At 36.1% G+C, this 72,089-nt stretch overlaps 1 non-coding gene across 1 annotated transcript; it reads left to right on the forward strand.

The window, feature by feature from the left end:
- The first annotated feature begins 16,484 nt into the window (after positions 1-16,484).
- Positions 16,485-16,591, forward strand: LOC124898263. The gene has a single exon (XR_007055238.1). It is a non-coding gene; the product is annotated as a small nucleolar RNA R71 (small nucleolar RNA).
- The last annotated feature ends 55,498 nt before the right edge of the window (positions 16,592-72,089 follow it).

Here is a 72,089-nt window from a genome sequence, read left to right on the forward strand (position 1 = left end):
ACAAGGCTTTGTCGGACATCTAGTTGGCCATGAACCTAGGGCTCTGATACCAATTTAACACAACCCAAACCAAGGCTTAGTTGTGTCACGAATCTCAAGTCCAACAAGGATCAGAGATTACCTCTATTATCCTAATCGTAACTGCCTTACTCCTTCTATCAAAAGAATTTTGAGCATATAACAAGATAAAACAATAGAAATTTAAAGACAATACGGAAAGTCTATAATCATAACCAAACCACCACCACTAAATGTCCAACCAATACCAATACTAATACAAATACCAATACCAAGGCTAACACTAATACCGACACCGCCCATGGCCATAGTAGTCTGGCAATACCTCTAACCAGAATCAGTAAACATCTGGTTAGGACATACACTCGACCATATCCAAAACTAAAACCAAAGAAATAGCAATAATAAAAAGAAGTCCATATTATGAAATGGACCCTTCCATTGTATGGAAGATCACCACTCTAATCTAACTCAAAGTTGTCCCTAAATCCATATCACTGAGCAGGAGGAATGGTCGTATGGCCAGTTCCTGCATCTTATGGGGATACAGTGCCCGAAGACTCTTAGTGTAGTGAACTCTAGCATGTAATTCAGGGATAAAGGTAAAACAATGCCATTATTTAAAACCAAATAATATAACCATATACAATCATATGTATAGATACATATATCATGTCGAGATAAGTAACAAGGTTTGGCATGCATTTAAATCCTTAATTTGGGTTGTGTAGCTTGGCTTCCCTAAAACCATCCATGGGCTATATGGGTTTAGCTCCCCCTATTGAAAGGGCCCTAGTGCATGTTAGTCGCATGACCGAAGAAAAAAACCTAAGATGACTAGTACATCTCCCAAAATATGAAGTGTGGTATCATGCTTACGGTCACCAACTACCCTCACATTAGAAAACATGGGTTTCTAGTGTCAGTCCCCCAGGACCTCACCTTTCAAGGCTTTACTACTCAACCTCCCTTAAGACGATATTAAATTATTTACACATTCCTAACCATTTACCAAGTAGTCTTTTAATCAATAATTAATCATTGGTAATATCAAACTAAGTTAGAGTATGCAAATCTATTACCTTATACCATATAAACTATCAAACCAAATTAGACTAAATCGTTTCCAATTAACCAAAACAATTTAAAATCAAACCAATGAAACCAGGGCCTTTCCAAAACCATATGAAACCAACAAAAACCAATTCATATTTTTTTAACCATTTATGCCATGTAAAGATTCCAAGGAAAATCAAACTATGTGACAAAAATTATTCTCATTGTTAATTTCACAAATAGGTTGAGGGCATGCCATTATCAAAACCAAACTCATCTAATTGTATAGTTTCAACTATGAACCCTTTATTAAATCACTATTCCCATGCACCCACATGTGCAAAACCATAATAAAAATATGCCTATCACAATTTTGACCACAGAAAATAATATTCAATAATATGTATTCAAATTCCTCAACTATGAATTCAAAACCACCATTAATAATTCATGAACCATGTTTTAAACATGAGATTTTAGTAAACTAACATTGAGGGAAGAGTCAAATGCCTGAATTACAAAGATTCACAGAGAGAGATTGATCCTTTCGCCCTTAGATGACCACTTTGGAGAAACCCTAACCATTTCTACTTGAGAGGATTTTGAGAGAGTATAAAGGATGTTTAATCTTATAAAAGTGGAATAAATGACCAGAAAGTGTTATAAGGGTGTGGGGTCTTAAGGGTTTAAATGGAAAATGTCTAAAGTGCCCTCATCTAAAAACTATAAAAAGATCACAGGTGGTTATGAGTCGACCCCTTCACTCGTGACCAGAACATACAACTCGTACCATTGAGTTTTCACCAAGATAGTAAGTTGGAGACCCATACACTGTGCACCATACAACTTAACGAACCCACTCGTTACCAAATTATATGACTCATATGGTATAATCATACCCAAAATAGAATCTAATGGATTGGACACTTGACGTCATACGACTAAACCTTACCACTTGTAACCTATCCTCATGTCTCTTAGTGAGCCACTCGTACTCAAATCCAAGTCAAGTTATTAAGTTTCTGATTTGATGAAGGATCAACTAGATAACCAATTTATAACGCTCACTTATGCCATATAAATTAGTAGATGATGGTCGTTATCAATATCTCAACTTATGTTGAGGTCGAATCCATGAGGACAAAGTTTAATCTTTAAAACTTATAGGTGTTAATGGCATCCAAAGGTATACTCGTAAGGAAGGCAAAGTTTAATGCATTATGGGGGGTTGTTTGGAATGTGTCTCTAATAAGGTCTATTCAAATTTACAAACTAACAATGACAATTGCAATGGAAAATCCAATATAATAAGGACCTTGGGATTATGTCTACCTAAGGCCAAGTTTTGCATGGGTGTATGATGATTTAATGCAAATTCTAGCCACATTAACGATTTGGTAGCCTAGGTTGAGGGTCCTTGAGGTTAGTTTATCAACAAAACCTCATGAATATCTCCCATTGACCCTTTTGAGTACCTAATAAGTGTGTAAATTTAAACTACCTAATACCTCAATTGGGCATCCCTATTTCTAGGAAGATGCCTAAGACATAGCCAACTCTCTAGCCACTCTTATTCCTAAGATAGCAAAAATATGGCGAACTACATCCATTATTGCCCATTATTGCTTTGTAACCATATCCCTCTTTAAAGGGTAATATGGGTCCTAAAAGTTCACCTACATCACTCTTTCAAGGAAAATGTAAACTGTCAAGAATTTGGGGTTTTCACCCACAAACCCATTTTGGACTATGGGCTTTTCACCCATAAATCCCAACCAATTAAATCAAGCAATAGTGGAACTCATCATTAACAAACAAACATCCGAACAAATACATCACAACTCACACATAATTGCACCCTAGTTCAACATAATCTCTGGGCAAGAGAACTAACTACTCATAAAGTTAAAGAGAAGAGATATACCAAAAGGTTCATTAATAACATCCATGGAAATAGAAAATAAGAATTATCTTCACTTTACACTTCAATTTCACAAATTTAAAATTGGAATATAAATACAAGAAGTTTCCTTCATTTCTAGTGTCTCCAAGTTTCCAATTTTCAATCACCAAATTTTATTGATAAGGTCCAAAGGGAAAAAAGATTTGTTCTTATAAGGGAATTGGGATCAGCCACATCAATTTATAGAATTTCCCTCAGGCATTAAACCTGCTAAGCTACGATCATGCAAGATTTCCCATGATCGCAATCACCATGACCTTCTCCTGATAATCATCATTGCATACAATTAACAAAACTTGATGTCTGCGATTGTGGTGCTTAGACCATAATTATGGTAACTAAGACTTGTTTGTACAGGGCCTTTCAGCTGTGCACTTTTCTTCTCTTTTTGGTTCCTTTTTATCTCAAATACACATCTTTCTTTCTTTCTCATCACTTGTAAGCTGCAAAATGTAGAAATTAGTGCATTTAATCAAAAATTTGTCTTATTCATTTGTTCAAATCATGGTAGCGTGCATGAAATTTGAGTGCAAATGAGTGGTAAATTCACTACTCATCAACACCCCAACCTAAACCTTTTCTTGTCCTCAAGCAACACTACTTCTCACTCAATGAGACAATTTAAATTTAAGCCCATTTATTCCACCCAATGACCTCAAACTTGATTGCTACCACAAGTGGCTCTTCAAATATAGGCAAAGCTATTATCACGACACCCCTCATCATGAAATACAAACTCAAAGATGCAAAGAAATTTAAAGAGAAATAATGTAAAAATCACTAACACTCTAAAAGTGACTCTCTGTTGATCTCAACTCCACTATACTCTTTTTGCCTCATTCAGAAGATGACAATGTCACCTACCTCAAGTTATTCACATGCCTCCTTACAAGAAGGATATCCCACACACACCAAATTGCCAAATATGAAATTAGGGATTTATGTGCAAAACCACTCGCACGCTAAGACTCTCGATGCTAACAAGTACCATGCCATAGGATTGCCCTTATTATTAATTACCACCACAATGAATACATTTGGTTAGAGACCTAGAAAGTCTTTTTGAGCTTGTAACATAGGTTTGGGGAAGGGTAGAATATCATTAAGGAACCAAGTGTTTACACCCTCCTTGAACATATACATCACACTATTCTATCCATCCAACTTTTTGAACATCGACCACTTCTTTTGTTTTCACACTTTAGACATGTTATTTCAGCTACCTTGATTCACCCAACATTTTTAAAGGCATCTTTCATTTGCTTTGTTCTTTTGCAATCAATGCCCCATTCTTAATTTCATCATTCTTTTCTTTTTCACCTTTTTTTCATTGTTTATCTCATAGGCATCCACTTATGCTATCATGGCCCAAAGTTAGCTCTATCAAACTTACCACCCCTAACTAAGGTATTTAACCACAATTTTTATTTTTCATGTTCAAGGAGGGTAGGATTCAATGGAGGGAAAAACTTTGAAAGGTTTGAGGTTTGTAACGTGGTTGCCAAAGAAATGATTAAAAGCTCAAATTGGGTAACTAAGGTACTATACTAAGCATGGGTAGGCTATTTAGGCCAAAGTGGGCTCCTATGTTCACATAGATGGCTTAGGATCATTTCACCAACCAATCATAATTAAAATTAGACTTGAGATATCAACAAGTTAAGTTTTTAGATGGTACAATTATTCATAAGATTTAGACACAAATGCTTACTACACATGGCATGTGAACACCTCGAAGAAGCTCAGTTGCCTTTCCTACTAGAAAAAAATAGAGTAACTACCAATTTTTACAAACCAAAATTTTTGAGTCACAAAAAGAGGAAAGGTATTGTTAAAAAGCCGCTCACGTTCGTGCCAATGATTTCTTAAAAAAACTTTGGGTGGAGAGGGTTTTTGCTTCGTATTTACACCATGCATAATTTGCAATTTATGGCACCAAACCAAGACAACATGTCATAGTTCAGCTCCCATATGGGCAAACCATATAGTTACTCAGACTTCACTATAGGTAGAAGTGTGGTCCCAAATCCACAGTGCTACAAGTGCTTAAATTTCCCTTGCATTTCTACAATGCTACAGGTACTCAGACTTCCCCTATATCCATGACTCAAAACCCAATCTTGACTATTTTATCTTAAGAATGTCGTCTCTCAATCTAACATAGGGAAAGGTTCATTTGAAATCAATCACAAGAGCCACAACAATATTTATGATTGGGGTAAAATTTTTTTGATTATAGTGCCCGAACATCAAAGTAATTATCACCCCCAACTTAAGGACTTAAAGTGTCCTCACTACAGTAGATGAAATAAGAAGGGTTAAAAAATACTCCCTTAGGCAACAACACTTATTGTTTGGGGATGTCGCAATCGTGAGTGGATGTATCGTGATTTTTTGACTGCAATCGCGGTCCATACCGAGACTGATTTCCCCTATTTTTGGATTTATTTTCTTGTACAACTACCATTTCCAGCTCTATTTCCCCTATTTTTGTGGACTTCTAGCTTGAGTAAAAACACCTACAAAACATCAAAAATACAATAAGTGTGTAAAGAAGGGTTGCCTTCCTCCAAGCGCCTGATTTAACATCGTGGAAAGACTCTCCTTTATCACCATGTAGGGTCATTGAAATGCATTAACTCCACTTTGGCAACCACATGACCTCCTACATTGTAGTGTTTCACCCTTTGTCCATTTACTACAAACCTTTTTTTTCATGATCTTCCAATTCAATGGCAACACTAGTGTAAACATTTGAAATCACAAAAGGCCCCGACCATTTGGAACGAAGATTGCCCACAAAAGGTTTCAAATGAGAATTTAAGAGGAGTACACTCTAGACGATATGGAATTCTTGTCTTAGTATTTTAGTATCATGCCATTTCTTTATTTTTGCCTTATACAAGGGAAATTCTCATAGACTTTGAATCAAAAATCCTCCAAATCATAAAGTTTAGTGACCTTTAACTCAAAAGCCTCTCCTTAATTCATATTTAACCTCTTCAAAGCCCACACGGCTTTATGCTCAAGCTTGACGGGCAAGTGACATGCCTTCCCAAACACCAATTGGTAGGGAGACATACTAATTGGGGTTTTATAGGTCGTTCTATACGTCCAAAGTTCCTCATCACATTTCTTAGCCTAATTAGTTTGACCTACATTCATGGTTCTCTCGAGTATGGCTTTGATTTCTCGATTAAAAACTTTAACTTGGACACTTGTTTAGGGGTGATATGGCTTATTCTTCACCCCATATTTTTCAAGAAGAACCCCAAATACCTGGTTTCAAAAGCATGAGCCTCTGTCACTAATGATCGCACGAGATATTTTAAATCGTGTAAAGATGTATTTCTTCAGAAAGAAAGTAACACTCTTTCTCACATTGTTCAGAAGTGCTATAGATTCCACCCATTTGGAAACATAATAAACCTCCACCAATTTGTATTTGTTTCTAAGATCTCACAAAAGAGACCATAAAATTTATTCCCCACACATCAAAGAGTTCAACTTCAAGATTTGGTCTAAGGGGAATTTCATGTATTCTCAAGATTCCACCTAGAATTTAACATTGATGACATGCTTTTACCTACTCAATAGTATCAGTGTGTATGGTGGACTGATAATACCCACATTGACGAATTTTGGTGGTGGTCTATATCCCTCCATAGTGTCCTCCTTAAGGTGGGAAGTGACATGGGTTAGTTTATAGTGCTTCAATATTGTAAGCACCCTGTGATACCTAGGGTGTAGTCTTGGGGAATTATAAACTTGGTATTAGAGCCTAAGGTTCTACAATATCCTAGGGAGTTTGTAAGCCACATTAAGTAGAGTCTTGTTCACGGGTGTGTAACGTGCCACACTTATGGACAAGATGCTATAGGGCATTTTTAGGAAAAGTTTCCCTTCTTTTAGTATTCAGCGATATGAGTGATCATGATCTCAAGTTAAAACTCTCTATCTAATTCAACTTTTCCTTTCATTTACAAAACATGCCTCCCAAAAAGACCAATGGGAAAAGAACTTGGAACTAGCCAGCACATCCGCCTGTTTAGTAAGATCCCCTAAATGAGAATGTTTCCCATGTAGAGTTCAGAGCTGCATTCACCACCCTATCCCATTCTAAGGCAGCACAAAATGTTCAACCAAATGTTATTTTGTCCAACCCATTGGCTAATACTACTACAGCTAGAATTCGGGACTTCACTTGAATGAACCCCCCTTCGTTTTTAGGGTCTAAGTCTGAGGAGGACCCATAGGAATTCTTAGACATGTCACAGAAGGTAATAGATATCATGGGGGTAACTGCTAGTGAGGGTGCTGAGTTAGCTACCTATCAGTTGCAAGATGTAACTCATATATGTTTAAGTAATAGAAGGTAGAGAGAGGGACAAATGAAGGGCCTATAGAGTGGAGGGGTTTGCTACTGCCTTCATAGATAGGTTCTTTCCGTTAGAGTTGAGATAGTCTAAGGTGTTAGAGTTTATTAACTTGAGACAGGTCAACATGAGTGTGAAGGAGTAGTCCCTCAAGTTTACTCAGTTATCTAGGTATGCTCCTCATGTAGTAGATGATAATAGGTCTAAAATGAGTAAGTTCATATCTGGCGTATTTGACAGTGTGGCCAAGGAGTATATGACTACAATTCTGATTAAGGAGATGGGCTTGTCTAGGTTGATAGTCCATGCTTAACAGATTGAGTAACAAAAGACTAAGAAGAAAGAGAGAGAGCAAGGGGGCTAGCATAGATAGTTTTAATTTCAATCAGCTGAAGTTAGAAGGAGATAATTGTCCTTAGTTCTGCCCAAGATCTTCAGTACCAGCTCTATCTTCGGGTAGTGTACCCATGCCAAATTTCAGGAATGATGATAATGATAGGGAACCAGGCTCTAAAATTTAGGGTAGTGTAAGCAATGCTCGAAAAAACCCTCTTTGTCAAAAATATGGAAAAAACCATCAGGTTATCTGTAGGGATGGTAGTGATGTGTGTTTTGTATATAGTAAGCCCAACCATAGGATTAGCGAGTGTCCTCAAGTGGTTTCATAGAGTCAACGTAGTTACCCCCCAGTTATGTCTGATCGCCCATCTCAGTAAGGTACCGCTACCAGTGCCACCATTGGGCAGTGCCCAAATAGGCTCTATGCACTTCAGTCCCGACAGGATCAGGAAAGTTCTCTTGATGTGGTCACTGGTACATAACATGTTTACCATTTGTATGTTTATGATTTTCTAGATCCAAGAGCATCTTTGTCCTTTGTAACTCCTTACATAGTCGTCACATTTGGATTCGATCCTAAAATCTTAGCAGAATCCTTCTCAATCTCTATCCTAATGGGCAAATTTATAATAGCCTGGTGGGTATATAAAAATTATTCGGTTATGGTGTCTTAGAAAGTTGCTTCATTAGACCTTGTAGAGATATAGATGAAGGATTTTGACATTATTCTCATCATGGATTGGCTTTATTCATGTTATACTTCTGTTGATTATAGGAGAAGAATCATCTATTTTCAATTCCTAAATAGACCAGTCCTTGAATAGAGGGGTAGTACCACGACACTTATGGGTTGAATTGTTTCATACCTTAGAGTGAGAAAATTATACCCAAGAGTTTTTTCTATTATTTTGTGTAACTCAAAAACACTGATTCTGAGACTTCAAATCTTAAGTCAGTTTCAGTAGTGAGGGAATTTCTTGATGTAATCCCTGAAGATCTTTCTGGAGTTCCTCCCAAAATAGAAATTGACTTCAGCATAGACCTTCTTATAGATATATATGCTATCTCTATTACACCATATAGAATGGCTCTATCCAAACTCAAAGAGCTAAAATAGCAGTTGAAAGACCTCCTAGTTAAGGGATTCATCATACCCAGTGTTTCTCCCCGGGGTGCACTAGTCCTATTCGTGTGAGAGAAAGATAGTTCTCTCTAAATATGTATTAACTACCATTAGTTGAACAAGATCATAGTCAAGAATAATTACCTGTAAGACCCTATGAATTTCCCTTGTAGTTTGAGCCTTGAGCGTGTCAAGTGAAGTGTAATTCCAGTCTTAAAAGATTGAAAAGAGACTTCCTAAGTGATTAGTGTTTTAATCTTGTTGAATTTTCCTGAAAATAACTTTCTATAGTGTAGAGAATTGAAATAGCTTTCCAATGATACCAATTTTGTCTAAATCCAGAATCGGGGTGGGAGGTTATAACCATTTTACCGAGAGTTATCGGAACTACCCAGGTCCAATGAACAGGTTGATGGACCGTCGAGTGTGCGACGGACCATCACTCAGACCGTTGCAACAAAGGAAGTAACTCCTTTTTTAGGCCTAAGTGCGACGGCTAGGACAACGGACCATCAAGACTGCGATGGACCATCGCTGATACTGTTGTCATTGAGGTAGTGTGGCCTCATTATGGCCAACGTGCAACGGAAGATCCGATGGACAATTGAGTTTGTGATGGACCATCGATAAGACCTTCACATCGAGGAAATGTGTTCTTTTTCTAACCGTTATATGATGGATGATCCGACGGACCATCAGGCTAGCGATAGACCATCTCTTCGACCATCACAGCCCCCGTTCAAAATTTTAAGTCATTTTTTTAAGAGGGACTTTTTGATCTTTCCACTCTTTTATCAACCAAATATATTCCAAACGAAGCAAATGACTTAATCCATTATCCAAAACATAAGAGAGCTAGGGTTCCTTCCTCAAAATAAAATCTAAAACCCTTCTCCAAGAAATCTAAGAACTCACCATAGATTCTACAAATTGAGTTGAGATTTAAGTTTTCTAAGTTCAAGGGTTTCCATAACCCTCTCTCAAGAGTAACAAAAAGAGTTTTAAATAAGCTTGTTCATCCAATTTCATAATCTAAGGTATGTGGAATTTTGAACAAGGGTAATCCTTTCACCCTTATGCCCAAAGGCTTATTTAAACTATAATTTTCTGCAATCTATGAGATTTTACATGATATTGAATTAGGTTTTTTCATCCATTGTTATTGATTGAAATATCTTGATATTTCTCATGAATTGAAAGTCAAATAGCATGATTTTGCAAGTTTTCTTAAGAAATTGAAGCTGGGTTTATACCCTATGTTGTTACTCCTTGAGAATTTAAGAGTTTCAATGTTCTAGGAATTGAAGTCTATGAGTATGTTGATATTTTGAGACAAATTGTTGTAACTTCTAGATTTCTACATAAATTATGAATCTATATGCTATCTATTATGCATTATGATGAGTTTTACTTAAGATTGAATTATGGGTCATTAACCCCTACTTTAGACTTGAAATTTTATGAACTATTAGGCTATAAGAACCCATGATTTGAGTATTTTGAGATTATTGAGAAATGTTTTGACCTAATGGTCATAGAGTTTTGAAATCCACTCTATCACATAAGATTACAAATTTGATTATTGGGTTCTTATGAACAATATGATTATTGTGAAAGTGGATGTCCATAAGATGAGCAAGATAAACTAAAGGGAGTAGTATCTAGCATCGAATTGGGTAAGTTACCATGGTTTCTTACTCCAGAACTATGTGCCGCCATAGGTTTGATATTTTTTGCCTAAGGCCGAGATGATTGGGCCCGAGGCCGAGATAAGTGATCACTGAGTTTAGGTTATACTCCTTGGCAAGATTATGATGCCTCTCCCTAATATGAGGCTTCTTCCTTAGGTGGACAAGACGTTGGACTCCATGTAGCTCGTATAGTTTATGTCGGTTAAGAGAACCTACCTAAACTAAAGTATTTTCCATGGAGATAGAATATTTTCCCTAAAGCTTTGAGATAAGATATTTTCTAAAGTGAACAAAGTGCTTTCTAGTATTTTCCAAGAAAGAAAGTAGTTTTCTCTACTAATAAGAGTTATTCATCAGTTTTTAAACCAAAGTCATATGATTCCAAGTTCCAAGAATAAAAAAGTTTTACTCTCCATGAGATATATGCATGAGTTGAAAGTATTGGTTAAAGCTTTCTTCATCCTATGATTAATGAGAATAAGAGGAGAGCATAGATTTTAAAGCCAAAGTATAATAAATCACGATATTTATGTTACATGCTTCATTCTACATGATTTATGAGCTTTACATTTTAGGCTTATTTAAACCATATGAGTCATTCCTATTTGCATGCATGATTTTATTAAAGAGTATTGATATTTTTTATGTAAATGCATACACCTTATATACTCAGTACATTCCCAAGTGTTGATCTACATATACGTCTATGTGCTATATTGTCTTATAATGTAGGTTCGGGTGCTTAGTCCCAGCCTTGCAGTGATTCCCGAGTATCTTTATCTACATTTCTACAGTGATGAGTCCTCATGGTTCGAGGACCTATCTTCGGACATTTTAGTATTTGAGTGTTTACGTTATTACTTTCAGTTTAGTTTGAGTTAGTTGAGACAATAAATTCTTGTCAAAACGCATGGTGTGCATTACTCGATTTATCTAGGGGCCATAAAGATGTACCATTATTTATGTGAAATCTATTGGTGGAGTGGGATGAAAAGGGATATTACAGAGTTTATGGCTATGTGCTCCACTTGTCAGTAGGTTAAGATTGAGCATCAAAAGCCCAGCAGGTCTATGCAAGAGTTCAGTATTCCCACTTAGAAGTGGGAGGAAGTGAACATGGATTTTGTGATAGGTTTGCCTCGTACTCGCCAGCAACATAATTCTATTTGGGTCATTATGGATAGGATGACCAAATCAACCCATTCTTACCTATCCATACTTATTATTCAGCCAAGGACTACTAATCTCTATCTTAGAGAGTTGGTTAGGTTTCACAGTTTTCTATCTCAAATTGAGGTACTCGGTTTACCTCTCACTTTTGGAAAGGTTTTCAGAAGGTTCTTGGTACCCAAGTTAACCTCAGTACACCCTTTTAACCTCAAATAGATGGTCAGACAGAAGGACCATTCAGACCTTTGAAGATATGTTAAGAGCATGTGTTGTTGACTTTAAGGGTGGTTTGTATGACCACTTGCCTTTCATTGAGTTCACATATAATAATAGCTATCACTCCAGTATTTAGATGGATCTATTTGAGGCACTATATAGGAGGAGATGTAGCTCTCCCATTAGGTGGTTTGAGGTAGGCAAGACTATATTGGCAGGGCCTGATTTTGTATTTGATTCCTTAGAGAAAATACAGTTGATTAGAGAGAGGCTTAAGATAGCCTAGAGCCATCAGAAATCATATACAGATGTGATAAGGAAGGATCTTGAGTTTCAGTCTGGTGATTTTGTATATCTGAAGATCTCTCCCATGAAGGGAGTGAAGAGGTTTAGCAAGAAGGGGGAGCTTAGTCCTCAATATATTGGTTTTTACAGAATTATGAGTCATTTTAGAAAGGTGGCTTATGAGATCAAGTTGCCTGCAGGCTTAGCATCGGTGCACCCAATATTCCATATCTCCTTGTTGACAAAGTGTATAGGTGAACCAGCTGTAGTTGTTCCTTTAGAGAATGCAGATGTTCAAAACAACCTCTTTTATGAAGAAATTCTAGTCGAGATGCTTGATTAACAAGCTCGTAGGCTAAGGAACAAAGAAGTTCCCCTAGTCAAAGTTCTTTGGTACAACCAGTCTGTTGACGGAGCTACTTGGGAAGTAGAAGCAGATATACATACTAAGTACCCTCACCTCTTCTCCGCAAACTAAAACTCAGCTTAAGGTAACAACTTTCTATGACCTACTCCATCTCATATTCAGTCCCAATTGCATGTCATTTTTATGAAAGACATGTATTAATGAATCAGTTCAGTTATGTAATCACACTTCAGTTGTATATTTTCAGTATGTAAACTCAGTTCATCAGTATTTTTCAGCTAAATCAGACTCATTTGAGGACGAATGTTTCGAAGGAAGAGATATTATAATACCCCATAATTTCCTAAGTCAGTTCAACTCTTAGTGTAAGAGATTTTTGATACAGAAATTTTAATATACTTAGAATTTTTTAGTTTAAGACCTACCAAAGTGTCGAAAATTCAATCATCTTTCCAACAATATAAATTTTATCTTAATCTGATAATCGGGTAAGAAGTTATGGTAAATATAGTTTCAGGTAGTAGCCCAATACGATTGTACCGCATCACGGTGATAGGACAAAAAACACTCGTCAGGTTTTAGTGAATCACTATGATAGTACCGTGTCGTGGTGAATTTATAGTTCCCAATTGGTATTTTCCAGTTAAGAACCATGATAAGCATCGCATCGTAGAGGAGTGCTAGTTCTCACTCTTCAATTTCAAGTATCGCAATGCGATACCACCGCATCGTGCCAAAGTGCATTTTCGCACTTGACCGTGGAAATACACTTTTAGCCAAATTCTAGTGGCTCACCGCGATGGCACTGCATCGCGGTGATGACCAAAAATGGGATTTTTAGTGAGGAAAATTTAATTCTTTCCAGGGGCAGTTGGGCCTTTTTCCATAATCCTAATCAGTCCAATACATAAGATTAATGCCGTAATATCCTAATTAATCATTATTTAATACAAACTCCCACAAATCAAGAACATTTCGTCTCATATAGCAATCGCTAGCCTTCAAGATTCAAGATCAATTCCCAAGAAAATATCCAAGAAACTTTAAGAATTCAACTACTCAGGTATGTTTGGTGTTCATACTTGGGTTTCCTTCCACCCTTGGGTTTCAAGAACCCCTTTTCAAGATTTAAATTTTGATTCATGTCCTTGAATTGAATTTTATTTATGTATGTGTTGATTTTATGGGTTTTTAACCAAGAAGATTATGAATTTCAAGTAAATAAACTTGTATGTGTGTTGATATATGTACTTCTCATGTCATAACCAATGAATTGTGAATTGAATGTTGTAATCATGATAATCCTATGTTATTTTTCCTCATGTTCAAGAATCATGCTCCCCAATTGTTTGAGAAAATGCCTATATGAATGATTTGTGCATGACATCCTAAATGTAATGCTTTAAACTTGTGATATGGTTCCTTAATTTATGCTATCGAGTCCTGGGGGTATTGCATATCCAAAATTAGATGCTTACTTAGTTTCCAGTCATAATAGAATGATTCCATAGTGTCCCAAAGAGTCACATTCGATCAGTTAATAAAATCAGCATGAGTTCAGTCAAGCCTAGTATAGTCTTTTGATCAGTGTCGATTCAATTGGGAGTAGGATCCAGCACCGAGCGAACACAGGGATGGGGGCATTCCTACCAATATAGATTTTAACCCTTAGTAGTAGTCCTTGAGTTACATAACTAAGTAGCCAACATGGGGTAAGTCTTCCTCCTTCCAGACTATGGTTGATGCTATCATATATATATATATATATATATATATATATATATATTATGAGTCTTCCTTCCAGATTAGGGTTGACACAGCATTGTTAGTATCCCGTGGCAAGGGGCTAACACCCTTCCAGCTATGTTCACCGGTTGGACCCCAAATTAGTATATAATCAAGGTATATCGGTTAGATGAACACTCCCATAATTACAGTTTCTGTTTCAGTATTCAGTAAAGAACTCAGTCAGTTCTATTGAAACATGGCTATCAGTTATCAGTTACTCAACTATCAGAATTCATCACTCAGTTTCAGTGTGATCTTAGATACATAATGTATACCTATATGCGTAGTATTGCATGTTCTGTATATTCAGTAATTATAGTTTTGCATGTACTCTCTCCCAATCAATTCATGATGTTTTCTTAGTCAATTATCATTTCATGCATACTGAACCCACGTATATCAGCCTTACCTTACTTAGCATACCAGTACATTCCACATACTGACGCATACTTTCTGTTTGCACTATGTTGTCTCATATCATAGGTTAGTACGCTCAAGTTCCTGACCGTACTTAGCATCTCAGGCTATCAATAGCAGTTATAGTGGCGAGTCTTCATATTTTGAGGACAAAGATTATCTATTTTAGTATTTTAGTAGTTTAGTAGTTATTTTAGTTTGAGTTAGTTAAGGGTTTGTCCTATCAACTATGTATTCAAACAGTTAGAGTCTTTTAGACTAGCATTGTCAGTTATTCAGTTTTCAGATCTTTCGATTAGTTATACTCAGTTATTGTTTTAGTATTTTGAGAACCTTATGGCATTTTTAGATTTCTTCACACATGTTTTCATGATTATTAATTAGTGCTCACAAAAGGTACCAATCATGGGTTAGCTTGTGGTCCTTCCGGATTGTAAGCACTTTGTGACACCCAAGGTGTAGTCTCGGGGCATTACATGAGGCCATACAAGGCTTTTGCTAACTTAAACATTCTGATGGTACACGGAATTATGAAGGCACCGAGGTCTTTTTTCTTTCTCACCATCGTTCTTGACATAATGGCACTACAATGATATGTCACTTTTATTGTCTCATCCCCTATAAACAACTTCTTGGAGACCAATTCCTTCATAAATTTACCATACCCCAGAAGATCTTGCAATGTTTCTATTAAAGGAATCTTGATGGCGAGGTTGCTAAATTTAACAACGAATTATTTGAATTTACAATTTTCCCTAATTTTCAAGAACCATTAAGGGAAAGGTGGAGGAATTTGGTGGGTGGAATTGAAACAATTTGATATTCTTTCATATTTGAATTTTTAAAGGTAACCACATTTGTCCTTAACTCATCATCATTCAACCACTTTCTTTTCACATTTGTTTACTCATCATTCTCTCTTTCGCCGGGACCATCATAAAGTTCCATTCCTTTGCCAAGAATTTTTTCACTTTGAGTGACAATAGCATTTGTGGCCATACCACTTGGTACTTCCCTATTTTTTTATTCCATGAGGTGCACCAACATATGATTCAATTTCACTTATAGTTGTTGGAAGGTAATTTAATGAAACTTGTAGAAGTCATTCCTCATGTCTTTCACTATCTTGCTGATCCCTTCAACCCCAACCAAGATTCAAATCAAATATCTTTATTAATGAATCCCTCTCTTTCATAATAAGGTACACCCCAAATTTCATTGTTCCAACCTTGATTCCCATATTTCCCTTGCGATGTAATGTGGAAACCCTTCAGATAATTAGGTGACCATATTCTCCTATCATGAAGTACCTTTTCTTCCTCATCTTTAAATGCCTTGGTATCTTTTCTATCTATCACATTGACTCTTTTAGTGGGGGTCCCCAACACATATTTAGTAAAAAGTTCAAGGTGTGCCATCAGCTCGATCATACTTGTATATCTTGCTTTCTCTTAACATTAATGATGGTGACTCATAAAGGATGAGGAAGGATCCCCAATATCCACTTCAGCATCCTTTATGTGGCAAGCCCTAGCAAAATTAGCCATTTGGTATAACATCTTTATAGAACTCCATATGATGATTTAACAAGGGACCCACCGGGTACATTATCCATTATGGCTTTGTTGGTTTGGTCCAATTCCCTATAGAAGAATTGGGAAATCATTTTTTTGATATCTCATTATTTGGGTATTTCAAGAGATTTTTCTTAAATCTCCCCCATGCTTCATACCACAACTCATCATGAAATTAACAAAAGCTTGAGATTTTATCCCTCAATATTAGCATGTTGGATGGTGGGAAGTATTGATCCAAGAATATCTCCATAAGTGTGGCACACGAGGTGATTGATCCAACTGTAAGAGATCAAAGATACAATGTTGCCTTACACGTTAGAAAGAATGATAAGAGACATAATCTATGGATTCTTGTGATATGTGAGTGATGTCTAAGGGGGAACAAACTTCTTTGAAGTTCTTCAAATACAAATTGGGGTCCTCATGCGCTTTATCCCTAAAGAGACCCTTTAAGTGAAGCAATTAGAGAATGACACTTGTAATATAAATTACCAACACCGCCCATGCCCATTGTAGTCTGACAAAGCCTCTAACTAGACTTAATGAACATCCGATCAAGACATGCCCCCTACCATAGCCAAAACCCAAACCAAGAAAATAAATATATTGAAAAGAAGTCCATAGCAAAAAATGGTCCCGTCTGGACTATAGAAGATCACCACTTTAATCTAACTCAAAGCTATCCTAAAATCCATGTCACTGAGCAGGAGGAATGCCAGTATGGTCAGTTCTTGCTTCAAGTGGGGGTACAACACCTAAAGATAGTTAGCGGAGTGAATGCTACATATAACTCAGGGATAAAGGTAAAATAATGAAATTATTCAAAACCAAATAATATAACCATATGCAATCACATGTATATATACATATATTGTGCCGAGATAAGGAACAAGGTTTAGCATGTATGTAAATCTTTAAACAGGGTTGTGTTGCTTGGCCATCGAAAAACCATCCATGGGCTAAATGAGTTCAGTTCCCTCTGCTAAAAGGCTTCCAGTACGTGTTAGCTGCATGACTGGATAAAAGAACCTGAGATGGCTAGTACACTCCCACAGTACAAAGTGTGGCATCATGCACACGTCCAGTAAGACCATCCTCACATCGACAATGTGAGTTTTCAATGTCGTCCCCTCTAGGACCCCCACATTCCATGACTTTTCTACTTAACCCGCATTAAGACTATTGTAAATAATTTACCTATTACTAACCATTTACCTAGGATTCTTTTAATTAGGCATTAACCATTTGTATTTTCATACAAAAATTAGAGATTGCAAGTTTATTACCTTATGCCATATAAACCATTAAACCAAATTAGACTCAATCATTTCTAACTAACCAAAACTATTTATAATCAAACCATGGCCACCAAGGCCTTTCCAAACCTTAAAAAACCAACCAAAAAAAATTCATATTTGTTTAACCATTTATGCCATACAAAGATTCCAAGGAAAATCAAACTATGTGACAAAAATTATTCTCATTGAAAAATAAACAAACAGGTTAAGGGCATGCCATTATCAAAAGAAAACTCATCAAATTAAGGTGGTTCAACTATGACCCCTTCATTAAATCACCGTTCCCATGCATGTACATGTCCAAAACCATAATTAAAACATGCATAATCACAATTTAAACCATAAACAATATTCAATAATATGCATTCAAACCCCTCAACATTGATTTTAAAACCTCCGTCAATGATTCATGAACAATGCTTTAAAAATGTTATTTTAGTAAGCTAACAATGAGGGAAGAGTCATATGCCTGAATTACAAAGATTCACAGAGAGAGATTGATCCTTAAGCCATTAGATGACCACTTTGGAGAAACGCTAGACAATTTTTCTTGAGGGGATTTTGTGAGAGTAAAGAGGATGTTTAATCTTGTAGAGTATAGAATGAATGACCAAAAAGTGTTATAGGGATATGGGGTCTTGTATAAGCCAAACGGCCATCATAGCTTTTGACAACATAATTGGAGACTATAACTTAAAGACTCAAGCTTTGGTCACCTCGAGGACACAAGAGCATGTATGGAGGACCCGTTTGGAGCACACCATAAATCAATCCCACGTGTGGAAGGTTTCTTAGGGGTTTGCCTTTAATGCATACCCAAGACTACAAGTTGAACCCATGGCTTTGGAGCCTGAAGAAGGTGCTTTTGGAGTGTTGGGACTTATTAAGGGCATTTTAGTGATTACACATATTGATTCCAACACTTCATAGAAGCCCCTATCATTAAGGGTGTTGTAGTTATTTTACCTTTTATTTTTAATAGCATATAAACAGTCTTTTATTAGGTCATTTGCTCTTTAGTTTTTGATTAATGGTGAAATCTTGAAAAACCTTGAGAGTTTCACCTCTCTTAAAGAGTTCTTAGTGTAGGTCTTGGAAAAGTCAACTTTGGTATAGGGCTTGGAAAATTCAATATTATACGTTGTTTAGAAATGGTGGTTGTAAGGTGAATTTAATTCCCTTAGCAGTCACCGTAAGAAGATTGGTGTTTGAATTGGCAAGTGTAAGAGTCTTTAAGTTTGACACACGTTGGGCTCTTACATCTTCGTAAGTTATTATTTCATCTTTTCTATCCTTTATTTTATGTATTATTTGTGTTTTCATTCTTGTTATTGTATTTTAGTTCTTGTTGTGGTGTTCCTTCCATAGCGCTTGTCCTCTTGCTTATGGTTTTGTCTTATGATCGTATCTTGTTCCCATTGTTCTTAAGCCTGTTTCTGCATTTGGGGTTGATTACTTATCATTTGGTATAAGAGAAAGGATATATTTCATTCCTATGGAACCAATCTTGGTCTTGTTATCTTTAAAATAAAAAAAAGTGTTGAAAACTAAAGATCCAACAAAAAAATATTCTATCATGTTTTTGTGTTTTGGCCAAAACTTTGAACTTAGATTTAGGATATTTTAGTGTTTTTTGTTTGTTTCTAGTGTTACGTTCTTGTTCCCTAACACTTAGTGAATCTAGATCTTGGATTTCAGCTTAATCCTAGTCGTTTTGAGTTGTTATCCATTGTTGAGTTGAAGGTTGAAGAAACTAGAAGGGTGAATCTCAAAATTGAAAGGGTTGTTATTGATATTGTGGCTTGAAAAATGTGTGGTTGTTGTTTGGTAGTTCATGTGTGTTTGATAAATTCAAAAATCACTCAAATTTGAAGGTCATTTGTTTAAGGTGCACTTTTGAGTGTTCTTGGTGTTCTTCACCATCTTCATAAGTTGTTGGCAAGAACATTCAAATGTTGAATATTTGATCTAAAAGAGTGAAGAGATATGGTGTGGTCTTTTGTATGTCTTGAAAGAATTTCCAAGGCATCACAAAAGAAGAAAGGCACAATAGACCTTTCAAAAAGGTGTATTACCAAAATGGAGAAAGTCCACCTACCAAGACTTACAAAAAAAGAAAAGGAGACAAAAACCTTTAAAAGGTTGTCTTGCCAAAAGGGTGCAAGAAAGTCAAAGTCTCTAGAATTCTGAAAAAAGGCTCCAAAGTCTTGTTTGTCCCTACGAAAACTGAATTTCCACATCTTTCAAATTAAATTTGACCAATTCAAAATTGCCAACAAGAAAAAAAACTGCCATGTCTCCCAAACCACCACATCACCAAACTGCCACATCCTCAAAGTGCCACGTCAACAACGTTCCAAATACCTTGAAGCTCAAATTTAAATTCTAAGTTTATTTTCTTTGTTTTGTTAGTTTCATTTCTTAATTCTAATACTATTTAACAAATAGTAATCACCTACTAGATTGTGAATTTGTTTTGAATCTATTTTCACTGTGTGTTGGTTATTTTTGTGCTTTTCTCATTTTTAATTTGTCATAATTGTTTTGTTTCAAGTATGTAAGCTGAATTGTTTTGGTTTTGTTTCTTGAATCGATCAAACAAGAATCTATTCAGGTCGCTAAGTAGGATTGACATCATATTGACTAACAGAGTATAAGAAAATTTCAATATTTACAGCTTCAATTGTGAGGATCACAAAGGTGAGTACATACGAGTGTTAGTGAGGATCTTTTACTACTTATCTTATTTGTTCATTTTGTAGGTACAAGGAGGTATAAGGGGAATATGTCTTTGATAGCCGCAGATTATTATGACTACGACATAGGAAATTAATGTTGTAGTGAGGGATTTTATGGCTACGAAGTTGTTGGAGATTATGGGGGCTATGAAAATAGCCAAGATCAAGACACGAGCATATTTGAAAGATTTGGGTTTGAGGGGGAAAATGACATGAATAAAGTGCCTAGTGCTTATAGTGAGTAGGGAGATAATGAAGAGCCTTGTGATGGTTTTTATAATGATGTTGGGGAATGTGAGGAGTCTTACACTTCCCACTTCAAACCTAGATATGGTGTTAGGTATAAACCTTTTCATTCACAAAGCTTATCAGAGCTATGATGAGAGTGCACGTAAGGAGTGTGAAAATTTCTATCTTCACCTTGTAGTACTTCTTATCAAGACCGAAGTGGTATGAATGGTTATACTAGCTATAATGGAGGTTGTCCCAGGAGAAGAAAAGGGTATGCATCTCAAAAGCCGAAGGGTACCCATGTGCCTTACAATGCTGATCCAAGAAGGAATGTTCACTCTGGAAAGGTGATCATTTGTGGGATATCGGGCTGCCTCATTGTAAAAGATGATATGTGCTATAGAAACTACATCTTTCCATCCATGGTTGACTATTTGGGGTTGTTTCGAGAACTTTTACTTGTTCCATATTCCTTGGACGGGTTTAAAGTTACCGAGAGGGTGAAGGTTGTCTTCTCCCAATTTTAATACCATAAGGAGGTGTGGTGCGATATTTTTCCCTGGACATACGATCATGTAAGCTTGGGTGTCGATTGGTTTGCACAACATAAAGTTCCAAATGTGCAAAATTGTCCTATTGTTGTAAGAGACCGATAGGGAAATCATCTCATGACTTCCATTTTTTCCAATTTGTAAAGAGAAGTGCTCACTTACTCTAATCCGAATGAAAATGGGAGACAAAAGATTGAGAGGGATGAGGGTGTGCAAGGTGGAAATCCAAGAGTGAAAAAAGGAGAGGTTGTGAGAAGTGAAGTGAGAGGATTGCCACCAAACCATGATAACTTTGTTTGTCCTTCTATTTCAAAGGACATTTATGTAGGTACCAACATGGAAAGCAGAGGAGAGCAAGGCTGAAGAGAAGTTGCTACCAAATCTTATGGGGGACGTTCACACCAAGGTGAAGAAGAACATACTCAAGAACTTCAAGGTAAAATAGCTAAATATTATACTTTTATGCATGTGAATGATGATTGTGTGGTTAGTAGACCATTGAGTGTGAGTAGTAGCTTACCTACATGTGAGTATATTGATTTTTTGCCACTTGTTGATGATGTATATGTCGTGCGTGTAGATACACTAGTTGATCCTATTGATGACCAAATTAACTCTTCTTGTAAGATCAATTTGTGTCTACCCAGTGCTGAAGCCATTATGTTGAATGAAAGTACATCGTCTTGTGAAAATTGTGTTGATCAAATTGTGTGTAAAAATTGCCCACCACTTGAGGTTTTGTGTTTTATGATTAATCAATCTCAAGTGAGTGAATAATTTGAAAATATTGGTCAAGGGAATAGGAACCCGTGAACTTGTTTTGTGGTATATATTATAATGTTTTCTTGGCCCATAGGGATAATTGTAATGACCCAAAATCACCCCTCGGGATACCATACAGTGCCTAGGGTCACAAGTGACCCCAACCTAACCCTTCACTTGGCATAACACATAGATAACTCAATAAAGTACATAAATTCAGAAGAATAAAGCGGAAGATAACTCTATTATGAATTTGCTCAACACAAAATTGAAGTCACAATGTTACAACTCTGCTTTTGCAATAAAACTAAAACTCAATACAACAACTCTTACTGACTATCTATGAAGCCTCAAGTAGTACTGATTATGGGTAGCTGGGCCATGGCACCCAACCACCCTAACTCAATATGACTGAATAAGGGAAATACAACACTTTTTTACTGTATCATTGACTCATGGCCCTGAATCAAAAGGACCCATCACCTGAGGACTAGAGGTTGCGAACTGATGGAATATGGTACATGCGCTACAAGCCGTACCTACATTATGAGATAATGTAGCACATAAACATATATGTGGATCAGCACTTGGGAATGTACTGAGTATATGGGGTTGAATACTTATGTATAAAATAGTCTGAATCTTCTTCAATCAAATCATGCATGCAATATGGGGTAACTCACATGGCTTGAACAAGTATAAAATGTAAAACTCATAAGTCATGCAAGATAAAGCTCATAAGTCATGCAAGATAAAGCATGTAACACAAATCTCGTGAATCATTATACTTTAATGTTGAAGTCAGAAATCTTCTCTTATTCTCAATCCTCAATGCTAAAGGAACTTTAAATAGTACTTTTAAATCATTCATATATCTCATGGAGAGTAGAACTTCTTTAACGCTCAAGATCTCATAACTCTTTTAAATTGAAATACTTGGAATTCGGAATCAAATAACTTTGAAACATACTAGAAGGCATTTCATCCACTTTGGGAAAATATCTCATTTTAATCTATAGGAAAATCATTCAATCTCAATGGAAAGATACTCTAGTTCAGGGAAGTAACTTATCTCAAAGCATCATGAAAAATACCATATCAAGAGAGAATACTTCCGTTTAGAGAAACAACTCATATCAAAGAAATACTTTAGTTAGGGAATCAATTCGCAACTTTACCATTTGGAAAATAGCTCATAGGAAGGGAAAATACTTTAGTTTTCAAGGAAGTACTAATGTCAAAGTTTAAAAGGCAAGGGAGGTTCTCGTAACTGACCTAAACCATGCGAGCTACATGGGGTCCAATGTTTTGTCCTCCTAAGGAAGAGACCCCATGTTGGGGAGGAGCGTCATACTCTTGCCAAAGAGTATAACCTAGGTCTTGTGATCGCTAAACGAAACTCGGCCTAAGGCCTAATCATAATCATCATAAACTCGATCTCAGGCCCAACCTATGGTGGCACGTAGTTTTGGGGAAAGAAACTATAGTAACTTACCTGCTCGGTGCTAAATACTACTCCCTTTAGATTATCTGTGCTTATCTCATAAAAATTAACTTTTAGAATAATCTCATGGTTCACCACGAACCCAATAATCAAATCGATAATCTCATATAATGAGGTGGATTTCAAAGCTTTCGGACCATTAGGTCAATTCATTTCTCAATCATCTCAAAATACTTAAATCATGGGTGCTTATAGCACAAGATTTCATAATTTCACAAGTCTCAAATAGGGATTACTAACCCATAATTAAATCTCAAGTTAAAGCTTATCAAAAGAATAATATATAGCATATAGATTCATAAATCATGTGGAAATCTGGGAATTTCACCAATTTTTCTCAAAATCTCAATATAGTCATAGGCTTCTAAAACCTCATAGATTCCAGGAAAATCATGATTTAAATAAGCCTTTGGGCACAAGGGTAAAACGTTTACCTTTGATCAAAACCCCACATACCTTGAATTAGAAGCTTTGGATGAACTCCCACTTTTGGAACTATATTCGTACTCTTGAATAAGGGTTCTTAAGGACCTTGACTTGGCAACCTCAAATCTTTACTCAATTTAGAAAATCCATGATGGATTCTTGAGGTTCTTGAAAGAGATTTTGGATACTTAGGTTTTTTTATGAGAGAAAACGTGAGAAAAACCTTATAGGATGCTTGTAAATGACTTTGATTTGGTGTTTGCACAGTTTTATAGTCTTGGAGAAAGTCCAAAGTGCCTTTTTTAACATCTGTACAAAGATGGAAAAATTAAACTGGGAACTCGATTTCATAGGCCACCGCGACGCGCCACTTATTGCGATGGCTCACTGGAATTGACAATTGGTAAATTGTGAGTCCCTGCGACGCGAAGCCATCACATTGTCCCACTGGTTGGGACCTGGACCTTTAGCACGATGCGCCACTATTGCGAAGTTCCACTGGAATTTAACAATTGTCAAATAGACTCTCTCCGCGATGCGTCAAGCACTAAATGACGCGGTTTTATGACTAGGACATAAATTAGCCATAACTTCTTAGTCAGGTATCGAATTTGGGAGAATCTTATATCGATTGAAAGCTTAGTAAATTTCCCATTTGATAAAAAGTCAAAATTAGGTAAATTCTATTTGGTTAACACAACTCTTACTTAAAAAGTCACTTCTCAATCTTTTGGGGTCGGAATCATTCCTCACTTGCCATGCCCTAAGGCTCAAACTATGAGGGAACTTTACAGGGTCTTACAATATCTCCCCCTTGGGAACATTCGCCCTCGAATATTGCTAGTCAGGATAGGAATACGGGGAGAATTGAGGATGCACAATTGAAATACTTGCCAAACTAATTTTTTTTTCTCTTTAAACTTGGCATACTCAATGAATACATAGATTCATAATAGGAATGACTATGTAACTGACTCTCAGATTAGAGAGGCGTTGAATGAAGGAAGGGTGTTACCTTCGTCTAACTCTGGGCTAACTTGCCTTAGTCTTATAACAAAGAGTTGACTTACGTTGAATTTAGAGCTTGTGATCATTAACTGACTAAATCTAGGATCGAACCTCCCTAACTGACTATCAATGATAATAAATGATTACGTTTGATACCTAACCTATGTAGTAGGGGATCTCTGAATCTGCCAAAGAAGACAATCAACTAAACTCAAAATTGAGATCAAGCCTACCTGACAGGTGATCTCGGAGACTGGAAACACTGATACTGAATAACTGAATCTCCTGATATAGGTAACAGAGTTCTGAGGTTGAGATCAGTCCTCTCTAGCGAGCAATCTCAAGAACTGATGGTAATGAAGCTAATTAACTAAGTCTACTCGTATGAATAGCTGAATTCGCTTGGCTCCATTAGCTGACGGAATATTACTGAATCTCGTTATCTGGCTGAAAGACACAAAGCTCTGAACAGAGTACTCGCATACTAATGAGGCTTTCACTGAACACTTGTCCACTACTCGATATGAGCCAAGTACAAAACTAAGGTTAAAGTGCTAACAGTACTGAGATTACTCAAATTCTATAACAGTTTGAGATTTCTGAGTTCTATAACTCACTGGGTTTTGAGAATCATGGCTCGGCTAAGATTATCGCGAAAACTAACATGGGCTCTAGATAGCAGCTAAGTTGTTGGGTACATATATACCCCTATGACTCGACAATAAAAAGTAAATCATAACCATTCATGAATAATCGAGACCACAGACATCCATTCACTATCACAATCAGTAAGGCATCACTTCACACATTTAGGAATTATAAGCACGCGATAACATAGGGGGACATGCTATTCGCTTATATGCTATTCAACAAGGTCTTTCCCCAAACAATTAGTACGTATTTAAGTCTTAGCATATATCGGAGAGCATATACTTGGGGAAAAATTCATGCTATTATGTCACACTTCATTTGTCAAACACTTAGCATGTATTAAAGGCACCTAATTGGGGAATTCCATACTACCATGTCTCAATTCATTCACTAAGGCTTTTCAACAAACCCTTGGTGTGCATGGTCTTGCACACAATTGGGAGGTGGGGAGGGGTTTCTGGTCAGTTTGCTACAATGGAACTAATTCCTTTACATAGGCATTTTATCGAACATATGGGGAGCAAGCTTTGCTTATTCAACCATTTCTACATTTAATTGACATGAACGCATCATCTAACAAGAAACTTGAAGAGGATATATCATGAACATCACATAAGTATCACATACTAAGTTTAAAGCTTGATAATCTTGTCAACAAACATGAATCAAAACTCAATAATAGCTTAAACATCAATTTCAACTCACATGAATCATGAACAACTCATAAACATAAAAAATTTTAAATTTAGAAAAGGATTCTTGAGCTTCTTGGATGAAAAGGACGCAAGAATCAACATTTGTATATGACTATCTACCTCAACATAAACTATAACACCCCAAAATATCATCCCGAGATGCCACACGATGCCCAAGGCTACACATAGCCTCAACCTAACCCTTTAAGCCAAAACATTACCCTTGGGTTCCAACATAACAACATACATGCTACGCTAAGGATATATATATAAGTACATATCATATCACACGCATATGGCACGGAATATCGTTAGACTGTACATATAGAATGTCTATACACAAACCAACCCAATAATACACTAGTCTGACATAGCCTCTATATAGCAAAATCAATGAGCAATAGGGACAAACCCCCAACTGACTCAACAAACCAAAGGGATCACAAAACAACAGCACCAAAACTAGCAACTTGGTCCTCGAACCGTGAGGACTCACCACTAAATAAACGTAGATACGGCACTCGAATATAACTGTCGCGGCTGCAGCTGAGTACCTGAACCTACATCATGGTAAGAATGTAGCCTATAGAGAAATATGTGGGTCAGCACAAGATACGTACTGAGTATGTGGGGGCGCATGCAAAATATAAATAATACCACAAATTTCATAAAAATGTACATGCGGACCATAATGACACACCTGGCTTGAGTGACATTGAATCATGAAACTCATAACATCTTAGATAGGAAATGTAGGAGGAAAACCTCATAAATCATTATAGATCATCATAGGCAACTTGACTTACCACATCAAAACTCGAAGTGACTCGGTATTTCAATAAACATGACTCTTATGGACAGGGGAGTTTCCTAAAACTGAAAACCCCACGTGACCTACGTAGAATACCAATGTTTGAAACCCCCAGGGAGTACGACCTTAAAACTGCAATAATTAGGATCGGGCTCTCTGGCCAATAATATCATCATCAAACAATCCTACAGTGGCACATAGGTTTGGGGAAATACCAAATTTCCCTCTCGGTGCTAAGTACTACTCTCCGACAAGCTCAGAACGCGTTAGGAAATCCACCACAACATAACAAGGGTCTATCATAAAAACTAAATCAAATCTCTTTCTCATTTATCAAATCATATCAATTTGTGGATTCCTAACTCAACACATTTTACCTCAAAACATTTTAATCTTCCCCAACATCAACAAGGTATCAATGCATTGAACCGTAACCGACTCGACATTTGGACAAGGATATGAAAACTCAATACATAATATTTTCAACAATTTAACTCATCAAAACCATTCGAAAAATACCAAGACTCATTGCAACTTCAATATCAATATTTCTCAATTTGCCATCCAACCCTTATTTAAATGTACTTGAGACATCAACCCATAGTAGGGATATAGAATTTCCAATATCAATTATAAATTCATAATAAAGAAATAGTGGAATGATAGTATAAATCAAGGCTTAACAAATTAAATTATCATACTCTCATAATCAAATACTTTTTGGACATAATTCCATCTCAACATCATACACATATCGGATGACATAATCCCATAGATCATGGACAATAATATAAGATATAAAACCATATTTACAATTCATGGTAAAACATGTAAAATCTCATGTCAATGTAATTCAACAAAAATACCGAGCACAAGATCGAAAGGATAATCTTGTTCAAAGCTCCACATACCTAAAAATAGGAGATGATTATGAACTTCCGACTCCGGAACTTTATTCACGAAAATAAAGGTTGCTTCTGAAATCCCTTAACATGATCAACTCGAATCCCAAATCAATTTGAAATTTGTACGGTTCAATCAAGAGACATAGAAGGATGAAATTTGGAGTAGTAGGGTTGGGGTTTGAGCCTTAGGAAATTTTGGAGAAAAATGTGCTATTGAATGATCTTAATGGACTTAAATCCATGGTTTACTCGGATTGATTGGAGTGGGAATGACCAAAATACCCTTAAAATCGAATAATGTCAAATCTGACCTTTGGTGGACTGTTTTGATAGGTTGAAGTAGATCGACCATAACTTTTTTCTTCGATGGACAAATTGGATGAAACCAATTTCATTGAAAAGAGGACTTTCAGAGCATTCTATTGATACATAGTAGCTCACCCAGATCATTATGTACAAGGATTTAGGAACGTTTAAAGTTGACCCTAAAATTCACCTGGCCTCAGTATTTTTTCCTACACATTTACTGTTCACCACTATTCACGGTTAGATCGGAATGATCATAACTCATTGCTTGAGTGTCCGTTTTGGATGATCCACAAATCGTTGGAAAGCTTATTTGATGATTTACACGATAATGGGTCGCATATCCAGAAATGCCACACATAAAAATTATTAATAATGATAAAGAACAGAATTCAATACATTTTCGTCAGAGATCTTAACGAAAAATTTTTCTAGGGCATCACATCATCTCCCCCTTGGAAACATTCATCCCCGAATGTTGATAGGTAGGTCAAGAATACTATGAAAATGAGTAAATGGAGAAAAATTATCTTGCCCAAGCATATACTCCATTCTAATTTTTTTTTTGATATCGTAGAAAACACACAAACCAAGATAAACATAGCAAAAAGGATTAAATCAAAAGAGAACGATACCTTTGACATGCTTAGGATTTGTAGGAAAGAGGTGGGGATATTTGGCGCGCATATCCACTTCGGCTTCCCAAGTAGCACTCTCCACGAATTGATTTCGCCAAAGCACTTTAACCAAAGGAACTTTCTTGTTTCTTAGCTTACGAACTTAAAAGTCAAAAACCTCAACCGGAATCTCTTCATATGAAAGACTATCTTGAATACCCGAGCTTTCGAAAGGATCAATCAGAACAGAATCACCAATAGACTTCTTAAGCATAGAAACATGGAAAACTGGATGGACGTTAGATAACTCCGCTGGCAATTCAACCTTATATGCTACCTTCCCAATGCGATCCACAATTTTATAGGGACCAATGTAACGGGGACTTAGTTTCCCTTTATTCCCAAATCTCTTCACCCCTTTCATGGGTGAAACTTTTAAGCACACTAAATCACCAACATCAAATTCAAGGTCTTTCCTCCTTACATCTGCGTATGACTTTTGACGACTTTGGGCGATTTTCAACCTTTCCCGAATTAACTTAACCTTCTCTATGGCCTAGAACGCCGCATCCAGTTCAGTCACGGCAGCCTCACCAACTTCAAACCAACCAATGGGTGATCTAAACCTTCTACCATACAAAGCTTCAAACGAGGCCATTCCAATAGTAGCATGAAAACTGTTATTGTAAGGAAACTCTATTAATGCTAAGTGCTCATGCCAACTACCTTTAAAATCAAGCTCACAAGCCCTCAACATATCTTCTAAAGTATGAATGGTCCGCTTGGCCTGACCATCTGTTTGTGGATGGAAAGCAGAACTTAAACGAATTTGGGTACTGAGACTCTTCTGGAAAGATTTCCAAAACTGAGAGGTACACTAAGTACCTCTGTCAAAAATAATAGCCAAAGGGATTACATGAAGTCTGACGAGTTCCCGAATATATGTTCTAGCATAATCTTCAGCTATATACGATGAATGCACAGGAACGAGATGAGCTGATTTCGTCAGCTGATCTATGATAACCCAAATGGAATCATGATGGTGACGAGAAGGAGGCAAACCAACTATGAAGTCCATATCACTTCTTTCTATTTCCAAGTAGGAATGCTAACCTCTTGCATCACGCCACTGGGCCTTTGATGCTCTATTTTAACCTATTGACATGTGGAACACTTCGCCACAAATTCTGCTCTATTCCTCTTCATACCGTTCCACCAATAGATTTTCCACAAATCATGGTACATCTTGGTAGCACCAGGATGGATGGAGTATCACGTACAATGCGTTTCCGCCATAATCCTCTGCTTCAAGTTATAAATATCAGGAACACATAATCTTTCTCAGAGTCTCAAAATGCCATCCCCCCTTGGGAGAAAACCTCCACCTTTTGATCTTTAACTGACTCTTTTAACCTGACCAAGGTAGGATCCCTGTCTTGCTTCTCCTTGACTTCCGAAACTAAAGAGGATTCGGAACTGCTTTATACTCCTATACTACCCTGAGGATCACCAAACAACCTAACCCCCAATCTAGCCAATCGATGTACCTCATGGGCCAACTCCTTCTTACCAATCTCCACATGTGCTACACTACCCATGGACTTCTGACTAAGGGCATCTGCTACTACATTGTCCTTGCCCGGATGATATAGCACGTTCATATCATAATTTTTCAACAGTTCTAACCATCTTCTCTACTTAAGATTCAACTCCTTTTGGTTGAATACATACTGCAAGCTCTTATGGTTCGTTAAGACGTCGACATGGACACCATACAAATAATGTCTCTAAATTTTTAAAGAAAAAACCACGACAGCTAATTCATGGTCATGGGTAGGATAATTCTTCTCATGGGGCTTTAGCTGCCTGGAAGCATAAGCTATAACGTTGCCCTTTTGCATCAATACACAACCCAAACCGACTCTGGAAGCATCGTAATACACCACAAAACCATCAACATCATCAAGCAAAGTCAACACAGGGGCTGAAGTGAGTCGAGTCTTCAACTCCTGAAAACTTTTCTCGCAAGATTCAGACCAGAGGAACTTCACTTTCTTTTGGGTCAAATGGGTCATAGTAGACGCAATAGACGAAAACCCTTCAACAAAACGATGATAATAACCAGCTAGACCCAAGAAACTTCGAATATTAGAAGGAGAAATAGGTCTAGGCCAACTCTTTATAGCCTCTATCTTTTGAGGATCAACTCTAATACCTTCGAAAGAAACAACATGACCCAAAAAGGCTACAGAGTTCAGCTAGAACTCACACTTACTGACCTTAGCATACAACCGATGAGTTCGAAGAGTTTCCAACATAATTCAAAGATGATCCGCATGATCACCTTCACTTCGGGGGTAAATAAGAATATCATCAAGGAACACTATTATAAATAAATCTAGATATGGCCAGAATACACGATTCATAAGATCCATGAAAACCGCTGGAGCATTAGTTAACCCGAAAGACATCACTAGAAATTCAAAATGACCATAACGAGTTAGAAAGGCTGTCTTGGGGATATCACATTCCCTAACCTTAAGTTGGTGATAACCGGATCTGAGGTCTATCTTCAAAAAGTAGTTCGCACCTTGCAATTGATCAAATAAATCATCAATTCGAGGAAGCGGATATTTATTCTTGATAGTAACCCCATTAAGCTGCTGATAATCAATACACATCCGCAAAGAACCATTTTTCCTATGAACAAACAGGACAGGTGCACCCCACGGGGACACACTAGGTCTGATAAAGCTTTTGTCTGAAAGATCTTTCAATTGCTCTTTCAACTCTTTAAGTTCTGTGGGATCCATGCGATACGAAGGAATAGAAATAGGTTAAGTATCTGGAAGAAGGTCAATCTTGAACTCTATCTCTCTATCAAGAGGTACTCCAGGGAGATCTTCTAGAAAGATTTCAAGAAACTTATTAACAACATTAATTGACTGAATGGTCAGGGTTTCAAACTTAGTGTCTTTAACTAGAACCAAATGGTGGATGCAACCCTTGGAAATCAAATTCCTAGCTTTGAGATAGGATATGAAACGATCCTTAGGAATCACAGAACTCCCAGACCATTCGAGGATAGGTTCATCAGGAAACTGAAACTTGACCATAGGGGTACGACAATTAATAGACGCATAGCATGAGTGAAGCCAATCCATACCCAAAATGATTCAAAGTCACCCATATCTAGCTCAATCAAATCAACATACATAACCTGATAAAAGACAGTAATGGGACATTTCTTATACACCCGCTTAGCAATGACAGACACCTCCTACCAGAGGTGTCACATAAGAAAAACTCGAACCAGGGTCTATCAACACATAGACATCAAAATAGAAAACATAGAGCATACCAGTGACAACATCGGGAGAGTCCTCCAGCTTCTAATGAGGTGGTATAACATAGAAATAATTTTGGTTTTGACCGCGAGCAGTACTAGATGAAGCACCCTGAAGAGAAAATGGATGGGTTGCAGGAGGCAGGGCACTAGCAGCCTGACTCTGGGGACGGGCATCATGACTTCACTGTCTGGCATACGATCAGTCTCTAAGTATGTGTCCCAACTTGCCATAACCAAAACAGCCCCGCTGCCCCATATAACACTCCCCAAAATGGTCTTAACCATACTTAGCACATGAAGGAGGATGAGGCTAGTTGCTTACACTGTCCTAAGACTTGGAAGGTACCGACCTATTCCCGAGCTCCTGCTTGCCCCGATATTCGGAAGCACAGCTGAGGAAGGCACAGGTATAAATGGACATCTCTAAAATTGAGGGAGAATCCCTCCGAAGATTCTAGTCTGACCAAACCCCTATTTCTCTGATCTGACTCCCTTAATCCCTCTTACTCTTTCTCTTTCCTCTATCTTTTCTGACTCAATCTATTGGGCGTAAATCATTAACCTAGAAAGATCAATATCCCTGTTGATCATAGTAGATCTATATTCTTTCACCACATAACTCGACATCCCAGTTAGAAACTTGCTCATACTAGTCCTCGAGTCAGCCATCATATTAGGAGCGTACTTTGATAACTGATTAAACTTAATGCAATACTCCTTAACCGAGATGGAGCCTTGTCTCAAATTCATAAGCTCCTCTATCTTAGCTTCATGTAACTCAAAAGGAAAGAATCTATCCAAAAAAGCATCTTGGAATAATTGCAAAGACACCAGAGCGGTATCTTCTTCTCTACCCTTATTCCATATCTGCACCCAGTCATAGGAAACATCCTTCAACCGATAAGAATCCAGCTCCACACTTTCTTCCTCGGTCACGTGCATAATCTATATAATTTTCTTCATTTCATCAACATACATCTGCGGGTCCTCACCTGCTCTCGACCCATCAAACTCTGGCAGATTCATCAGTATAAAGTCATAAATTTGTGCTGCTGCCGAATTATTTTCCTGCAGAGGTAGAGCATTGGCCTGAGTATTGGCGGTAACTGCCTGCGCTAGCATCTAAAAAGCTTCCTGAAATTCGGCATGTGATACCATCTCATGTAACGGATTAACGGGTTGAGGTTGGTTGCTATTTCTGTGAGCTCAATGTGGAGGCATTTTCTGTCACAAGAACGCACGAATTAACAGCAGAAGAAAATAGTTATAAGCATGATAGACTCTTGTAGAAATAAGGAAATGTCTTTTCCTAGAATGCCCCGCAGCCTCTTGATCGTACGTGTGGTGCGCTACACACCGATGCTCAAGACTCTACGTAACACGGCTTGTCAGACTCCTTAGGACTCTTCACAACCTTAGTTTCTAATACCAAGTTTTTCACGCCCTAAAATATCATCTCGAGACACCACACGATGCCCAAGGCTACACGTAGCCTCAAGCAAACCCTTTAAGCAAAAACACTACCCTTGGGTTCCAACAAAACAACATACACGCTACGCTAAGCATATATATATAAGTACATATCATATCACATCGCACATGGCATGGAATATCATTAGACTGTACATATATGGAATGTCTATACACAAACCAACCTAACATTACACTTGTCTGACATAGCCTCTATACAGCAAAATCAATGAGCCATTGGAACAAACCCCTAACTGACTCAACAGACCAAAGGGATCACGAAACAACAACACCAAAACTAGCAACTTGGTCCTCAAACCATGAGGACTCACCACTAAAGGAATGTAGATGCGGCACTCTAATTTTACTATCGTGGCAGTGGCACTCTGATTTTACTGTCGTGGCTGCGGCTGAGTACCTGAACCTACATCATGGTAAGAATGTAGCCTATAAGGAAATATGTGGGTCAGCACAAGATATGTACTGAGTATGTGGGGGCGCAAGCAAAATATAAATAATATCATAAATTTTGTAAAAACGTACATACGGACCATAATGACACACCTGGCTTGAATGACATTGAATCATGCAACTCATAACTTCTTAGACAGGAAATGTAGGAGAAAAACCTCATAAATTATTATAGATCATCATAGGCTCCTTGACTTACCACATTAAAACTCAGAGTGACTCGGTATTTCAATAAACATGACTCTTATGGATAGGGGAGTTTCCTATAACCGACAACCCCACGTGATCTATGTGGAATAACAACGTTAGAAACCCCTGTTGGCGGGAGCGTCATACTCTTGTCCAGGGAGTACGATCTTAAAACTGTAATAATCACAATCAGGCTCTCTGGCCAATAATATCATCATCAAACAACCCTACGGTGACACATAGGCTTGGGGAAATACCAAATTTCCCTCTCGGTGCTAAGTACTACTCCCCGACAAGCTCAGAACGCATTAGGAAATCCACCACAACATCACAAGGTTCTATCATAAAGACCAAATCAAATCTCTTTCTCATTTATCAAATCATATCAATTTGTGGATTCCTAATTCAACACATTTTAGCTCAAAACATTTTAATCTTCCGCAACATCAACAAGGTATCAATGCATTAAACCATAACCGACTCGACAATCGAACAAGAATATGAAGACTCAATACATAATATTTTCAACAATTTAACTCATCAAAACCATCCGAAAAATACCAAGACTCACTACAACTTCAATATCAACATTTCTCAATTTACTATCCAACCCTCATTTAAAGGTACTTGAGGCATCAAATCATAGTAGGGATATAGAATTTCCAATATCAATTATAAATTCATAATAATGAAATAGTGGAATGACAGTATAAATCAAGGCTTAACAAATTAAATTATCATACTCTCATAATCAAATACTTTTTGGACATAATTCCATCTTAACATCATACACATATCGGATGACATAATCCCATAGCTCATGGACAATAATATAAGATTTAAAACCATATTTCCAATTCATGGTAAAATATGTAAAATCACATGTCAATGTAATTCAACAAAAATACTAGGCACAAGATCAAAAGGATAATCTTGTTAAAGCCCCACGTACCTAAAAATGGGAGATGAATATGAACTTCCAACTCCAGAACTTTATTCACGAAAATAAAGGGTGCTTCTCGAAGCCCTTAACATGATCAACTTGAATCCCAAATTAATTTGAAATTTGTACGGTTCAATCAAGAGACATAGAAGGATGAAATTTGGAGTAGTAGGGTTGGGGTTTGAGCCTTACAAAATTTTGGAGAAAAATGAGCTATTGAATGCTTTTAATGGACTTAAATCCATGGTTTACCCGGATGGAGTGGAGTGGAAATGACCAAAATACCCTTAAAACTCAAATAATGTCAAATTTGTCCTTTGGTGGACTATTTTGATAGGCTGAAGTAGATCGACCATAAATTTTTTCTTCAATAGCCAAATTGGATAAAACCAATTTCGTTGGAAAGAGGGCTTTCAGATCTTTCTATTGATATATAGTAGCTCACCCAGATCATTATGTACAAGGAGTTATGATCGATTGAAGTTGACCCTAAAATTTCGCCTGGCCTCAATATTTTTAGCCTGCACATTTACTGTTCACCACTATTCATGGTTAGATCGGAATGATCATAACTCATCGCTCGAGTGTCCGATTTGGATGATCCACATATCGTTGGAAATCTTATTCGATGCTATACGCGATGACAGATCGTATATCTAGAAATTCCACACAGAAAAATTATTAATCATGATAAAGAACAGAATTCAACATATTTTCGTCCGAGATCTTAATGGAAAATTTTTTTGGGGCATCACAAACACACTTGCCCTCTTCTATTGTTACAACTGTTCATCCTCTCTATTGCGACTCAAGGAGGAGGTCACTGAAAAGTTAGAACATGTGGACCTGAAGCATGGTGGGACATTGCACATAATTTGGCACTCAACTGAGGTTTGGGGAATCTAACATCATAGACTTATCAACGCGGTCTAATCCCAAGGACATACATGATATAAGTCTAGACTTCGCAAGTCACTAAAAGAATTTCTCAAGCACTTAAGACATGAGTTGCATGCAGGAACTTGGAGTTCAAAACTTATGGGATGTGATCCCGACTGCCAAATGCACCAGAACTCCTCATTTTAGGAACTAGGAGAGTACATAATTCTCTATCATATGCATGAACATGAATTAAGATCATGGAACAGAAATGTAAAACATGAGCAAGTAATAGAAAAACTGAAAGTGCTGAAATATCATTGGGTCAAGCATCAATCTTACTCAAAGTTATTCCACAGCTCACTGGTACATCTACTAGAGTTTTAAAGTTTGACCCAATTACCAGTTCTATCATCTCCCTCTTAGACTTAAGCCATCACTCCAAGGTGGTGAACCACCATATGAATTCTTGTTTGGCTATAATCACTTTGCTCTAGAGTCGGGGATATAACAATGCATATGAACAGAAGAACTTGACCCGAATGACTACACTTCAAATCATAAAATATCAATAACAACAGCAACAATAATAACAACAAACCCAGTATATTACCACATACATGGGGCCTGGGGAGGGTAGATTGTACGCAGTCCATGCCACTAACTCTAGAAAAGTAGAGAAGCCGCTTTCGATAGGACTCCAACTCAAGAAAAAGGTAGTATACCAAAAACATCAAAAGCATAAGACACCATACAAAATGACATAGGTATAACATCCATAACAAATTGCACATTGCCAAGCCGAGGATAGTAAAGTCCACCCAATTACTGACTACGACTCATCCACACCCTTAGCCCTATATCCTAATGCTTTTCCTCAAAATATTCCTATCCAGGGTCATGTCCTCAGCCAGCTGTAACTACTTCCTATCACATTTAATCACTTCACTCCTCAAAACGTAACATCCACTCATAATACTACCTCCTGAGACACGCATCAACTTTCTATGGCCCTAATAGTCATTATTTAATACTTAACGCTTAGAACGGGTACCTCCAAATCTTTGACAAACCACACCACTTCTATTATAGGCTACCACTATATCCCCTATAAACTTATATGTCTAAACCCTGAGAATTAAGGCCATGCACAATACCTTTATTCATAGCTCCTCGACTTAGATATCAAGGACATCATTTGTTATCTCACTAGCCCTACCTAGCAACTTAATATTACTACTAACCAGACCAGATTCACTAATCCTTGAGAAACAAAGCAACTCCATAGCACAACTGGGCATACTTCTACATCATACATATAACATCAAACTTGATTACGGATCAAACAAACTTAAGCTCTTGCATACACTATTCAAACCTATTATATCACCTCTCTATAACTAGTACCATTATACAAGAAATCATTGCCTCCACTTCCACGACCACCAATCGTTCAAACTTCATGTCTAGCGCTAATCTCACTCAGAAGCAATGAAATAAAACATCAACAATAACCGAAACTTCACATGGCCCACTCGAACTTTGTAATCAACAATAATCATAGTAATCACATGGCCCATCTATTCCCAATTCACTAACACATCCTCCTTCTACATATCATTACTATCCACCCATTTATACAGCCCCAACTTAGCTCATAGCTCTATAAGTTTCGACTAAACTCCATCTTACAAATCTCAAGGATGCCTTAATAAACAACACCCATCCACCAAGTACCTTCATCAATAACCCATACTTCCCAACACAACAATTATCATGAGCAACTATCTTCATACTTCAAACAAATGATATTTCCCCTTAACTAATGACCCCTTCTCTACCTCTCACTAACAAACAAACAAGGACATACATGTGCAACACAATTCAGCTATACATATATGCATATACATTCAATAAATGGCCCTTACCACCTTTCTCGTCACTACAACTCTAAATCTCCAGTTTCAACCAATACAAGAACAATAAGATGCATAATAAGTTGCTAGTGAATCAAAATAGGCCTCACACGGCTCCACTAGACTTTGATTTTGTGTTTTGAACAAGAAAATAAGATTAATAACAAAGAAACTATGCTAGTGAATTGAAAGAGCCCCACACGGCTTCACTAGACATTGATTTTTCTTTTCAAAAACACAATAATTACAAGGTTACATATTGCAAGAGATAGAAACTTAACACACAATAGTCAATGAAATAAGAATACAAATCTCATTCTATCTCACTTGAATGAATCATAAGAGTGAGGCAACAACTTCAAACACGAGGACATCATGGCATACCAGAAGGCTCTTATTGAGCCATTTGAGAGACTTCTGAAGTATTTTACTAGCCCATCTAAGAACGTTATCTGGGAAAAAACTGGAACTTGCTAATCATAATATCTCAAGGATAACATAGGGGTAAGAAAACACAGCTTCACATTATAGATTTTGGGGAGGAATCCAAAAGTACCTCCGACTTGGGCTTAGTGCCCGACTTTCATGAATCACAAACAAAGCACCTCAATCATCAAAATTCAAAAGCACTGGTGGGATACTTTCTAGCTTGATTACAATCCCACTAGTATCTATAAAGATTCAAGCTTAACTATTTCTGATACCTTAGAAATAAAGCAGAGATGGCCTGAATAGAGAAAGTTAAGGATCCATGTAAGTGCATAGAGAATCTCCCTATAGCACGATTTAAGACTCAAAATAATGGAGACATTTCCTAAATGCCTTGTAACCTCTCGAAGAAAAGTACAGACGTCTCCGTACCATTCCGCAAGACTCTACTAGACACGACTTCATAGACACCCTAGGACACTTGAACTTTGTGATCTGATACCAAGTTTGTAATGACCCAAAATCACCTCTTGGGATGCCACACGGTGCCTAGGGTCATAAGTGACCCCAAGCTAACCCTTCACTTGGAATAACACATATATAACTTAATAAAATGCTTAAATCTAGAAGAACAAAGTAGAAGATAACTCTATTATAAATATGCTTAATACAAAATTGAAGTCACAAAGTTACAACTTTTCTTTTGCAATAAACCTAAAACTCAATATAACAACTCCTATTGACTATCTATGAAGAATCTACTAGTACTGACTATGGGTAGCTGGGCTATGGCTCCCAACCACCCCAACTCAATATGGCTAAATAAGGAAATAAAACAATATTCTACTGTATCACTAACTCGTGGTCCTGAATTATAAGTACTCATCACCTGAGGACTGGAGGCTGTGAACTGATGGAATATGGTATATGTGCTACAAGCCATACCTACATTATGAGATAATATAGCACATAGACATATATATGGATTAGCACTTAGGAATGTACTAAGTATATGAGGATGAATGCATATGTATAAAACAGTATCAATCCTCTTCAATCAAATCATACATGCAATATGGGATGACTCATATGGCTTGAACAAGTATAAAATATAAAGATCATAAGTCATGCAAGATAAAGCTCATAAGTCATGCAAGATAAAGCATGTAACAAAAATCTCTTGAGTCATCATACTTTAATGTTGAAATCAAAAATTTTCTCTTATTCTCAATCCTTAATATTAAAGGAACTATAAATAGTACTTTCAAATTATTCATATATCTTATGGAGAATATAAATTCTTTAATGCTCAATATCTCATAACTCTTTTAGACTCAAATACTTGGAATTCAGAATCATATAACTTTAAAATATACTAGAAGGCATTTCATCCACTTTAGGAAAATATCTCATTTCAAGCTTTAGGAAAATCATTCAATGTCAATGGAAAGATACTCTAGTTTAGTGAAGTAAATTATCGCAAAGCCTTATGGAAAATACCATATCAAGGTAGAATACTTCCGTTTAGAGAAACAATTCATATCAAGGAAATACTTTAGTTAGGGAACCATTTTGCAACTTTACCATTTGGAAAATAGCTCATAGGAAGAAAAAATACTTTAGTTTTCAAGGAAGTACTAATCTCAAAGTTTAAAGGAAAAGAGAGGTTCTCGTAACCGACATAAACCATGCGAGCTACATGGAGTCCAATACTTTGTCCTCCTAAGGAAGAGACCCCAAATTGAGGAGGAGCGTCATACTCTTGACAGGGAGTATAACCCAGGTCTAGTGATCGCTAAATGAAACTCGGCCTCAGGCCTAATTATAATTATCATAAACTCGGCCTTAGGCCTAACCTACAGTGGCACGTAGTTTTGGGGTAATAAATCGGTTGTAAATACTACTTCTTTAGATTATCTGTGCTCATCTCATAAAAACCCTCTTTTAGAATACTCTCACAGTTCACCATAAACCCAATAATCAAATCGATAATCGCATATGATGAAGTGGATTTCAAAGATTTCAGACCATTAGGTCAATTCATTTCTCAATCATCTCAAAATACTCAAATCATGGGTACTTATAGCAGAAGAGTTCATAATTTCACAAGTGTCAAATACGGATTACTAACCCATATTTCAATCTTAAGTTAAAGCTTATCAAAAGCATAATATATAGCATATAGATTCATATATCATGTGGAAATTTGGGAATTTCAGTGATTTTTCTTAGAATCTCAATATAATCATATGCTTCAATATCTCAACATTGTAAACATTAGCTTCTCAAGGAGTTAAATCATAGGGTTTATACCCAGCTGTAAATTCTCAATAAAACATGCAGAAATTATGCCATTTGACTCTTAATTCATGGAAAATATCAAGATAATGCATTCAATAATAATTGGTGAAAAATCCTAATTCAAATTCATGTAAAACCTCATAGATTTAAGAAAAATCATAATTTAAATAAGCCCTTGGGCACAAGGGTGAAAGGGTTACCCTTGTTCAAAACCCCACATACCTTGAATTAGAAGCTTTGGATGAACTCTCACATTTGGGACTCTATTCGTACTCTTGAATGAGAGTTCTTGAGGCCCTTGACTTGGGAACCTCGAATCTTAACTCAATTTAGAAAATCCATGGTGTATTCTTGAGGTTCTTGGAAGAGGTTTTTGATACTTAGGTTTTTTTATGACAGGAAACTTGAGAAAAAACCTTATAGGATGCTTGTAAATGACTTTGATTTGGTGTTTGAACGGTTTTATAGGCTTGGACAAAGTCCAAAGTACCCTTTTTAACATCTGTATGAAACTAGAAAAATTAAACTGGGAACCTGATTTCATAGGCCACCGTGACGCATCACTTATTGCGGTGGCTCACTGGAATTGACAATTGCAAAATTGGGAGTCCCCACGACCTAAAGCCATCGCGTTCCCCCACTGGTTGGGACCTGGACCTTCAGCATGATGTGCCATTATTACGAAGTTCCACTACAATATGACAATTGTCAAATAGACCCTCTCCTTGATGTGTCAAGCACTAAAATGACATTGTTTTATGACTAGGACTTAAATTAGCCATAACTTCTTACTCAGGTATCAGATTTGGGCGAATCTTATTTCGACGGAAAGCTTGTCATATTTTTCATGTGATAAAAAGTCAAAATTTGGTAAATTCTATTTGGTTAACATTATTCTCACTTGAGAAGCCACTTCTCAATCTTTTAAGGTCGGAATAACGCCTCACTTGACATGCCCTAAGGATCAAACTACGAGGAAACCTTGCGGGGTCTTACATAATCGTGTTCTTGAAACATCTTTGAAACTTGATATTGAACTTATAGAGAGTAAGCTTGCTTATTCCAAATCTATCCACGGGATAGATCCTTCTCTGTTTAGGTATAATGTCTTATTTAAAGATGGTATAATCACTCCTAATGAACCTAGTGGTGATAATGATGTTGAAGGCATATCTTGTCTTGAAGGCTATAGTGTATATGACAACCCACTATGGTGTGACAACATTTCTCCTAAAGATGGAAATCTCTTTTTGAAATATGAGAGTACTCTTAAGGGTAAGAAATGTGTAGTCATTCTTGAAAACCCGAGGAAAAAGGTATCATTGACTCCTTGGGGTAATACTTCTAAATAAGCATCTTTTCTTGACACACTTGTGCTTAAGTTTAGTGAATCCCAACTTATGGATACCAAGTTTTCTATGTATTCGAATGGAAGAATGTGTATGTGCTTAAGTGCTTTGTGTTCGGTTGTGTATCCTTTATACTTAATTTCTTTCTATACTACCTCTTTGATTATGATGATATCTATGCTAATCCTATATTTTTTTTATGTAGAGGTAGGAAATTGGTTGGTTTGTCTACTTGTATGAGTGATAATGCTATATGGATCTTATGGACTTTAGAACTAATTGAAGCACCGCCATTGGTATGGTCTCTTGAAGAGATAAAGAATCAATTGTGTCTTATGGCTCATAAGATAAAGGTAGTTCTACCTTGTTGATTATTTGATGCCATTAGGACCTTTGTAGTTTCTTAATCTCTTGATGAATCCCATAACCAAATCCTTTCAGCACCTTCAGTTAAGTTTTTATTATTCAATTCAAAGGATCCTTGGTTATATTTCAAGTATGTGAAACCTTGGCATGATGAAATTATTGTTTATTCTATTACTAACCCTCATTCCATGTGGAATTTATGTTCACTTGTCCTTCCTTTGATTTTACAAGGTAAGGATTTGGGTCGAATCCTTTTCAAGAATGGGAGGATGATATGAGCCAAACGTCCATCATAGATTTTGATGACATCATTGGAGACCAACATTTAAAGACTCAAGATTTGGTCACCTCGAGGACATAAGAGCATGTATGGAGGACCTGTTTGGAGCATATCATAAAGCAATCCCACATGTGGAAGGTTTCTTAGGTACTTGCCTTTGATGTATACCCAAGACAAAAAGTTGAACCCATAGCTTTGGAGCTTTAAGAAGGCACCTTTGGCGAGTTGGGACTCATTAATAGCATTTTAGTGATTACACATATTGATTCCAAATGCCCCATGGCACTCCTCTCATTAAGGGTGTTGTAGTTATTTTACCTTTTATTTGTAATAGCCTATAAATAGTCTTCTATTAGGTCATTTTCTCTTTAGTTTTTGATTGATGATTAAATATTTAAAGACCTTGAGTGTTTTACCTCTCTAAGAGAGAGTTCTTAGTGTAGCTCTTGGAAAAGTCAACTTTAGTGCAGGGCTTAGAAAAGCTGATATTGTACGTTATTTAGAAATGATGGTTTTAAGGTGTATCTTGTTCCTGTTGTTCTTAAGCTTCTTTCTGCTTTTGTGGTTGATTGGGTATCAGGTCTTAAGGGTTTTGAGTGGGAAATATATAAAGTGCCCCCAGCTTAAAACTTTGAAAAGATCACAGGTGGTTCTGAGTCTACCACTTAACTCTTGGCCACAACATTGACTTGTACCATTGAGTCATCAGCAAAACAGTGAGTTGGACACCCATACACTGCCCACCATATGACTCTATGAACCCACTCATTACCAGACCATACAACTTGTATGGTCTAGTCATACCCAAGAAAGAATTCAAGGGGTTAGACACTGGACAACATACGACTCAACCTTACCACTTATAACCTATCCTCACGGCTCTTAGTGAACCATTCTTACTCAAAGATAAGTTAAGTCACTAATTTTCTGATTTGATGAAGGATCGACCAAATGGCCCATTGATAATGCTCACCTATACCATTTATATTAGTAGAGGGTGGTCATTGTCAATAAATTAACTTATGTTGAGGTAAAATCCACGATAAACAAGTCTAGTCTTCAAAACTTATAGGTGTCAATGGCATCTAAGGGTTTACTTCTAGTGAAGGAAAATTACATGCATGATTTAAAATAGAGGGGGTTGTTTGGAACGTGTTTCTAATAAGGTCTATTCAATCTTACAAACTAACGGTGACAACTACAATTGAAAATCCAATATAATAAGGACCTTTGGATTATATCTACCTAAGGGGAATTTTTGATTCGATGTAAATTCTAGCCATTAACTATATGATAGCCTAGGTTGAGGGTCCTTGAGGTTAGTTTTTGAAAAAAACCTCAAGAATAGAACCAATTGACCCTTTTTAGCATCTAACGAGTGTGTCAATTAAAACTACCTAATACCTCAATTGAGCTTTCCTATTTCTGAGAAGATGGCCAAGACATAGCCAACTCTCTAGCCACTCTTATTTCTAAGATAGTGAAAAGATAGCGAACTACATCCATTATTTCACATTATTTCTTTGTCACCCATATCCCTCTTTCAAGTATAATATGGGTTCCAAAAGTTCACCCATATCCGTCTTTCAAGGAAGATGTCAGCTTTCGAGAATTTGAAGTTTTCACGCACAAACCCATTTTTGGCATTTGGGGTTTTCACCCAAAAATCCTAACCAATTAAATCAAGAAATAGTGGAACTCATCATTAACAAACTAACATCCACCCAAATAGATCACAACCCACACATAATTGCACCCTAGTCCAAAATAATCCTAAGGAAGGAGAATCTAGCTACTAATAAAGCTAAAGATAAGAAATATACCAAAAGGTACATTCATATCATCTATGGCAATGGAAAATAAGAAGAATCTTTACTTTACACTTCAATTTCATAAAATTCAAATTGAAATTAAATATAAAAAGTTTCCCTAAATTCTAGGGTTCTCAAGTCTCCAATTTTCAATCTCTAAAATTCAATGTTAATGTCCTAAGGGAAAAAGGGTTTGTGCCTTATAAAGGAATAAGTATCTGCTACATTAATTTATAGAATTTCCTTCAGGCATTAAACACGCCAAGTCGCAATTGCGCCAGCTTTCTCGCGATTATTATCACTGCAACCACCCTCTGATAGTCGCGATCGCATGTAATTAACTAAACTTGACTGGCCGCGATCGTAGCCCTTAGACCGCATTCACTGTAACTGAGCCTTGTCTATGTAGGGCCTTTCAACTGTTCACTTTTCTTCTCCTTTTGGTTCTATTTCATCTTAAATCCATATCCTTCTTTCTCATCACCTGTAAGCCTTCAAAATATGGAAATTAGTGCATTTAATTACAAATTTGTCTCATTCATACATTCAAATCGTGGTAGTATGCACGAAGTTTGAGTTATAAATTTACCACTCATCACCCATCATCACCACTAATGATCTGTACCACCACATCGTAACCATAATAGAACCCCAACCACCATTGACTAGACACTTAACAACTCAGGTAACCTGAATTATGCCCACACCATATGACTCGTATGATAAGACATTACTAAAACAGTGAGCTTAAAGCTCAGGAAATTTCTAAGGTCCAAAACCCAGGGTGTTTTAGCTAGTGATTAGGCTACTAAATATACTATTTAATGAGCCCTTGAGTATGATATTGTCTAAGCCATAAATTATACTATTGATTATTCTATGAATAAGCTATAGATTATATCATGGATTAACTATTGATCAAGTTATTGATAAGCTATATCATATGCTAATGATGAGCCATTAATTATGTCTATTCCTTGATAATACGAATTGATTATGCTATTGTTCATGTTTATTAACAGTAATTGCATATATGCTATTGATTGTGCTAAAGATTGTGCTTATTTACGATATTAGTAATCATTCTATTGATTATGCTAGAGCTAACAATTTTGAATAAGATTATTGATCATGTAGATATACTATGTGAATGGTTTTGCTATTAAATTCTCTAATGGTTATGCTAGCGTAATACCCCATGTATGAAAGCCTCTATGCAATATGTGAATCCTTTTCTTGAGTCGTATACACAACATATGAGTTGTATATTGTGTTCATACCTATAGCAGTGTGTAATAGTTAAAGTTTTTTATAGATACGATTTGACCCTAGGAATCATCAAATCACGGTACGATTCATATAAAGTGAAGTCATAAATTCAGCAGTATAGGTTCCCTAAGTTTCTATCCAGCTTACAAGTGGTGGCTACAAGTCGTAAGGACTTGTTACGAGTCATAAGATATGAATCATATTCGGACTAGTAAAGGATACAAGAATCAAGCCTCATGTTTTGATGGCTTTGTAAGTTACTTGGGCATATATTAAGTCCTCAAATATCTCCTAGATAATGAATATGTCAAAACATTCCTTAGCAATTAAATTCTTGGGATGTATATAGCTATAGTCATCTTTAAATGAGCATACTTTTATTTTACTATGAATTTTTCCTTAATACGATATCGGGGTGAAAAGTTATGACCAAATTACTAAAGCACTGTAAAAGTTTCCAGTTGTTATGACTCACAGATGACGACTCATAAGCAGACCTTACAAGTTGTCAGGCAGAGTCGTCACCACGGTGTAGGGGTCAAAATGTAGGTTCCTTGTGATGACTCAAGACACGAACCATACCCAGAACTTATGAGTCATGACCTAAGTCATTGGGATGACTTCCAGGCAATTTACAAACGGTTTCTAAGGATTTTTTTGGTATTTTCTCAGTCTTTTAAGCCCCAAACTACGTTTTTAAATATATTTTAAGGCTTAATAAAAAGCCAAAAATCCCCTAAATACATTATTCAACCATAATTCCACTTAGAGAAATCAAAATGGGTTGTTTTCTATTCTCTCCAAGGAAACTAGGGTTCTTCAAGTTCATGCCCAATTCCAAGAAATTCTCTTATGGTTTCTATAATCAAGTATCTGGAGTTTATGAACACTGTTACTCTTCCATCCTTGAGCCAAAAGTACATGATTTTAAGATTGAATTTACTTTTTTTGAATTATAGTTCATACCCAAATAACCATATTCTTGAAGTAAGATACTACCATGTGATTGAAAGCTTTAAGTGCATCAAGGTTTACATATATCCATGTTTTGACTCATAAGATTGATATTGTGATTTATATCTTGACTAGACTATTGTTGAAAGATTTCAAGGTGATTATTTCGCATGATGTTTTGTTATGAATTTCTATGAACTAAAGCTTGAATTCGAAGTCCTAAGTACAAGTACTGAGTTTACAAGAAGTTTATGCTCTTAAGCTCCATTGATGTGTTCTATAACATGATTTAAAGAAAATCTTGATCATTTGATCTAAAGATAACATGTTAAATCCATAACTATTCATCTTAATTAAGATTTTAAGTAATGAAAAGCATAACCGATTTTCAGTCTATAAACTCTTATGCTATTTTAAGGTGGATTTCTTAAAATATGAGCGTATAAGCATTCTGGGAGTAGTATTTAGCACCAAGAAAGGAATATGGATGAATGTATCCTAAATTCCTGAAAACTACGAGCCAATATAAGTTAAGTTTTTTCCCAATATGGATGAATTATAGTGATCACTTAAGTTAAGGTTGTATTCTGATTGCACAGATAAAAGAAATCTCCCCAACATGGGTAAGATGTTGGACTCCATGGTAGCTCACATAGTTTATGTCAGTTAGAAAAATATCCCATAACAAAGCATAAAATTAAAGATTTTAGAAACTAAGTATTATGGCTCATTAAGTTTATTCATATGCTTCATTATCCATGTTTTATGATCTTGCAATTTTTAGCTTCACTCAAGTCCAAGGTGAGTCATTTATGAATAGCATCCATAATTTGAAAGATTACATATATATTCAGTTCTTGTTTTAACTATGCATTCACGCCCTCCCCCCCCCCCCCCACATACACACTCATTATATTCCAAAAGTACTGACCCACATTTATGCATATGTGATACATTGTCTTATAATATAAGTACCATTTATAGCCTACACAACATAATCAGACAGTTTACAACTTCCAGTCAATAGGTGATGAGTTATTTTGGTTTGAGAACTCGATTCAGCTATAGTTCTAGTAGCATTTTTATTCAGCTGTATTGATTAGAGATAGATAGGGGTTATTTCCCAGCTACCCATAGTCAATATTAGTAGAGCATTCATAGATGGTCATTCAAACTTGATGTATTTATGTTAAGTTTTATTTTGTATAACCAAAGTGTAAAAGTCTTTAATAGTTTTGTATTGAACATGTTTAGCAAAGACATTTCTTTCACTTATTTCTTCCAGATTTATGTAATATATTCAGTTGCTCACAAGTTATGCAAGTAGTATGGATTATATTAGGATCACTTGTGGTTCTAAGTATCGTGTGATATCTAGGAGGTAGTCTGGAGGCATTACAAACTTGGTATTAGAATATAGATTTCAAGTGTCCTAGGGTGTCTATGAAGTCGTGTCAAGTAGAGTTTTGTGTAAAGGTACAAATACGTCTGTACTTTTCTTTAAAAGGATATAGGTCATTTATGAAGTGTTTCCCTTTTTCATATCTCAAATCATAATATTGAGATGTTTACTAAGAAACTTATGTAGATTCTCGTCTTACTCCATTCATTCTAGCTCTTCTTAGTCAAACTTAAATTCCTACCGGTAGAATTTTCTCAGAGAGTCCCCATAGACAATTATGAGATTGCATGCGGAATTAAAAGGATCCCATCAGTACCCTTAATTTTCAAATATTTAGAGTGTTCATTCTTATTCATGAAAATCGTGCACTAAACCAAAGTCATATGGGCTCTTATGTCCCTTCTTAGAACCTTGTGACAGCATATGATCTAGAGGTATAAGCATAAACCTAGAAGATTAACAATAGTAAAGCACGGACAATGTTTACCTAGATTTAGTAGATTATGTATCCATGGTGCTAGTTGTATGAAGGGTGAAACAATAGGCTTGAAATAGTGTATGGAAGAATTTAAGTTTGTTGATTTGAAATTAAGTATGATGGTGTGGGTATGATCTAGAGGTGTACCCAAGGTTATATGGGATTGTATTTTGTATTATTTCTAAGTTTTAACAGTGTGGGTGCTTAGATAGTACCCTTGTGTTGTTAAGTGAGAATTATCCCAGGAGTCACCCGTTAGATAGGACTGACTCCACAAAAGTTGTCTTTACCTGTGGTACGGTATTGACACCCTTCTAACTTGGTTATAGGTTGGACCCCAAACTTAGATAGAAGGGGAATGTCGGTTAGATGACTACCTCCTATAGTCTTAACTTCAGAATCAGTCTCAGTAAAAGAACTCAGCTTAGTAGCATAGATTCAGGACTGTTAGATACAGTCACTCAATAGTATTATCAAAGGATTTAGAGACACCCACTAGACAGGATTGATCTCAGATTTAGTCAAGCAGTATCAGTATCAGTACCATTAGATTCAGAGATCACCCGCTAGATAGAACTGATCTTAGATTCAGTTAATTTTCTTAATTATCAGTATATTCAAAGATCACCCGCTAGATAAGACTGATCTCAACCTCAGTCAATCAGATATCAGTATTAGTAGACTCAGTAATTAGAAATCCAGTTATTAGAATTCATTATTTAGTATACAGTATTACTATGATTTCAGTTATAGTTTATGCACTCATACATGTATCCTCATTCAGTAGTCTCATGATGTTTAGTCAGTATTGTTCATGCATGTAAAACCTTGCATTAATCTTTACCTCATCTAGCATAGAAGTACATTCTCACGTACTAACACATACTTTTCTCTTGCACTATGGTGTCTTATACCATAGGTTCAGAAGGACGGGATCCACAGAACCCTTAGCAGTTCAGATTTAGCCAGCAACAGTAGACTTAGCAATGAATCCTTATTATTCAATGATGTTCCTTAGTTTATTATTGCATTAGATTTAGCATTTTAGTAGATGGAGTTAGTTAGGGGTTTATTCCATCAACTCCACAGTTCAGACAGTTTAGAGGTTTTTTCATACTAGATGTTCAGACAGTTGTATTAGTATTCAGTTTTTCAATTGTATTTTAGTTTTGAACCTTATGGCAAGTTTTCTTCCAGTTCTTCATATTTTTGCAGTGTATTATTCAGTTTTCAGTTACAGATATCAATCAAGGGATAGCTTATGGTCCTTCAAGATTATGAGCACCGTGTAGCGTCTGGGTACTTAACTTAGGATGTTACAAACTGAGATTGGGGTAACACTGAATACTGAATTTAAATAATAATTAACTGATATATGAGTTTACTGATACTGCATAACTGAATAACTATATATGATAGTCCTGATTCTGCGAATGTTCTGAGTTCTGTACTAAACTGAGTGGCTGCATCTGACAATCCTAAATTTATAAAACTAAACTGAGTTCTATTCTGAGACTAAATTTGAAACTGAAATTATGGGAGATAATCATCTAACCAACATACACATTTTTGAATAGATTGGGGTCCAATCTGTAACTCCAGTTAGAAGGGTGTCAGTATCATGCCATGGGAAAAAAATAAGTTGTGAGTTAACTCTCTAAGACAGAAAGTTATTTCGTCAACCCTCGCTGGCCAAAAAACTCATACGAGATGTATCAAACCTAATTTGGTAGGAGGATATTTCAACCTATGCTAACTACGTAGTTCTGTAATATAGGGATTGCTACTAAGGGTCAAACCCTCTGCTGGCAGGAATGCCCCCATCCCTGGGTTCGCTCGGTGGTGAATCCAACTCCCAACTAAATAGACACTGAACTGACTCCTAGTTTATACTAGGCTTGACTGAACTATTACTAATTATACTGTCTAACTAAACTAAACTGAGTTCACTGAGTTCTGTTGACTGACGAAATACTATTGAATTCTGTTAACTGGCTAAATTTACTGAGGCTTGAACTGAATACTGAACTGGACTAGACTGATACTGAGTCTACTAAGTTTTTCCTGAATGTTGTAACTGACTGAGAGTACTATTGATTGTAACATAACTGATACTATCCTGAGACTAGCCATGGCTCTAGGTAATCAGCTAAATTGTTGGGTATTAAATACCCCCAGGACTTGATAGCATAAATTATAAGACATGGCACAATCTTGAAACATGATAAATAACTACTTGATCATCATTTATTCAATAGGATATTCAGGCAAACACTTACATGATATGAACTTGAATACATGTTAACATGATATAATTTCAATATTTAATTTTCATGAAGAACTCATCAAATACTTGGAAGGCATTGTCTATGCACATAGTACTAATCAACATATGAGCATCACAATTTCAAGGCTTTAACTTGAATTCACATGATAAAACATACTTAATAGTTGTTTTTACATAAATCTTGTACTTAATCAAGGAATAGAAATTCAATCAATATTATAATCCTGAATACACTTAAATCCAAATCATGGAAAGCATAAAATCAAGCTACTTAAAGTTTAAAAGAGTTTCTTGGACTCCAAGGGTGGAAGGAACCCTTGGTTGAACACTTGACATACCTTGATTGCTAAATTCTTGAACAAAAATAATGAAACCCTGAGCCTTGGCTTTGAAATTAAATCACCTATGGTTCTTGTTCTTAAGCAATTTGAGAGACAGTAAATATATTTTGCTCAATAAGGGTTGAATCTCATATTTTAGGGCTGAATAGGGGTGGGGAAAAGACCCTAATACCCCTGAGGATGTTGCTTTTTAATTACTAAAAACCAGACTATCGACGTACAGACCAACGCACTGTGTCATTGGCATCGACGCGATGGGAAACGAGCCATATCAAGTTCGCATCAATTCACTGGAATTTACCACAGGGATCAAATAAGAATATTAATCGACGCGATGGATGATGCACCACATTGAGATCGCGTTGATACACTATTTTGGGTTCCCAGACATATGTCAAACGAGGTTCAAAAAATTTAAAACTCGTCCGGGAACACCTACTAGCTAGAATTTTCTATGTCTGGGACCCCTTAGCAAGATTAAAAGACTGAGTTGAGCTTAGGATTTTGTGGGGTATTATAATATCTCCCCCTTGGTAACATTATTCCTCAAATGAGACTGGTTAAATTTAGAATACCGATAGACTGAATATAGACACTAGACATGCATAACTGAAGCATGATTTCATGACTGAAATTATTGATATACTGAATTATCATACTGAACATGCATATCTGATGCATATGTATAGATGAATATGATTCATGAATACATGACTGGGATTACTGATAAGCTGAGTTTATATACTGAACATGCATGTCTGATGCATGAGTACCTAACTAAAACAATTCGTGAATGCATGACTGAGTATGCAATGTTAATTGATACCAAGTTGGTAGTTATATCTGAACATGAGACAGAGTAAATTCAAGGGAAAACTATTACCTTGAGCTGAGTCTGAATTTGTGGAGAAGAGGTGAGGATACTTGGTTCGTATATCTACCTATGCTTCCCAAGTATCTCCCTCAACGGATTGATTCCACCAAATAACTTTGACTAGAGGGACTTCTTTGTTCCTCAGTCTGTGGATCTGATAATCAAGAATTTCAATAGGGATCTCTTCATAAGAGAGACTATTCTGAATATCTAGGCCCTCTATAGGGACTACGACTGCTGGGTCACCTATCCATTTCTTTATAAAGGAGACATGGAACATTAGATGCGCTGAAGCTAAGTCTAAAGGCAACTCAAGGTCATAAGCTACCTTTCCAAAACGACTAAGAATTCAGTAAGGATTGATATATCGAGGATTGAGTTTCCTCTTCTTTCCAAACCTCTTCACTCCTTTCATAGGAGAGATTTTCAAATACACAAAATCACCAATCTCAAACTTGAGATCCTTTCTGCGTATATCTATGTACGATTTCTATCGACTCTGAGCTATCTTAAGCCTTTCCCTGATCAACTGAACTTACTTTATGGTATCAAATACCAAGTCAGGCCCTACCACTATGGCCTCACCCACTTCAAACCAACTGATAGAAGATTTACACCTTCTCTCATAAAGTACTTCAAATTGAGCTATCTAAATGCTAGAATGATAGATGTTGTTATATGCAAATTTATTAAAGGAAATTGGTCATCCTAACTACCTTTAAAGTCTATTGCACACAACCACAACATATCTTCTAAAGTATGAATAGTCATTTCTGGTTGACCATCTATCTAAGGGTGAAAGGATGTACTGAGATGAACTCGAGTACTAAGACCCTTTTGGAATGCCTTCCAGAAATAAAAAGGTGAAATGGGTACCTCTATCTGAGATAATGGAGAGTAAAACACCATAAAATCTAACCAACTCCTTGATATAGAGTTTGGCGTAATCCTCGATTGAATAAGAGGCATGGACTGGTAGGAAATGAGCTAATTTGGTCATCCTTTCTACAATTACCCAAAGTGAATTATGCTGACGATGAGTACGAGGTAAACCCATCAAAAAGTCTGTGTTCACTTTTTCTCATTTCCTGGGGAGAATGCTAAACTCTTGCATGGACCCACTAGGTTTCTGATGCTCAATCTTAACCTGCTGACATGCTGAGAGCCCAGCCATAAACTTTGTAATATCTCTCTTCATCCCTCTCCACCAATAAATATCCTATAAATCATGGTACATCTTAGTGGACCCTAGATAAATAGAGTAGTACGTACCATACGCCTCTATAAGAATTTGCTACCTTAAGTCATCTACACCTAGGAAACATAACCGACCCTGGCAGTGCAATATACTATCTCCCCTTAGGGAGAAAACTTCTATCTCTTAATCTCTGATTGATTCTTTCAACTTGACTAGATTGGGATCCCTATCCTATTTTTCCTTCACCTCGGAAACTAGGGATGATTCTAAACTACTCTACACCCATACACTACCTTCTAATGAATCAAATAATTAAACACCTAGTCGGGAAAGCTGATGAATTTCCTAAGCTAACTTTTTCTTACCATCTTTCACTTGCGTAACCCCCGTGTTTCGAGCTAGAATGAAAACCGTCATTTCTATGCTTAGAAGATCAAAAAGTCATAACTCCTATGAAAATTTATCATTTTAATCAAGTATTTAGTGTGGTAACCATTTAATCATGAATTGAGATCATAAAGGTCCCCTAACTCAAGGTCAAGTTGAAAGCTTTCCCATCGTTCGAGTTTTAGTGAGTGTTAAAACTTGAGTAAACTTCAATTGACCATATCTCCTTGGATATATCAAACTGGGTGGCCTGCTATATATCAAATGAAAGATCTTTGAATTAGCTTTCCATAGATACTAAATTCACCTAAAACGAACATTCGATGAAGAATTTAGAGTATTTTTAGTGTCATCATTTCCAATTGACTGGCCACCACATCGCGATGAGCCTTAAATTGACAAATATCAATTCCAGTAGCTCACCGCGAATTCCAGTGAGTCGCAGTAAAGCTTTATACGTCATTCCAGTCCTAGATTTTAAATTTCAAGGCCAAATTATACATTTCCCATGGCTCCAAACCCATCCAAACACGGGATTTAATCCCCAATACACCTAAATACATACACTTTCACCAAAATTCATCAAGAACTCACCCTAGGGTTTCAAATTCAAAACCTAAATATCTCAAGATTCAACCATGGGTTTTTAAAAGCGACTGAAGATTTGGAATCCCCAATTCGTAAGCTTCAAGAATTACCTATTATCTTTCGGAAGTAAGGTATGAGGGGTTTTCCTAAAATCTCATGGGCATAGAAATCATGTTTTAAGAATAGGGTTTTAAAGGTTAAGAATATAATCATGTTTTAGAAGTTTTGACGATATTGTTTTGGTATTTAGGTCTTTCCCCCAAATTGATTTGAAATTATGTATATATATGTACGTATGCGTTCAAGAATGATTATTCAACTGAGAGCATGAATTGTAATGAATCCCTCTCTTGTTATGAGTTTTCCCATCTTCGTATGATATAAATTATTTGGAATGCATTTAAAGAGCATAATAAGAAATACTTTGGCTTTTGTTATGTTTTGAATATGATTTTTGAATACGAAAGAGAGGGTTGTGAATGTTGAATATACATATAATGAAAGAGTGCATGGTTTTGCCAAAAGTACATGACCACCAAATGTTTGAAGTATTCTTGCATAGTATTGACTTGTATTTTCGAAACATGAAATCTTTTATACTGTTTGCATGATTGGGTGGTCTGAACTATGTTTTAATGAAAGAATTAGGCATGATACATTATGGCTCAGAAATAGGACTTGCAAGTCTTGGTGTGACGACACCAATGCAGAAAATGCCATGATAAATTCAGAACAGAATAGAATACATGTTTGAAATCAGATTTACAGATTTCATGATTAGAATGTTCCATGATTTAAAATGGTTAAAAATTAGGAAGAAAGAGATGCTAGGTGGTTCCCCGAAGAAGGCATGATTCCAGATACTCATTGCCTAAAATCGTGATTTGCCGATTTGGGTATATCTTATATTACAATAGCTTATTGCCATGTGGCGTATCAGAATCAAAGACTCCAACCCTTGCAGAACACTCGGGTTGGAAGCTTCCCCATCGAGTTAATGGCAGATTCCATATAGCCCGTGGAATATTAGAAAATATAAGAGAGTGACACCCAACTTCGAAGTAATATAAAGATCAAAATTTGCATTGACAGAAAAGGTTACAAGTTTTCAAAAAGTGCCCATGATTTTGAAAACCACTTAATGTATAATGTTTTTCCAAGTTGCTCTCAACCATTTTATTTATATAAAAGCTTTATTTGGAATACTTTTCGTACCAGTACATTTGTATTGACCCCTTCTTCCCTCCAAGTTCTGAGGCTCGATCTAGGGGTCCAAAAAGGCAGTAGATTCGTAAGGCAGAGTTGCAGTGTTCAGTTGGTGAGCCTTCTCTATTTTAGAAGGCCCGTCTTTCAGATTATGTCTCTTATTATTATTTTGGTCTACTGGGGGCCTTGTCCCAGTTTTTAGACAGTTGTCATATTTTCATGTAGTAGAGATTTTGTAGACTCAATAAGATATTATTTAGATATAGTTGCACTACAGTTTCCGTACTTATGTTGAAATTTGAATTTGACCATATTTTCGTAGCTGATTGTGTTTCCGCATCTTCTTTATTTATATGAATATTATGCATGATTACCAAATAGAAAAGGGCATTTTGGGCCTTCATGGTTTGGGAAGTCCATCACGGCCAGGCCCTAGTTCGGGTCGTGACAACCTGAGAAACACGCTTCATAGATATCCAACTAAGAGCATCAACCACTATATTGGCTTTACCCGGATGATTCAGGACACTCATGTAATAATCCTTCAATAACTCCATCCACCTTCTCTGATGAATGTTTAGGTCTTTCTGAGAGAAGATATACTGCAGGATTTTATAGTCAGTGAACACATCAACGTGCACCCCATACAAAAAGTGCCTCCAAATCTTTAAGGCAAATACTACTACTGCTAACTTAAGATCATGAGTAGGATAGTTTTTTTATGGGGCTTAAGATTTCTAGAGGCATAGACTATAACCTTACCAACATACCCCAAACCGACTCTGGAGGCATCACAATATACCATAAACCCTTCTGAACTATCTGGTAGGGTCAAAACTAGAGCTGTAGTTAGTTGATTCTTCAACTCCTCAAAAATCTTTTCACAAGAATCTGACCACTGGAATTGACTTTTTTCTGAGTCAATCTAGACATAGGGGATTTAATAGATGAAAATTCCTTAACAAACCGTCGGTAATAACCAGCCAACCCCAAAAAACTACTGATATCTGATGGAGAGATGGGTTTAGGCCAGTTTCTCACTACTTTGGTCTTTTGGGGATCAACTCTAGTGCCATCACCAAAAATGATATGGATAAGGAAGGCTACTGACCTTAGCAACAATTCACACTTATTGAATTTGGCAAATAGCTGATGATTTTTGAGAGTCTATAATACTATTCTGAGTTGGTATTCATGATCATGCTCACTGCGGGAGTAGACAAGAATGTCATCTATGAAGACTATGACGAACATGTCCAAGTACTGATTGAACACACAGTTCATCAAGTCCTTGAAAATTGTTCGGACATTAGTAAGACCAAAGGACATGACTAAGAATTCAAAGTGACCATACCGAGTTCTGAAGGTTATTTTTGGGATGTCACATTCTCTGAATCTGAGCTGATGATATCCCTATCTAAGATCTATCTTGGAGAAGATACTGGCACCCTAAAGTTAGTCAAATAAGTCATCGATTATGGAAAGTGGATACTTGTTCTTTACCATGACTTTATTTAGCTGACGATAATAAATACATATTCTGAGAGAACCATCTTTCTTATGCACGAATAAAACTGGGGCACGGGGACAAACTGGGTCTGATAAATCCCTTATCTAGAAGATCCTTTAAATGTTCTTTTAATTCTTTGAGTTCTTTAGGTGCCATTCTATATTGTGGGATAGATATGAGTTGGATATCTGGAAGAAGGTCTATTCTGAAGTCGATTTCCCTTTTAGGAGGAACTCCGAGTAGATCTTTGGGAAATATATCTAGGAATTCATATGCTACTGACACTGATTCAAGATTAGGGGGTTCTGAACTAAAGTCCTAGACTCGAACAAGATGGTAGACACATCCCTTAGATATCATTTTTCTTGTCCTTAAGTAAGAAATAAGCTGACCCCTAAGTGCTGAAGTATAACCTCTCCACACAATTTTGTTTCTGCAGTTGATTGAGGCATAGTAGGAATAAAGTCAGTCCATGTCGAGAATGATATCAAAATTAGTTATCTCTAATTCGACTATGTCTACTGGAGTGACTTTTTGAGATATCATAACCGGATAGTTTCTCTATACCTCTAGGCTATGGTAGATTTACCCACTGGGAAATAGATTGAGAAAGGCTCTACTAGGATTTTGGGACTAACTAAGAAGTTAACAGCTATATAAGGAGTAACAAAGGACAAAAAAGCTCCTGGGTCTATCAATGATTAAATATGTAAATGATAAAATTATAATATACCAGTGATCACATCAGGAAAACTCTCCTGATCCTGTCAGGTCTAAAGTAAATAGAGTCTATTTGGGCACTGCCCACTGGTGGCACTAGATGCGGTAGCCTACTGATTTGGATGATCGAACTAAGTTAGGGGACAATTATGCTGACTCTGAGAACCCACCTGAGCACACTGTCTAACCCTGTGGACAAGCTTACGACATCTGAAATACACATCACTGCCAGCTCTACAGATACCCTGGTGGTTTCTGCCACACTTCTGACAAAGGGGATTGGTTCAGGCGCTACTGACACTACTCTGGTGTTTACGGCTTGTTACCCTATCTCTATTGCCATCTCTAAATTTTGACACTAAAGAACTAGCTAAGGACAAAACTGGAACTAAGGATTTTGGATGGAACTAAGAACAATTCCCACCCTCTAACTTAGGTTGAGCAAAGTTAAAACTATCTGTTCTTGCTCTTTTGTTCTCTCTCTCCTTCTCTTTATTATTAACCTCCTCTATCTACTGAGAATGGACCATGAGCCTTGATATTTCCATCTCTTTAATCAACATTATGGTCCTACACTCCTTGACAATACTATTAGACACGCCAAACACAAACTTACTCATCTTAGATCTGTTATCTGCTACCACATGAGGATTGTATCTCACTAATAGAGTAAACTTAAGAGAATACTCTTTTACATCATGTTGCTCTATTTTAGATTTATAAACTCCAAAACCTTTTCTTCACTCAACTCTAGAGAGAAGAATCTATCCAGAAAAACAACAACGAACTCCTCCCATTCAATGGGACCTACATCTACGGCCCTTTTTACTTTTCACTATCTAAAATATGTGTGTGCCATAACCTACAAATTATATGTGGCCAACTCAACACTCTCAACAGCAGTCACTCCTATAATGTCTATAACTTTCAGCACCTGATCAAGAAACTCCTGAGGGTCCTTATCTGACTTAGACCTAGAAAGAAATTGAGGGTTCATTTGGGTAAAACCCTAAATCCTGGATGCAGCAGTATTAGCCACTAAGTTGGTCAGAATAGTATCTGGGCATTTATTTTAGGATGCCACTGAATGAGCTAGGGTGGTTAAAACTGCTCTGAATTCAACATGGGAGACGTGTTCATCTAGAGGATCTGGCTGGACGGGTTGGGGTTCTGGCTGGTCTCCCGTTCCTCTTTCCTTAGTCCTTTTTGGAGGCATATTCTATAAAAATAAGAGAAATTTGGATTAGACAGGGAGTTTAACTGGATCTCATGCTCACTTGCACGACATGAATACTGAAAGAAGGAAAACTCTTCCTAAAACACCTCGTAGCCTCCTATCCATAAGTGTAGCGGGCTATACCCCCATGCACAAGATTCTACTAGATGTGGATTTCAGACTTTCTAGTACTCTATTGAACCTTTGACTCTAATACCAAGTTTGTAACACCCTGAGTTTATACCTCGGATGCTACACAATGTTCATAGTCCCAAAGGACCACAAGCTAACCCCTGACTTATACCTGCTGTAATAATTGAATAAAATACTGTAGTATCCAAAAATTAGGCAAAAAATATGCCATAAGCTTCAATACTGTAATAAAACTTAATACAGTATAATAAATACCAAATTTGATATATTTGTCTGAAAATACTCTAGTCTGAAAAAAGTATCTTAACTGTCTAAAATATGGAGTTGATGGGATAAGTCCCCAACTAAGTTTGAACTACTAAAATAAGTTGAACTACTAAAATAATCATCATGTCCTCGAACTAAGAGGACTCACCACTAACTCTGTCAGCTGAATATCTGAACTGCTAAGTATAATCGGGAGCCTGTGCATCTTAACCTATGATATAAAACATCATAGCGCATAGAAAGGTATACGTCAGTACTTTGAATGTACTGGCATGCAAAGAGAGGTAGGCTGAAATGCATAGGTTCACATGCATAAACAATACTGACTGAATGACATGAATATAGTTGACTGAGAGTACATACATGAATACGTAAATTTTAACTGAGATTGGGGTAACACTAAATACTGAATCTGAATACTTATTAACTGATATCTGAGTTTACTGATACTGTAATATTGATAACTGAATGAATGTATCTGACAGTCCTGATTTTGCAAAACTTTGAGTTCCATTCTGAAGTGAGTAGCTGCATTTGATAGTCCTAAATCTGTAGAACTGAACTGAGTAGTATTCTGAGACTGAATCTAAAACTGAGACTGTGATAGATAATCATCTAACCGATATGCCCCTTCTGAATAGATTAGGGTCCAACATGTAACCCCAATTGAAAAGGTGTCAGTACCGTGCCACAAAAAAAAACAAGTTGTGAGTTAACCTTCTCTGACAGGAAGCTCTTTTGTCAACCCTCACTGGTAGGAAAATATTTACAAGATGCATCAATACTAATCTGGAAGGAGAATATCTCAACCTACGCTGGATACATAATTCTATAATGCAGGGTTTGCTACTAAGGGTCAAACCCTCTACGGGCAGGAATGCCCCCATCCCTAGGTTTGCTCAGTGCTGAATCCTACTCCCAACTGAATAGACACTGAACTAACTCTTAGTTTATACTAGTCTTGACTGAACTATTACTAATTATACTGTCTAACTAAACTAAACTGAGTTTACTGAGTTTTATTGACTGACGGAATACTACTAAATTCTATTAACTGGCTGAATTTACTGAGGCTTGAACTGAATACTGAACTGGACTAGACTGATACTGAGTCGACTGAGTTTTTCCTGAGTTTTGTAACTGACTGAGAATACTACTGATTGTGACATAACTAATACTATCCTGAAACTGACCATGGCTCTAGGTAATCAGCTAAATTATTGGGTATTAAATACCCCCAGGACTCGATAGCATAAATTATAAGATAAGGCACAATCTTGAAACATGATAAATAACTACTTGATCATCATTCATTCATTGGGATATTCTGGCAAACATTTGCAAGACATAAACTTGAATACATGCTAATATGATATAATTTTATTATTTAATTCTCATGAATAACTCATCAAATACTTGGAAGGCATTGTCTATGCACATAGTACTAATCAACACATGAGCATCACAATTTCAAGGCTTTAATATGAATTCACATGATACTACATACATTATAGTTGTTTTTACATAAATCTTGCACTTAATCATGGAATAGAAATCAAATCAACATTATAATCCTGAAACATTTGAATCTAAATCATGGAAAATATGAAATCAAGCTACTTTAAGTTTAAAAGAGTTTCTTGAACTCTAAGGTTGGAAGGAACCCATGGATGAACACTTGAAATACCTTGGTTGCTAAATTCTTGAAGAAAAATGGTGAAACCTTGAGCCTTGGCTTTGAAATTAAATCACCTAGGGTTTTTGTTCTTGAGCAATTTGAGAGAAAGTAAGTATATTTTGCTCAATAAGGGCTGAATCTCGTGTTTTGGGGCTGAATAGGGGTAGGGAAGAGACCTTAATACCCCTAAGGATGCAGTTTTTTAATTACTGAAAATTGGACTGTCGATACGCAGATCGACACGCCGCGTCATTGGCATCAATGTAATGACCAATGCACCACATCGGGTTTGTGATGGTTTACTAGAATTTGCCACTGGGAACCAACAAAAATATTAAACGACGCGATGGACGCCGCGCCGCATCGAGATCACGTTGATACACTATTTTGTGTTCCCAAACATATGTCAAACGAGGCCCAAAAAATCTGAAACTCGTGTAGGAACACCTACTGATATTTCAGATCATGAATCAATCTAAATATTGGTACTTTAAGGTCATAAGAGTCGTGAAATAGAGTTGCCAACTTACGAAGGCCAAAATAATATTAAGTCTGAATGCTTAGCTAAAATTTTCAAGTCTGGGACCCGTTAGCAAGCTTGAAAGACTAAGTTGAGCTTAGGACTTTTCAGGGTCTTATAGAGATAGAGGCGGTAGTGAGCGTTTGTCTTCGCTGGCCGGTGGCGAGGCAATGACGGAAGTTCAATTTCTGAGAAAGAAAAAGATAGAGAGAGAGTAGAGAAGGCAGATAGGTATACGGGTGTTCTTTGTCAAAAATAAGGGATTAGTTCTGTTTTAGGTTTAAAAAGGGTAAGCAGAGATGATTTCATCTTGGCCGTTAGATCAAATTTAATTAATGGATGATATTAAAATTGAGTTTAAAGGGGTCAAAAGATTAACCTTCAATTTAAGCTCAAAATTAATATCAATTTGGCTATAATTTCCAACAATTGTATATAGTATTGGCTAAAAATTAAATATGCAAGAAAGGTTAAATGAGGTCGGTTGCTATTATAATAAATGTGATAGTGACGAGAGAAATAATAAGACGTTGATATTAACATAACTAAGCATGTAAAAATTAATGTTACATAAAATTATTATAAAAAATTATCGATAATAATAATAATAATAACATAATTTGAGGAATAAGGTTTGATCCAGCCGTTAGATCAATTTCTCAATGGCTGAGATCTAAAGATTAAAAAATTGGTCTAAATTTGAATGGAAATTGAAATTTAGTAAATTTGAATGGAAATTGAAATTTAGTTCAATTAAACATAACTTGAACTAGAATTGTAATATATTGAATAAAGTTGAGCTAAAATTGTTATAAATTGGTAAAATCGGGATAGAAAATAAATAGATTGAGAAAAATAGATTAAAATCATTGATGTGACATGTCATTATTTATTTGATATCAAAATAATACGTAAAAATATTAATGTTAAAATTAATAATTTTTAATAAACTATCAACCTAAGAGGAGCATCGAGAGGTCAAAATTGAGTATTAATAGTCAAAATAAGCATACACTGTACAATTGTTGTTTTTCAGTGTTAAGAGTTCACTTCAGAGTTTTATACGTATAAACTGCTACTTCGTGAACTTAATACCAAGGGTAGTATGAGAAAAAAGTAAAAATTATCTTACAAATATATCAAGGCTGCTATTTAAATATAATAATAAATTCAAAGTAATAATAAATTAATAAAATATTATAAAAATTATTATTAATTCTTACAAATAAATTACGTATGTCAAATAGAAAATATTATATAAAAATTATCGATAATAAATTTAAAATAAATTGAGCACAATAATAATAATAATAATAATAATAATAATAATAATAAAGCCATCAAGGTAACATCTTTTGATTGTTTTTTCTATGAGATTTCGAGAAAATGAATACAACAACTAACTCAATTTAGTTCCACAAATTAGGGTCTGTAGAGGGTACAGTGTATGCAGACCTTACCGTTAAGGTAAATTGATTGTTTTCAATAGACCCCCGGTTCAAGAAAAATAGTCTGAAGCTATCCAATTTCAAGAAAAAAATAGTAAAATTTGATTTAATATTGCCCGTTGATCAAATATGATTAACGATTAAGATTAGAATTGAGGAGATGAGTTAAATTAGGATTAGAAATTGAGTTAAAAAGGACTGAATTGGGGATTTCGATTGAGTCAAATTAAACTCAATTGACAGAAATTGAGTATAAATGGATAGAATTTAAATAAATTATAAAAATTGAATTGAATTAGGTTGATATTTAATAAATATAGTAACTATGCAAAGTTAATTTTTATTTATTTTTAATAAAAGCAACACTATACATCGCTTTTTGTAAAAATACAGAAAAATAATAATAATTAAAAATTATGACGAATAGTGTTTTTTTCTATGATTAATATTTTAAAAATAAAATATTATAGTGACTTTGTCCGCCAATTTTAATAAAAATAAAAATTTAATTTAAAAATCGACCGATAAAATCGCTTTTTATCAATAAGTTAATTTCAATTTATTTTTAACAAAAGCGATACTGTCTGTCACTTTTTGTAAAAATACAAAAAAATAAAAATAATTAAAAAATGGGATGGATAGCGCCACTTTTCTAGAATTAATATTTTAAAAATAAAAAACTATAGGACGTTATTCGTCAATTTTAATAAAAATAAAGAAAAATAAAAATAAAATTTAAAAATAGACAGACAACATCGCTTTTTAAAAATTAACTATTATTATTTTTAAATAAATATCGACCCTATCCATCACATTTATAAAAAATATACAAATCATTTGTTAATTAATTGGCACAATAATCCGCAAAAAACCGATGGATATTAAGACGTTGGTCGTCGATTTAAATATAAAATAAATAAAAATTAAAATTAAACTAAAAAAGCAACGGACAGTGTCGCTTTTCTCGTTGCTTTTTAAAAGCGACATAGTTCATTGCTTTTTTATGCGTCGCTTTTTGACCTTTTTTTAGTAGTGGTTTTTGGCAAAAATAGCGAGGCATATTTTGGAGGTAAAAAATATTAAATGGTTTTTAAGTAAAAAGGAGCCAAGTTTAGGTGCTATTTTTTTAATAGATAGAGGAGATTTTTAACCCCCGAAAATATATTTGATGGATATCGGGGGTTAGAAACCCTCGCAAATATATTCGATGGATATTGGGGGTTAAAAAACCCCAAAAATTTATAAATTTTAGTGGCAAGTTTCTAACCACCGCAATTTATATAATTTTACAGGGGTTAAAATAACCCTCGCAAAAAAACTCCATAATTAAATCCATTTTTTGTAGTGAATGGAGAGTATGAAATAAGATTGACAACATAGGAGCAAATTAAGGGGATGAAGTTTGCTGAAGAAGAATAAAGGAGGAGAAAAAATGCTAAGGAAAAAGAAAAAGTAGTAAAGAACAAAAAACATAAATAAAATGTAAAATTAAATAAATTTAACACATGAAAAATGCTTATTGGTGTGTGATTATTTTCTTTTTCTTACAACTAAGATTGAATAAAAAATGTCCTATTGATACTACTTTAAAATTTACTAGAGGGTAATAAGTCATCCGCAAATTTAAAGTGTCTATTTGTATATCTTGGACAAGTTCTGAAACTTTGCCTTTTCTCTAGTTTAATTGACAACTATTCATCAATTTCCATAAACTAAGAGGAGTTGATCATCAAATGAAAAAATAATTATGCTTGTGTCAAACTGTAGATGTAAATTTTGTGATGTATAAATCAATAAGATGAGCAAACTAGGATTATGTTCACCTTGGTGTTCTATCATTTTTGGATCATGTGAAATATGAATTGTACTAATACAAGCAATTATAAGGAAATCGATGTCAATTCTTCATCTAAGTGTTGTGCAACCTATGAAGATACTTTCACTTTAATTCTCTCGACCCTAAAGTGATGATGTACTAATTTGATTTAATCCTTAAGAGACTAATCTGGTTAAAGCATTAATCTTTATTCAGAGGTTAAAGCCTCTAAATTCTTGTTGTTGTTGACTTTTCCCATTATTAAATTCTTTACTCAAGCAAGTTGTGGCACTTGTACTAATTTTTGCAATCATAATAAATTCATTCAACTGAAGGGAATAGCAATATAATCACAACAACAGTTCAAAACTAGTTACATATGAACCTTAGAAGTTATTCTCTACCAAAGATCTCACAGCCTCGTTATGGGATTTTAGCCACTCATGAAAAAGAAAGAAATGAAACAACTATCTCCTAATATACAAATTAGAATAAACAAAGTAGAAATTTAGATTCAGATCTATGATCCATGCGAAGAATATTATATTCAAGCACAATAACACCTGTTTCTCAGAATAAAGAAGCATTACAAATTAGCTAAGTGTGAAAGATGCCTATTTGAAGCCCTAGATCAGGTATTTATAGGCTCCAACAAAGTGGGAATTCAAAATTCAAATATGGGGAGCCATATCACCCTTGACAGTATGCATGGACTATAAGAATTTAAATTTATAGACCTAGAAAGATTATTTTCCTATGTCATTTATGGATCAGATGTTAGACCGTCTTGCTGGTAGAGGATTGTATTGTTTTTTGATAGGTATTTAGGGTACAATAAGATTTCTATAGCACTCTAGGGCCAATGGAAGACCATTTTTTCTTGACCATACATAACGTTTGCATTTAAAAGAATACCCTTTGGACTATTTAACGCTCCCACAACTTTTCAACACCGTATGATGTCCATTTCTCCAACATGGTGGAAGACACCATTGAGGTTTACATGGATTCTTTTTCAGTTATGGGTGATTCATTTGATGATTTCTTGGATCATTTTCCAACACCATTCAATGATGTGAAGAGAGCAATTTGGTCCTTAAATAGAAAAATATCACTTTATGGTTAGGGAAGGGGTAGTGCTTGCACACAAAATTTCAAAAAAGGGGATATAAGTTGAAAAGTCTATGAATAGGTGATTGAAAAATTGTATCCACCAATTGTTGTAAAGGGAATTCACAGTTTCTTAGATCATGTGAGTTATTATGGGTGGTTTATTAAGGATTTCTCTAAAATTGCAAATCCATTATGCAAATTGTTAGACACTGAGGTTAAATGTATATTTGATGATGCTTTTCTTAAGGCTTTTGAGTTCCTAAGAGAAAGGTTGACGTTAGCTCCCATTATTGTATCACCTTATTTGACCTTGCCGTTTGAAGTGATGTGAAATGCTATTGTGTGGCACTAGGTACAGCCCTAGGAAAGAGGTTAGAGAATATTATACATCCCATCTACTATGCTAGCAAATCACTTAATCCTACTTAGAAAAATTATACTGTTACTGAAAAAGGGTTTCTTGCGGTGGTGTTCGCCTTCAAAAATTTTGTCTTACTTGGTAGGCACCAAATTCATTGTGCACACTGACCATTCAGCTCTTAGTTACCTTATGACGAAGAAATATGCAAAGCCAAGTTGATTTTATGGGTACTTCTTTTTTAGGAATTTGATTTTGAGGTAGTGGAAGGGCACCAAAAATAAAGTTATCTAATATTTGTCACGCCTAAAAAGGGAAGTAATGCTAAAACTAGGGAATGAGCTTGAATTTTATTATACTTTTCTAGATGTGCAAATCTTCGTAGCATCATAAGACTTAATCCCTCTGATTGCATACTTTGTTAGCTATTTGATGAGTGATTTTGTCCCAAAAGATATGCAATTTTAGCAGCACAAGAAATTTATACACGAGGTAAGGATTTTGGATGAGCCATACTTATTTTGAGGGTGTGCTGATGGGGTAATTAGGAGATATATTTTTAAGGTTGTAATGATGAGTATTTTGGAGACATGTCTTTCGTCCCCAGTTGGGGATCATTATGGTGGTACTCGCACTACACACAAAATATTACAATATGGTTACTGTTGGCCTACTATCAATAAGGATGCACATTATTATTTTAGGGATGTGACCAGTGCCAAAAGAAAGGAAATATTTTGCAAAAACATGAGCTTCCTATGACACCTATCCTTGATCTTGAGATGTTTGATATTTGGGGTATAGGTTTTTTGGGCTCATTTCTGAATTCACATAAGATGAAGTGTATCTTTGTGGTAGTTTACTACGTTTCAAATTGGGTGTAAGCAATTTCACTTCAAAAAAATGAAGGTAAGAGCATCACAACATTCCTAAAGAAGAATATTTTCTCCAAATTCGGTACACCCCAAGAAATCATTAGTGATGGAGGCTCACACTTCAACAATTGTCTTTTCAAGTCCTAACATGATAGATATTGTGAAGAATAATGTGGGAACACGTTGCCATCATCAAACAAGTGGAAAGTTGAGGTCTCTAACTGGGAGATAAAGTTTATTTTGGTAAAGACTGTGAATGCTAATACGACTAATTGGCCTAGAAAGCTAGATGATGCATTATGGGCATATCAAACATCATATAAGACTCATATTGGTGCTTCTCCATTCAATATTGTGTATGGAAAAGCATTCCACTTGTCGGTCGTACTTGATCATAAGGAACTGTGGGCACTGAAAAAGTTAAATTTTGAGTAGAGTGATGCAACAAAATATTGGAGAAGATGAATGAGATGGGTGAATTTTGCCTCCGTGCCTATGAGATTTCAGTGTTGTACAATGAAAAGGTAAAATTTTACCATGATAGAAGAATTACACAGAGAGAATTCAATGTTGTTTATAGGTCTTACTATATGATACAAGACTTTATTTGTTTCTCGGCAAATTGAAGTCTTGATGGTCCAGACCATTCACTGTGTTGAGGGTATTTACATATGGTACAATCAAGATACAACAGTGTAATGATGTCCCATTCAAGGTGAATGGACAGCGTGTTAAGCACTATATAAAACAATGGAAGAGATAAAGTTGTGTGAGGATTTAAGCCTTGATGAAGTATGAATAGTCAAGGGAGTGGGTCATGCCGTAATATAAAATTAGGTAATTTATAGGAGGCCACATTTGTGCTGTTAATGAATTCCGAGTACCTAACAAAGACACATCATGCTGCGACATAAAATCATGTGGTTCTTTGGTGGCAACCCAAGGGTTTATTGTTCACTTTGTATTGTTTTTCTTTGAGAAGGAAGCCTGCTGGATCACTTACATTAGGAAAACATGAAAAATCATAAAATTCCAGGTTAGTATACTCACGAGGTGAGTCTGAGGGTTTTCACTTAGGTCCATGAATTGTAGATTCGACTCGTTAAGAAAGAGTGGAAATCCATCCCTCAGAACATATCCCACAAGTTAAATTCACGTGTCGTAAAACATGCCTATGACCCATAGACCTAACTCAGGCAAATCATAAAGGAATTTGAGTTACAAAATCTAATCTACGAGTGCAACCCATGAGTCATAGACCTTCTCTATGACCAGTAGATTGAATCGGTGGGAATTAGAGATCATTTGCCCTCAAAACATGAACTATGAATTCAGAACCTTAAACTGATTGTTTTCCAACCCAAACTCATACAAAAATCCTATTCAATCTCAAACTATTCCACATATACATTTCCCAATCATTAACTGAATTGTAGCTTTACAGCAACCAACTACGCCAACACTAGCATAATGTGTGATAGGTTAAAAAGTAAGGAATGAACTTATTTGTTATTAAAAATCCTTATTTCTGCCCATGTATGTTTCATTAAATTTATCATTCTTTTGGGTTACTTCTTTATTACCCCAAGTAAGGCCAATTTCATGATTCCATGTTCCCTAAATTGCTAAATAGGTAATAGAATGGATATGTGTAGTTGAAATAGTTCGATCAAACACGAACTGAATGGGTGAAAAATTTTATCAATTGGAATCGAAAAAATTTGGAGAAATATGTGCTGAGGATCGGTTTGAACTCACAAGTTCAACCAGCAACTTCTGAACTGGATTTATGAATAATGTATTGGACTCATGGGAATCAGACGTGATAATCTGTACCTCGGATGTTGGGTTTAACTTTCACGAGTAGGGTATATAACTTGTGAACCTATTAGACAACACATAGATTGGTCTCGTGAACTACAACCTGAAGTCCTTGAGCACAGTCCATGAGTCGTGAAGCTAAACTACAACATATTGTCTGGACTTGTGAGTAGGTTCTTCACCTATTATTGTACGTTAAGTTTTTCCTTTTTTTTGTTTTGATCATTAAAAATTCTCTACACAGGTACCATTCCACCAAAGGGGACACAAAAGAAAGGTGATGCCACACCCAATAAGAGGTCCATAGCCCAGGATCTATAGTGTAGACTCTGAGACGAGTCTCCTAAGAGAAGTGGTCCATAGAAGAGTATCTAATGGATTATAACCCATTGACAACTCACCAAAAATAGAATAAGAAATAAAATAAAGTCATAGCTAAAGCTGCAATACAACCTAGACCTCATCTTGTAACCTAGCGTAGGCCACAAACTCCACCAGTTCCCATTGCACAAGCAAAGCTTTAGATGAAGAATGATCAATAATCACCACCTCATTCTTTAGCCTCTCCCCAATCTGATAAGGGGAGGAATTATTTGAGTCTACTGATAGTAAGGAGAATACAACCACTCTGTATTCTAAAAAGTGGGCGAAATCAACTGAGAAAGGCAATGGCGAGAGATAGATAGATGCTCTCTATTTTAAAGCTAAAGGAGATCCATCTGAGTCTGGTAAGGATGGCACTACATCTACTTTAGAATCAAAGATACAAGGTTCTACACACACCTTTATGGTGCCTTAAGACCAACAAAATAGAAGGTGGTGTGTGCAGTACATGAAGGAGATATATGATAGAGATGCTCAGCCAACTGAGCAGAGTGGGTTCAGACAACACATAGCTAAGTAACCCCACATCCAGACACCTAAATTTATAGGGATTATAGATATTAATGCATTATTTGAGAGATACAGTCTTGGTTTGATGGGAGAGCCTTTTGGATCTAAAAGACCTGAGTTGGTTTGAGTGTTTTATGCATCATACACCACATCAGTTGATTTGATTAAACATGTAGGGTAGAGTGCTCGGGACCAACCTCTATTGGACCATACTTTAGTTAGAGGTACTTGGGTTGATATATATCAGTGGATGATTTAGAGGTTTTTTTTGGGCTCAGACATAATATGCTAGAGATTACTACAAATTTTGACTATCGAATAAAGACTGTACGAAATAAAACAAAGATGAAGAATCCAAAGAAAAGAAGAGAATTGTTAATCTCGGTTTCTCAATATATGATAAGCATGGAGTTGTTTACCATTGGGTCTAGGGGAACGCAGATAATAAGAAGTTATCCTTGCACTTTGCAGGGAAATTTTGGTCATCTATAGTTGGTTGGGTATAGGTTGTGTCCAATTGAAGTTAATAACTCATTCACACTTGACTGTTCTGTTTTTGTGGCCATCATCAAGAATAGATATAGTATTTATTTTTTCTAGTATAAGATTCATGAGCTCTTTTAGAGAGGCCAACAATATACCATTCCCTTATTTGATTAAGAGGTTATGTAATGCGTTATGAGTTATATCATTATCGGGTGTTGATCATTCAGTTGAGGTGACCTGTATAGATGATGTGGTGTTGATTAGAATTGACACTAACCTAGTTTTGAATAGATATACACAACATTCTATTTAATCAAAGGTGGTCTTATTTTAGGGGACAATGAAGACGACCAAGCAGATAGATAGGCCGCACCGAGGGCTGAGCGAGAGATTGATAGTCAGCAGATGGAGAGTTCATCTCCTATAAGTAGTGATGGGGAAACAGGAACATCAGTTCCACCATTAACATCTACAATGCCCCCTCGCCCACCCACTTTAGGTATGGTTATGGTATCGCATGAGTCTTTATAGAAGGTGGTAGATAGGGAAACCAAGTTAATTGAGTTCCAGACTCACACAGACACCTTGTTGGAGAAGTTGTTGACCTAGATTAAGACATAAGTGAACTCTAATACTGTGACTAAGGCACAGGTTGAGGCCTGAGTGATGACCTTAATGGAGGAGTTTATGAGAGAGTTTCATGGGAGGATTGAAAACTTTGAGATTTATATATGGGAGAGACTGTATGTGGAACAAATTCCCAATTAATTCAATTTGAAAGAGGTAGTGTCCACATTTAGGATCGAGGTTCGTGCTTTAGAAGATAGCCACATTCCTATCGTCCCCTCGATTATACCACCCATCCTATAGTCACTACCTACAACACCAGCCTTTGTATTTGATTTATTTGAGGATGATGAGCCCCCCACTACTATGGAAAAGTAGGCACGGGATCCTATAGAGCATAGTTCCCATTTTAATGAGTTTGTGTGGGATTCTACGACGTCAACAAGGATTTGTTGACTGAGTATTATATTTTCCAGATCGAGTGTGAATAACAAAATTTGGGAGCCTTATCTAGTAAATAACCACCACTATCTACTACATAGATAAAACTATATAACATGGAATATAAATATAAAAAAACAAAAGGTAGAATAGGATACTATGCCTTAGGCGATGTAACTGTTAACTTTCAAGTTCAAAAACACTTCTCAAATGTTATTTTCAACTATACTTTTCTTCAAAATACTACACTTCATTTGATGCAACTTATAATCTTCACATGGGTATAGATGACTACTCCTACCAAAGTTTTAGTTGAACTACATATCCTCACCCTGTTCAAGCCTAACTCAAAGTTACAAGGTGCTACATATAACACAATATTATTAGTCTAAACAACAAGATTCAATACCTTAGGTCTATTCAAAGCTATTATCTTAATAATAATACTCCTTACCATTTCAATAATTAACTACGAACTCTGATTAAGAATTCACAAGTGCAGAATGCATTCATCCACTTGTATACCAACATGACATTCAAGCCTATCATTATAACCACATTTGAACTTCTAGGAATCCAT

The sequence above is a fragment of the Capsicum annuum genome, chromosome 4, assembly GCF_002878395.1.
Source record: "Capsicum annuum cultivar UCD-10X-F1 chromosome 4, UCD10Xv1.1, whole genome shotgun sequence".
Lineage (NCBI taxonomy): Eukaryota > Viridiplantae > Streptophyta > Magnoliopsida > Solanales > Solanaceae > Capsicum > Capsicum annuum.